Genomic DNA, 60,948 nt, shown 5'->3' with positions numbered 1-60,948 from the left:
AGAGTTCATAATCATCATCGTGAGAATCTTCTTTCCTATATGTGACTTAGATCGGCATGCATTCTTCTCATTTTGAACCGAGGCTTGGTTGGTAATGACCCAATCTAGTTTGCCATGAAGCTTCCAACATGTATCCACAAGATGGTTCAATCCACCACAGTGAGTGCAGACCTGGTTGTCTAACCTTGAAGAACCAAAGTCAGTTCTACCACCTCTTGCTCAACCTCTACTATAATTTCGACCGCACCCCCAGATGGTAGAAGATGTACCCCTATTTCTTGAGTACATAGCAGATGATACTTCAGTATGAGAGGTGATGGAAGGATTTGGTATCCAAAGTAAAGTTGCACTTATGTGATTGAATGATGAAAGTGCGGAGGAGCTAAGGAGTTGGGTTTTGGCCACTTCAAGATATAACTTGATATTTGACAAGCAAATAGTAGCTGCAAAGGCCTCTCGTTGATTTTCTTGAATTGATATATCTATGGAATAAGGCTAAACAATTTTTTACTCCTGAATCAGCCCTCGAAACCTAGACAAGTACTCATGCAAGTTCTCTCGTTGTTTTGTATTAAACATATTTTGAAACACATTATATAATTTATGTAAATACTTGGTGCTAGAGTACAACTTGGAACAAGTATCCCATATATGCTTTGCGGTCTCAAGATGAACAACATTATTTGTCACATGTTACTTCATGTTGTTAATTAGCCAACTAATGACAAGTGTGTCATTCGTAAGCCATTTAATATAGGAACTATCATCTTCATCTATGGTTAGAGCTGGTTTAGTTAAATGTTCTAAGAAATCTCTAGTGATACGGAACCTCTTAATCGACTGAGCTCAACTTAAGTAATTTGATAACCCCCTCAAGGGTATAGTGGGAATCTTATGTAAGTCACTTTTACCACTCATATTCATATATTCTTCATCCATCACTAATGAATATTCAATGCATTATATCAAGTGACCAATAATAGAAGAGAGGATACTGAGGTAATCAACAATTCACACTAAGTCAAACCAAACCAAGGCCTTAATCATGCACGTAATCTAGGTTTTGACTCCACGTGCTAATCCAAATCATATAATTGATTCCAAATCTTTCTCAATTAATAAAGAATTGTAGAGGCAAGTGAAATCTTGGACAACTTAGAGGATCTTCTTAAAGAAGAAAACTTTCCTTTGATGACAAACTTCAAACATGCACTAAATCAAGGAGCTAATTACTCCACATGGTGGCCCACATCATCTTAATAAATCTCATGTATTTCATAATCAATGAAGAGTTTCAAAAATCAAACCAAATCATGGAAGATCTTGCTTAAAATCAGCATCATTCAAAAAAAAAGGAAACTTTCCTTTTTGGTCATTGGCACCACTTTTACCAAAGAAATCACAATCTCTGACTTCCTTTCTTGCCTTAATTATTATAGGTAGAGAATACCAAAAGATAAATCAATATATAAAGGATTAAAATCGTTTCTTAAACCAGCAAAAAAAACCTTTCCCAATAGAACTCTCCCCTTGCATCAATTAACAACACTTAATGGAGAGAAAAACCATGAAGACAGCCATGAAAACCAATCTTTTAAGCTTCCAAAAAATTTACCATAGAATGAACAAAATAATTCATGTTAGCAATAGGAAAAATCGTCTTAATCCAAAAAATAATTTTTTCAAGCATCCAAACAACAGTAAGATATAAACCTTCTTCTCTACCACACTCGCAATGTGTTTAAGAGAAACCGAACACAAAATTCTAACAAATTTTAGTGGTTAATCCAAATATGATGAGCATAATCATTCATTAACCTTGTTTCTAAGATTAAGAACCAGTATACATCTCAAAGAAAATAAGGGAAAAAAACAAACTTATCTTAAATGTGCCAAAATCTCAATTTTGCTCCTTTACCCACAAAAGAATCCACGTGAAGCTTTGATGAAAAAATAAATTTAGCACCATCTTAATATCGCGATCCTAAATTCATAGATCTGATACCATATTGAATTTAGGATCCCATGATAAGGTTTTCAATCAAAAGGGTGAGAAAGCAGAGAAAGAAAGAAGTGGAGAATAAAAAGAGAAGAAGAAGGAAGAGAGGAGAAAGGAGAGAGAGGGACGACTAAGGAGATGGAGAGAAAGAGAGATAGAGTTTGAGCGAAAATTCTAAGGATGAATTGGAGATAGAAGATGGGAGACTTAATATCTACCCCTTGCCTTGTCTCTATTTATAGTTGAAGAAGGAAGTTTACAATGATTACAATGCCCTTAGGGCTACAAGCTCTCAAAAGGAAAAGATATAAGTAGACATACACCATCTTCTTTAATTACACCCTTGTGCCATCCTTATGATAAGACCAGTAAATTACATTCTTTACCACCTCCTTGATGTGGGGAAGGTATTTAACTTAATGCCACTTTGAGATATCTTCTACCAAATAAGTTTCTCAAGGTGCTTCCAAACTCATAGGACACGAGGAAGACCACATCCTTGAGAATGTAAATTTTAGGACAATGAGCTCATAAGAACTATTAGGAATCCTTCTTACATATGATATGGAACCTGAAGAAGTTGAGGAAGAACAACCCAAAAGAAAAGCCATTGCTCTTAAGACCAAAGTGACTGCTAAAAACATTTGTAGTGAAGAAAGCTTCAATGAGGTGAGTTTTATCACTAGACATCTTCAAAGAAGTTGTAGGAAAAAAGAAGTTTTTCAAAAAAATGCCAACATAGAACTCAAAATGACAAATCTTTTAGAAAAACTAATATTTGTTTTGAATGTGGGAATCCCGGGTATAGAAGGAAAAAATGTCCAAATCCTGAAGGAAAAACCCCATCCACAAGAAAAGATCCCAAGAACAAGAAAAAGAAGGTTTTGATCTCAACTTACGATGTTATAGATGAAGAGTTTAGCCACTCAAAAGAAGAAGACAACAATATTGGACTCATGGCTATTGAAGATGATGAGTCTACTTGTTCCGAAAAGGTAAGCGACTTAGACTATGAAGCCAAACTTGAACTGTCATTAGAAAAATCAATTCATAGACTAAACAAATATAAGGATAAATATTAAAGAGAAAATATGGAAGAGTCTTACATGACTCTCACAATAAGAAGTCTTATAGAGCCAAAATTATTATGGAAGGAGGTCTCACAGAAGAATTTTAGTTTAAAGGTATTTTAGCTATGTTAGTCTTCTATTTATGTTGAGTTATTTAATTATGCTAGGACTTATATTTTAATTGTTAGAGCATGGGGTGTAATTGGGACATGAGTAGTTTTATTGTAATTGGACTTTACTACTTTCCTCTATTATAGATAGGTGTTCATGTACTCAAGTTACATCAAATCAGTGAAGTTTTTTTCTTTTCCATAAATTCAAAATGGTATTAGAGCAGGTTCTATGAGTTGACTCGGTCAACCCAAAAAGATAATGTGAGCCTTTTTATAATCTATTATCTCTAGCAGTTTAGGTTCATATCTATCTTTTTTTTCCTTTTAAGTCCTTATACTAATTGTTTTCTTTGCATTCTAACCTCTATAATGAGCATTTCATATTGCATATTATATATTGACGGAAAGATATTCAAGTCTAATTTTCAAAGAAAAATAAATTATGGCAATCAGAGTTTTCTACAAAGATAAATGAATATTTGAGGCCGCAACGATCAGATTGCAAGAGAGGTTCAAGCAATAGCAAAAGCTACAAATTTTGAGCAATTTTATGCTATCAAGAACTAGAATTTATACGAAGAATTATATATGTAATAAAATATATGTAAGTCTATTTTCTTACCTATTCAACAAATTCTTGATCTGAATTTTTTATATGGATATTTTGATCTTGGAAGAGTCAATGGTCGTGTTGGCAAAAAGAGAAAGAGTACTTATTTAAGCCAGATTACAAGGACCAAAATCTATCAGATTATTTATCTCAAAAGAAGTATATTTTATGAATATAATTTATACTTGGATAAAAGGTATTTAAGTCTAGTTTCTAAAGAAGAAAATTTTATGTTAATCTGATTTATATTTAAGTATATATTCACATTGGAAGAATCAAAGGTCATGTTGGTATCGTGTTGCATTCAAAAATTCGAATTTAAGCCGAATTTTTTGTGTCACTTTAGAGTTATTGTTATTGATAAAAAATATCAAGAAAATATCTCAATCTCACTTGCCCCTTTTTTTTGGTTACCTTTCTCCTACCATCCTTATTTGACTCTCGTTTACCTCCTTTGACCAACCTTTTTGGTGTCTTGCTTTTGTTGGTCATTTTTATATATATGGGTGTTTTAAATCCATTGAGACTTTTTGTTGGTACCCTTGGATTTTTTGTCGTTATCTTGTGAATGATATGCATTATCTACTTTAGTGATTATTGTCTCTATTTTTGTTCAAAATCATTTGAGGTTGGTTTTGACTTATTTTTTATCAGCCATTTTTACCTTTTGAGAGTCTGTGTCAAGTTTCGTACTTATCCTTGGGGCACCGTGATGGAGGAGATTATTACTATACCTATGTTATTTGTTTCAAGCTGAGATCACGGACTTTACCTTCCAGCTTGAGGGGAAGAAGTAGAAGAAGAGGTAATAGAAAAAGGTATTTTATTCTATATGTTGTGGTAATTTTTATGTGACCAAAATATTCAAGAAATGGGGAACACAAAAGATGAAGTTTTTGCATCTATGAAGCATTATATTTGTGAAGAATTTTTTTTCAGCAAAAGAAAATTGAAGACCAAAAATCCTTTTCATTGCAAGCTGAAGTTATAAATTCCAACTTGAGGGGGAGTGTTGAAGAGCAAATATGGAAGAGTCTTATATGACTCTCACAATAAGAAGTCTTGCAGAGCCAAAATTAATATGGAAGGAGGTCTCATAGAAGAGTTTCAGTTTAAAGGTGTTTTAGTTATGTTAGTCTTCTATTTATGTTGAGTTATTTAATTATGCTAGGACTTATCTTTTAAGAGTTAGAGTTTAGGTGTATTTGGGACAAGGGTAGTTTAATTGTAATTGTACTTTACTACTTTCATCTATTATAAATAGGTGTTCATGTACTCAAATTACATCAAGTCAATGAAGTTTTTCTCTTTTCCATAAAATCAAAAACAAATATAAAGCTCAATTACACGAGATTGCAAAGCTCAAAGAAGAGTTTAGTATCTTTAATGAAACCAATGAAAGTCATGGCCAATGCTTCAAGACATAGTGAATTGATAAACTAGCTATCATGTGATAGACTTGCATTTGAAAATGAGAGCTTAAACTTAGAACAACAAGTCAAAATTTTATCTCTCAAATCCACACCCAATAGGAAAGATTGGAAGAAAACAAAAAAAAAAAAAATTTAGAAGTTCTCTTTCATTTCTACATTCTATGCCACTATTGCAATGAGGTGGGTCACGAAACCCACATTTGCAAAGTTGAAAATGCAAATGGCACAAAACAAATTTGGGTATCCAAGACAACCGAAAAGGTTGTGGTAACACAAAAGAACTTGGGCAAAAAAACTTGGAAGCCCAAAGCACCTAGTGCATCAAATGTTATTCCAAAGGGACCCAACTTAAAATGGATCTCTGAAGGTTAAATTTTTTGTGATGTAGGTTTGTCTCCGAGCCAAGGCATAAAAAAATGTTTGGATTTTGGATAGCGGTTGCTCAAGGCACATGACCGGTGATAAGAAGAGGTTTGTTGAACTCAAACCTAAAAACAATGATCATGTAACATTTGGGAACAATAGCAAAGGCACCATTAACGGAATTTTTAAAATTGATAAGTCGACCTCTTTCATATTCGATGTATTCTATGTAGAAGGGTTGATGCATGATTTACTTAGCATTAGTCAATTTTGTGATAAAGGAAACAAAGTTTCATTTCAAAAGGACAAATGCTTAGTAAAGAACGAAAAAAATGAACTAGTTCTAGAGGGACAGAGAAATAAGAATCTCTATGTAGTGAAGATAGTCAATTTGCCCTCAACTTAGTTTGGGTGTGAAAATCGCTGAATTTTGTTATGGCATAAGTGACTAGGATATATAGGAATAGATTCCTTGAAAAAACTAGTGAAGAAAAACCTGGTGAGAGGACTGCCGAAATAAAAATTTGAAAGAGAGAAACCTTGTGATGCTTGCCAACTTGAAAAACAACACAAAAGTTCTTTCAAATCATAGAATGTAGTTTAATCCTCTCGACCTATTCAACTAGTCCCCATGGATTTAGTTGGACTTACTCAAAACTTAAGCCTAAAATGGGAAACGTCTTACCCTAGTAGTGCTAGCTAACTATTCAAGGTTCACATGGGCAAATTTCCTAGCCCATAAGGATGATGTTTTTTTGGCCTTTGACAAACTATGTGAAAAAGTTCATAAAGAGAAAGGTTATAACATTGTCATAATTAGGAGTGACCATGGAGGAGAATTTGAAAATTCACACTTCGATGAATATTTCACAAAACATGGTATAAACCATACATTTTCAGCTCCTCAAACTCCTAAAAAAAATGGTGTTGTTGAAAGAAGAAACTAAACCTTAATTGTAATGGTTGGAGCTATGCTTCTCGCATACAACATGCCACATAGGTTTTGGGCTGAAGCAGTAAACACTGCATGCTATATCATAAACCGAGTGTCTCTTCTAAAAAAACTCCATATGGGTTGTATATGGTCACCCTTCCCAACATTACTTACTTTAGAACCTTTGGATACAAATTGTTCTTATTAAATGAACCAAAGGAAAAAGTAGGGAAGTTTGACTCTAGAGTTGATATAGGAATTTGGTTGGGTTATTCTACTCATAGCAAAGTATATAGAGTTTATAACAAGACATCTATGAGAGTCAAGGAGTCAGTTCATTTTGAGTTTGATGAATCTGATTCACCAAATCCAACTACAACTCCAATTTCCGATGATGAAGAGGGAAACTCCTTCGATTCATCCCCAAGAACTCAACCTGAAGAAGAGAACCCAAATGACCTAAATGACCCAAATAACCAAGATCCTGATAATCCTCTAGAACAAATCATTAGTGACCCTCAAAGCAAAATTGCAACTAGAAAAGCAACTCATGAAGCTATGGCAAATAGTGCTTTCATTTATCAAATTGAGCCCACAAGCTTTGTTGAAGTCGGAAAAAAATGATTTTTGGATCATGGCAATGCAAGAAGAATTGAATAAAATTTGAAAGAAACAACATTTGGACTCTAGTACCTAGACTTGAGAATCAACAAGTCGTAGGAACACAATGGGATTTTAGGAACAAAGCAAATGAAGAATGCTAAGTAGTGAAAAACAAAGTTAGGTTAATTGCCAAAGGATATAACCAAGAAGAAGGGATTGTTTTCGAAGAAACTTATGAACCCATGGCAAGACTAGAGAATATTCAAATCTTTTTAGCTTATGTTTGTCACGTGAAGTTCAAATTGTACAAAATGGATGTAAAGAGGGCAGTTAAATCAATTCAAATTAGAGTCCAATCATTCATTTCTTCTTCCTTTCATTTTAGATCTTGATTTTGCCTTTATTTTTTTCTTTAATTGAGTGATTTGAGATCTTTGATTGGTTTGATTATGATTTGTAGAAAATCCTTGAGTTGGTTGTAATAGGACCCGTATGTGAGAGATTGAAATGATTAAATTCTCTAGAACCATGCATGGCAACATCCTTTTTTTAGTAGATGAAATGGATATCACTCTTACTTGGTTTTGCATGGGGCTTAAAGAGGAACTAAACTAGGGGTGGCTACAAACCGAGCAGGCTTTCGAGCGGCTCGAGTTCGGCTTGATGCCAGCTCGGTGTCGGCTCGGTTCAATTCGTTATCTAACGAGCTTGAGCTCTGAAATCGGCTCGTTTACCTTAATGAGCAGAGCTCAACCGAAGCCAGGTTCGGTTCGTCGACTCGCAAGCCGGCTCGAGGTGAGTTGGGATCGGTATCGAGTCAAGAGCAGGGGAGCGGGAGCGAGAGCGTGAGATGAGCGAGGGGGGAAATTTTTTTCCTCCCCTCATCACCGCCGAGCCCCTCCCATCGGCTGTTGTCGCCGCCTCTACCACCGTCGACAACTGCTCACCGGCAGCCTCTGTGGCCGTCCATTCGATTTTTTCCTCTCCTCGTCGTCGCCTTTGTTTTCGTCGTCAGCGCTTCTGTCACCGCCGCTTCCGTCACCGCCGTTGCAGCCATCATCCCCGACGACAGGTCCTCCCTAGCGTCATATCCCCCTTCCCTCCGTGTCGTCTCGACGAAAAACCTGAACCAGCAAATTCAAGGGAGAAATAATCTCCCCCCTCCCCTACGCGAAGATGATTTCACACATGCAAGATCATAAAGTAAAAAAAAAAAAGAACTTTTTCCTTGAACTCTCCTTCCTCATAGCTCTTGAAAAAATTAAAAATACATTTTGTAGAAATAAGTTTTTATGAACTATTAGTGTCTCATGTTTTTTTTAAATATTTTTCTAATTAAAAATTCTTATTAAAAATCATATAATTTTCTAAGTAAGATTTTCCTACCAAGATGGGTTAGAAAACTGTATAGAAAATTTTTGAATAAGTATTTAACAGTTGATGTTGTAATAATTTTAGCATGAAGCAATTTTCATTGCAATTTTGTGTTTGAAATTTTATTTGATTAAAATTTTATCGAAAGTATAATAATATATTAGATTGATTATTAATTTTTATTTATTTCCCTAGAAGAGGCAATAAAAGGTCCATTTAACTTTCCTAAGAAAATTTTAAAATATTTCTTATAATTTTCTAATAAGTCGCTAATAATAATAGGATTTTATTTAAAGGTTTTTTTGGGGAATATGTATCATAGGAAAAATATTTCTAGTTTTTCCTAGAATATAAATTTTCACTAAGGAGGCTATAGTAAATCTCTGGCCAGATTCAAAAATTACAAAACAAGCTAGACAACAATTGGAGTAAAAAAGATTAATATTGGTGCATTTTAATCCATTATTGAAATTCAATCCTGAACCCCCCCTATCATTATTTTTTTTAAATGTATGCATAATGTTATATATAATTTATTTGAAGCCACCCCTACGTGCGAGATCATAAACAAGGAAAAAAAAACTTTTTGTCCCTTCTTCATGGCTCTTGAAGAAATTGAAAAGATATTTTAGTAGAAATACGTTTCTAGAAACTATTAGTGGTTTTTTCAATAAATGTTAAAAATATATTTTTAGTAAACATATAGGGACAATTAGTGCCTCATATTTTTTTAAATTATTTTTCTAATTATAAATTCTTGTTAAAAATCATATAATTTTCTAAGTAAGATTTTCTTGCCAAGATGGGCTAGAAAACCGTATAGAAAAATTTTGAATAAGTATTTGACAGTTGATGATATAATCCTTTTAGCACGAGGCAATTTTCATAGAAAAATTTTGTGTTTGACATTTTATTTGATTAAAAATTTGTCGATAAGTATAATATTATATTAGATTGTTTATTATTTATTTCCTTAGAAAAGGTAATAAGAGGTCCATTTAACTTTCCTAAGAAAAATTTAAAATATTTCTTGTAATTTTCTAGTAAGTCTCTAATGGTAATAGGATTTTATTTAAATGATTTATAGTTTTTATTTGGGTGATTGTAAATTAATAGTAATATTTCATTTAATTTTGTTGTGTTTGATTATTGTATGGAGTTTATTCATAATGTTATGCATTGTATGGAATATTTAGACTATTTTATGGAATGTATGGAGTGCATAAACAATTTCATGGAGTGTTTATGGAATGTATAGACAATTTTATGGAGTGTTTATGCAGGTATTATGTATATAAATTATGTCCAATTTTAATTAGAAGTCATGCCGAATTTTATATAAATATTATATACATAGATTATGCTCAATTTTAAATAGAAGTCATACCCAATCTTATACTTGTATTATATATATATATATATAGGTTATGCCTAATTTTATGTAGAGGTCACCCAATTTTATGTAAATTATATGCAAAATTTTATATATATTTTTTAAAAAATTTTAAATGTATGTTGAAGCTTGAACTCAGCTCGAACTCGGTTAAATTTTTTTGGGTTCGAGTTCAATAACAATTTTAGGCTCGAGACGAGGTTCGGCTCGAAACTCGACTCAAAATATTTAAATCAATTTCGGTTTGAACATAAACAGGTTCAGGCTCGACTCGGCTCGAATCACAACCACCCCTAAACTAAACCCCCTCTTTTCTTCCTTCATACTCCGGGCAATGGCTTACCTGCATACTGCATAGGAGATGGGAGTACCTCCACATGCCTCTTTTTTCACATAAATGGAGTAGGAGCATTTTTCACATCCGAAAGTAATTTGTTATAAACTCTTACAAAAATATCAGAATAATGCTGCTCAACTTTTACAAATAACTGAATCCATATCTTGGAAATTGCGGAGGAAAAATGGGAGAAATAAAGGTTATCAGCTCATCTACACTCACAAACCGGAGGTAAACAAGTCACAGCAATGTCAGAACAAATAGTTCCCAGAAAAAAAGGACGGAAATCAGCATGATTTCCTCTTTATTTGTGACAATTCAGCACGGTTTGGCACCAGCAAATCAGTCCTCTTTGAATGCACCCATCCTTGTATGTCACCGGCCATTCTCTACTCAACCAACTGCAGGCACTAAATGGCCGCCGATGCTTAAAGACACATCAACTTACAGAGTTCAATAACCAAATGGCAGCCTACCAGAACCATTCATGCCGGGCATCTACAGCTTTCACATTTGTAGATAATAAGGGAACCGACCCATAGAGGGATATGAAGTCGTTAAGGCATTTATTCCTCCGTTTGCTGTGCTCTTTCAAGCTGCTTATGCCGGACTCTCCAATTTCATATATCTTTCCTGCACAAAAGTAAAATATTTCTTACAGTGAGCATGTTGTCAAAGCTATAGTTCATCAACTAGAACGTAATCTCCTTAATAAAAACGCGTAATAAGCCACAAGCAATCCTAACTAGGCCATACAAATCCTGCTATTCTCACAAAAACAAACTAAACATTGATCTGTGTAGCTTGATTCATACAAATCAGCACTTGTTCAAAAACAAAAATATGTTTATGAGAAATGCATGGAAAATACTTTGATAATACATGCAAACAAATTATCAGTTTCGAAAAGATACATAAAAAATTAATTTTTATTTCAATACATCTACTACTAAATATAGCACAGACCTCTTTCTGGGGATTTCACCCCTTGAATTTCAAATTTCTTTACCTTTAACCCAAATAGGAGGAGCACCACTAGCGTTAGCAACAAGTAGTGACATCGCAATGTCTTCACAGTTTCTGTGTAATAGGAAAACAGAACATAAGAAAATAATTAAAATAGGTTTGAAGATGACAGTGCATAAGTTCTTAAATGTAATACAGAAGTTGTCCATTGAAAATTTGGTTTATTTCAGCTGAAACAGTTTCACAACTTCTCCCCACCAAATTTTTTACAGAGGCAAACTGTGTGTCTGGGTGGTGGCATGGAACAAAAAGATGGCAGTGGCGTGTCTCTCTTTGTGTGTGTGGAGGAATGGTGGACGAAGTCATAAAATTAATTTGACAGGATCAATGTCCATCCATCGTGTACAGGTGCTCAAAGTGCTCCTGTGTAACCACCAATTTGCACATATGGTTCATTCTTCAGCTGGACTAGTTCACTCAGCCGGGATCTCAAATAACCCATGTTTAGATAAACATGAACATAAGGAAATCTGTGCAGGGAATATAGCTAGTTTATGCATAGACAGATAAACACATATTTATGAACAAATACACAAGGACTACAGATATTGAGTATACCTCTCTCTGGTTGCATAATAATGTATATCAAAAGCCACTTTTAGGTGCACAAGTCCAAGTAGAAATAACCAAATATACAAGGACAGCAGAGATCAGATGTACCTTTCTCTGGTTACATAATCATGTATAGATGAAGGCATCTGGTAGGTGTACAAGTCCAAATACTTCTGATGGAAAAAAGCTGCTTTTGAGAGAACCATACTGTAAGTGCCCATCCACCAAACTGACCACCATCCTCCATAAGTGTAATATGTCACACCATCCTTCTATATGAAACAAAGAAACAAAATAAAAATTGACAATTTTCAGGCACTAACGACCAATTACTTCCTCTTTGAAAACCATAGTTTAGAACACCACCTACAATACACTAAAAATCCTAGAGGCTATCTGTTTGAATGTTTAGTTTTTTCCCTCTCATGACCACTAGTAAAAGAATTTAGAAAACATTTAATTTTATGAAAAACTGTAATAACAGGTAAAGAGAATGGCGGCAAAGAAGGACCAACGCACTGACTCTGTTTCCATGTTCATTTGATTATATGAATCCCAGACCCAAAAATACTAGTAGTAATTTGGATTAGTTAGATGCTAAAAGGGTTAAAATGTAACATCCCTCAGAATGCAGATGGCAACATTGCATATGACATTAATAAGTATTATGGAAAGAAAGTGAGTTCATAGCAATCCTCTTCAATTTCAAAAACCGACAAAGTCTGAACATTGTGTCACACACCGCCGTTGTGCATATATACTAAGAAACAGATTTCACACTACAAAACTAAATAAGCTATAACTGATCCTTTACCTAATCAAGGATTAACGGTATAACGCAAGTTTCATGGAAATACACTACATCCCATGCCCTTATTGCAACATACACCACCCCGCAAGCCCTTGGTGAACACACTATGCCCTTGGTGAGAGATATACTAAACACCATGCCCTTGGTGAAAGTTAAAGGCAAGACATTGCACAAGAAACCTTCTCATGTGACCATTGAGCTAGGTGTCTGATCCAAAATCTACACTCTTCTGAAGACATGGTAAGTTCAACTAACACTTAGTTAAAACATCTGATAACAAAACTTTACATAAATACCAAAATCAAATAGGACTGCAGAAATAACCTACCTCTGCATCTAACCAGTGCATCCGAGGAACAAATCCAACCATCGTATCAGAAGCACTTTGCCACACACTGAACGCAAAATCTAAAGTCGGGCATGGAACAATCACATCATCGTCAACTGAGAAAATTGCATCTGTCCTCAGGTCTTCAATTGGTTTGAACCGGTTGTTGAGATTATCCTCTTCATTTAGGTCGAATCTGAAGTTAGGTTTGTAAGCACTTTGAGACTTTGAAAGGACAATTTTCCTAAGATAGGCTTTTAGACTGTCTGATGGGGGATCACTTTCACTCCATACTACATGTATAGCATCTGTCCCACTACAAGAAGCATAGTGAGCAACAGCTTGCTCGAGAAGGGAATTGCGCTTCCAAGTATTAATAAGAACAGTGTAGCCGCCCCTGTAAAAGGAAAGACAAAATCCTCAGAGAAGCTTTCTTACTAAAATCCCAGCAAGCAATATAATCAGTTTGAGATTGAAATTCAAATAGCATTTTTCTCAGACCACAGGAAAGATTCCTAAACATTGCTGACAACCAGCTTGGTATGGTGTCAGATAGCACCCACCAACAATAGGAACAAGAAGAAAAGCCAAACGATTTTGCTCCTTCAAAGACTCAACAAGCCAGAAACTCAAACTGATGCACCTCCATCATCTTTCTGTGATATTGGACTAGCTGTTTGGAGCTAAATGGATTCCATTCAAGAACAATGGAAATGTACATAATCATAAAACAGAAGTTGTTAACTAAAAAAAGAAATCCCCCATATGTTGATCACGATACCCACTAAAAAAAATAAAACGGAATTAAGATACTTGAACCCATCCCTACAAGAAGGCAATTATTTCACTTCCCCGAAAGCAATTGGTGTAGTGGAACTGCAGGTTTTGGTAACGATTTTTTCCTCAGATTTTAAACGGTACTAGCGCTAGAATATGAGCAAGGAATTGTTGTATAAAGATGTCCTTTGTGTGGAAGAGACAGATGTGCGTCTTTCCCTCTACAAAGTTCAAAATGCCTGTACCCACTGTCATACAGGACATCTTCCTGTCCAGTCCCGCCGATGCAGTCAGCGATTAGCACATCACTAGGCAAATTAAGAGTAAAAAAGGCATAAAGAGAAAACAAAAGCAAGCAAAAGCAGCTTCAAATAGAAAAGCTACATAAACATTTGAAAATTGATTTAGTAAAAAAGAAAGGATCAAGCTAAGAGAAAGTTAACCTGGTGGAAGAAAAGACAGAAGAAGTGGAGTGAGGATTCCATCCCATGAGAGAACCGGCTCTGGCTATAATAAGCATAAGTGCAATCACCACACAAGCACCGAGCAATATCCTGACTTTGGCGGCAGCGCCTACGAATACCCTGACGCGGCGCAGCAGCGGCGTACTGCGACTAATGTAGGCCCCCCTGTTGGCAGCCTTGTCCTTAGCAGGCGAATACGGTGCGTTGACGCCGCTTGGCGCGGAAAGGCCATCCCTGATTCCGATCATGGTGGCCATCGCCTACCACCAATCCCATCAATTGCCGAATAAATCAACCGAGTAACATATTCACGGACGCAACTCGAAGAGATCCAAATTCAGCCATCAACAACTACTCAATCAGCCGTCGTCTCAGTCACCTTAAAAATCCGGAATATGCGGAACAGCAGATGCATGTGACTGAGTGTTCAACCTCTGCGAGAGACATGGAGAGTTTGCTGGAGTCAAGTGGAGTAAGACCAGAAGCTGGATCAAGATTTATGTAGCTTTTTCAAGAAGGAAAAGCTGAATCCGGCCTGAATACATAATAAATTTCACTTTTCGGTTCAGCCACGCAAATGTTCCAAAATTCAACTCTCACCCCTTGGTTTTTTGCTTAATCTGTACCCCGTTGACAATGTTGCTTGTACACCACTTTTGGCTTTAGCGGTTTGGCCCATATCCTCGAATACTGATTTGGAACGAAATTAGTAGTAGACTATTTTGTCAATTACTTGACCTTAGAAAATTAGTAGGGAAGTGAACCCTCTCACATCTCAACCAAAGTTGCCAATATTAATATCGAGGATCGTATTAATACGTTTTGTGTATTAGTACTATCCTTTGGGTTAAACCAAACTGTATAAAATGTTAAAAAAAAGATAAATTGACCTTCCTTGAGCAAGGGAAAAAATAGAAAAATTGAAAATTAGTGAATGTGACTATCCACTTAAGTCCTCTAATGACTTATGTTAAGATATTTATATCGATGGGGTCAGTTTTTGTATAAGATCCGTGCGGTTGTTTTCCTAAAAGGTTCGAGCCTTTTAGCACATTGGTTTTAAACATGGTATCAGAGCAGGTCGGATCTCCCGCGTTAAAATAGACTTATTTATGGCAAAATTGTCTTCCCAAGAAAAAGACGAAACAAAGCCTAGACTTGAAATAAAAGAAGTGGGAGACGTCATACTAGGGGTGGCTTCGAACCGAGCCGGCTCGAGTTTGGCTCGGTTCAATTCGTTATTTATGGACTTCAAGCTCTGAAATCGGCTCGTTTACCTTAACGAGCCGAGCTCAATCGAAGCTAGGTTCAGTTCGTCGACTCGTGAGCCGGCTCAAGGTGAGTCAGGATCGGTATCGGATAAGGAGCGGGGGAACGGGAGCGTGAGCAAGAGCCGGGGGGGGGGAACTCTTGTCGCCGCCTTTACAGCCATTGACAGTTATTCGCTGGCTGCCTCTGTGGCCGTCCGTTCGATTTCTTCCTCTCCTCATCGTCACCTCTGTTTCCGTCCCCGCTTTCGTCGCCACCGCCTCCATCGCAACCGTCATCCCCGGCGCCGTAACCCCCTTCCCTCCTCGTCGTCTCGACGAAAAACCAGAACCAGGGGAGAAATTAGGGGAGAAATAATCTCCCCCCTCCCCGCGCGAAATGATTTCGCATGTGTGAGATCATCAAGTAAAAAAAATAAAAAATCCTTAAACACTCTTTCCTCTTAGCTTTAGAAAAAATTAAAAATAAATTTTATAGAAATAAGTTTCTATGAACTATTAGTGTCTCATGTTTTTTTTAAATATTTTCCTTATTAAAAATCATATAATTTTCTAAGTAAGATTTTCCTATCAAGATGGGGTAGAAAACTGTATCAAATTTTTTTGAATAAATATTTATGTTGTAATATTTTTAGCATGATGCAATTTTCATTGCAATTTTGTCTTTGACATTTTATTTGATTAAAAATTTGTCGATAAGTATAATAATATATTAGATTGATTATTAATTTTTATTTATTTCCCTAGAAGATGTAATAAAATGTCCATTTAACTTTCCTAAGAAAATTTTAAAATATTTTTTGTAATTTTCTAATAAGTCACTAAAAGTAATAGGATTTTATTTAAAATTTTTTTGGGAATATGTATCACAGGAAAAATATTTCTAGTTTTTTCTAAAATATAAATTTTCATCTAGGGGCAATAAAGAGGCCATAGTAAATTTATGGCCAGATTCAAAAATTACAAAACAAGCTAGACAACAATTGTGAGTAAAAAAGATTAATATTGGTGTATTTTAATCCATTATTGAAATTCAATCCTGAACTTCCCCTATCATTCTTTTTTTTTAAATATATGCATAATTTTATATATAATTTATTCGAAACCTCCCCTACGTGCGAGATCATAAACAAGGAAAAAAAAACTCTTTCTCTCTTCCTCATGACTCTTGAAGAAATTGAAAAAATATTTTAGTAGAAATACGTTTCTATAGATTATTAGTGGTTTTTTCAATAAATATTGAAAAGACATTTTTGGTAGAAATATAGGGACCATTAGTGCCTCATGTTTTTTGAAAATATTTTTCTCACGATAAATTCTTGTTAAAAAATCATATAATTTTCTAAGTAAGATTTTCTTGCCAAGATAGGCTAGAAAACTGGATAAAAAAATTTTGAATAAGTATTTGACAGTTGATGATATAATACTTATAGCATGAGGCAATTTTCATAGCAATTTTGTGTTTGACATTTTATTTGATTAAAAATTTATCGATAAGTATAATAATATATTAGATTAATTATTAATTTTTATTTATTTCCTTAGAAAAGGCAATAAGAGGTCCATTTAACTTTCCTAAGAAAAATTTAAAATATTTCTTGTAATTTTCTAGTAAGTCTCTAATAGTAATAAGATTTTATTTAAAGGATTTATAGTTTTATTTGGGTGATTGTAATTGATAGTGATATTTCATTTAATTTTTTTGTGTTTGATTATTGTATGGAGTTTATTCATAATGTTATGCAATGTATGGAGTGTTTAAACTATTTTAAGGAGTGTATAAAAAATTTTATGGAGTGTTTATGGAATGTATAGACAATTTTATGGAGTGTTTATGGAGTGTTTATGCAGGTATTATGTATATAGATTATGCCCAATTTTAAGTAGAGGTCATGCCGAATTTTATATAAGTATTATATACATAGATTATGCTTAATTTTAAGTAGAGGTCATGCCCAATCTTATACATGTATTATATATATAGGTTATGCCTAATTTTATGTAAAATATATGCATAGTTTTATATATATATTTTTAAAAAATTTAAATGTATGTTGAAGTTCTAGCTCGGCTCGAACTTGGTTAAAATTTTTTGGCTCGAGTTCGATAACAATTTTAGGCTCAAGACAAGGTTCGGCTCGAAGCTCGGCTCAAAATATTTAAATCAAGCTCAACTCAAATATAAGCAGGTTCGGGCACGGCTCGGCTTGGCTCGATGCCCCCCCATAGTCGTGCATTCGCAATCCTTGGACACGTCATTGGGAAACCAACGGACCCAACAAGTTCTGCGACTACTGAAATTTGGAAGTTTCTATTTTCTACGCCTAATTTGTCATGTGGGAAATGAGAGGCATTTTTGGTTGTGACAAGCAACCTTTCCGCCTATCATCCTCCTCACATGGAAGAAGAGTTGAAGACTCTCGCCTCGCCGTTACTCTTCTTTTCCGACCGAAATTCCTCTCTTTCTCTCTTTCTCTCTTTCGGAGCCCTAATTCCCTCTTTTTCTTCCTGGCACTTAAAGCTCTTTGCTGCTGCTTCATGTGCTGATTGTTTTTTTTCTCCTTGCTTTTGTTAGAGATCGACCGATGGAGGAGAATTGGTGTTGTCAGTGGACTGTGATACGCTCTCTTCTCGCAATTATCCAGTGGTGGGCATTTAATGTTACTGTGATTATCACGAAAAATGGATGTTTCAGGTAATTCTTCTGTTAGTGTGAAGTGATTAGTTTGAGTCGTAATTCATGAATTGTTCCATAATTTCTACATTGTATGTTGTTTAGTTCTTTCTAGCTGTTTTTGGTTACTGTTTTTAGTTCGTTTTGGGTGGGAGTAATGCATTATAAGTTTTTTTTTCTTCATTTGATTGTTTGTTGCATCACTCAGTCTTATCTATCGTGGTGAGGTCTGCCTGTTAACCGTTTTTATGAGAAACGGTTTTCTCATTAACATGGTCTCAAATTTCTGGCAGTTGTAACTTCCGGCAGTTGCAACTCCCTTGGTAACACGAAGCCATGAAAACCTTGATGGGAGGTTGGCTTCGTTTAATATGTATTTTTTGGTCCCCTGTCTCGTCACTCAAGCCCCTTCAGTTGAGCCATCACCATGAGTGCTCGGAGATCGGAAGCACCGAACACGAACAGAAAACAGAGAGAAGAATTTGAAGCGTATGGATGGAGGTACGATTTATCTTCCGTTTAATTTATAATGAATTTCATATTGTTATTAGAAATTCATGTTTAAGGCTTACAGTTGGTATCAGAGCGGACCTCTGATCCAACATTTCGATTCCGAGAGACTCTGTTTTGTTTTCGGTCTCTGTTCTATTTTTTTTAAAAAAACCAATTATGCGCTCACTGCTTGCGGGCGCTGGGGCTCTGGCATCAGCGACAACCAACGTCGAGCATGAAGCCGGCGCCGGCGACCATTCTGCACGGTTGCTGGCGCCGACAATTTACAGAACGCCGACGGAGGCTGTCACAGTACGCTCTCTGTGAACTCACTGCGGCAGCTGTCTCGTGACGCCTGAGAGTGTCGGAGACGCTGACGACAATTCCAACTTGTTTTCCGGCGTCAACGACTTGAAAGAACGCCAACGAATTTTTCTTCTGCGCGGCTGGAGGTTGAAGACGACCTCCAACGCGCAGAAACATGAAATTAAATTTATAAGGTATTTTTGTAAATACCATCGAGTTGGCTTGAGACGAGTTTTCTGCCACTCGCCGTTCCAACTCAGTAACCGCAACTCAGGCGGGGTTGACTCGAAGAAGAAAAAAAAAACCATCAAGTCGACTCGGACGAGTTGACTTGGCTCGCCGTTCCTAGGCTGAGCCAACTCGGTGATTAAATTGGTTTTGTGCAGGCGGGATTCGAACCCGCGCGCTGGGAAAATTACTTGCGCCAGTGACCATTAGGCCACTGGCCGTCCGCTGTTTAGTATATAGGAATGTTTACATTTATTTCCTGTTACAGTTTTTTATGCAATTTTTGGCATATATGTAAATGTATGAAATTAAAGTTATGCATAATATTATAGTTTTTAATTATGCATATTTTATGTGCATATTTGGTGCATAATGATAACATGTTAGTGTAAGTTACAATTATGCAATTCATGCTATTCTCATATATTTATGAGATTTAATGTCTAGTGATCCATATAATTTTTATTAATTAGAGAGTAGCCACAACATCTTTAACTTAATAAAAATTATATATTATGATTAGACATTAATTTTAACTAATTTTACTTGATATAATTAATTTTATCCCACAGGAATTTTTATTATATTTGAGTTTATTAGTTAGGATAAAATATCAAATTATTCATAATTTACACACAGGGATTATGAATTCATAAATAATTTGATAGTTTTATCATAAATAAAAAGTAGAAATTAATTGTAATTAATTATACTTAATATAATAAATTTTATCCCACAGGAACTTTTATTATATTTGAGTATATTAATATGGATAAAATATCAAATTATTCATAATTTACTCACAGGAATTATGAATTCATAAATAATTTGATAGTTTTATCATCAAGTTTACTCATATAGAATATTGAATCTGCTTGAATTAAAAAACATTTAGCCCACAGGCAATGTTTTTTATGTCAGTTGATTTGATTTTTAAGTATGATTTACATTGGTAAAGCATGATATTTTATTCAGGCCTCAATTTTAACATCGACATGTAATTTGTAATTTTATGCAATTGTACAACCTGCATATTTCTCTGATATTCGTTGTGATATCCCTGATCTTAAGGGAGATAACTATAAGGTCTGGAAAGAGAGAATACTTCTTCATTTAGGGTGGATGGACATAGATTATGCTATTAGGAAAAACGAACCACCCGTAATTACTGATACCAGTACTACAACTGCAATTACACTTTATGAACGATGGGAACGATCTAATCGCCTCAGTGTAATGTTCATTAAGACTAAAATTGCTGCTGGTATTCGTGGTTCTATTGAGCAGTATGAAAATGTCAAAGACTTGCTGAAAGCCATTGATGCTCAATTTGTCACTTCAAATACGGCATTAGCAAGCACCCTAATCATGAAGTTCTCATCCCTAAAGCACACCAGTATGAGAGGTGTGCGTGAGCACATCATGCCAATGAGGGATATTGCGGCTCAATAAAAAAATCTTGAGGTTGATATGTCAGAATCTTTCGTGGTGCATTACATTTTGAATTCATTTCCGCATCAATATGGACCCTTCAAAATCTCGTATAACACACATAAAGATAAATGGTCAGTTAATGAACTTTTGACCATGTGTGTTCAAGAGGAAGGGAGACTGGTGATGGAACAAAGAGAAAATGTCATGATGACAACACATGGAAAAGGGCAAGTATCAAGCCAAACAAAAAGGGAAGGGTAAAATATCCCCCCAAGCTGATATTAAGAAAGATTCCAAGTGTTTTTTTCTGTAAAAAGAAGGGACACATGAAGAAGGAATGTGCCAAGTTTCAGAAATGACTTGCTGACAAAGGTACACCATCCTCTTTTGTTTGTTATGAATCTAATATGGTTAATGTCAATAATTACACTTGGTGGATTGATTCTGGATCAACAATCCACATCTCGAATTCCTTGCAGGGTTTGCAAACCTAAGGAAACTAGTGGGAAGTGAGCATCACATTTTCTCAGGAGATCAAATGAGCTCACATGTGGAAGCTATAGGAACTTGCTATTTAACTTTAGATAGTGACTTTGTTTTAAAATTAGAAAAGACCTTTTATGTTCTAAGTTTCTCCAGAAACTTGATTTCAGTTTCAAGGTTTGTACCTTATAGATATTTTTTTAACTTTTCAGACTCATCTTTCAGTTTATATTATAAGTTTGATTGTGTTGGGAATGGTACATTATCTGATGGTCTTTATAGCATTAATTTATAAAACAATGCCACTTACAGTTCAATGCATGTTCACACTGGTAATAAAAGAAGTGTTATTAAAGAGGATTCCTCTACATTATGGCACAGGAGATTAGGTCATATCTCCATAGATAGAATTAAAAGATTAGTGAATGCAGGGGTACAGAATACTCTGGATTTTACTGATTTTGAGACTTGTGTAGGCTGCATTAAGGGAAAACAGACTAACAAGTCAAAGAAAGGTGCCAATAGGAGTTCAACCATATTAGAGATCATACATACTGATATATGTAGTCCAGACATAGACTCACATGGTCATAAATATTTCATCTCTTTTATAGATGATTCCTCACGATACATGTATCTCTACATGCTTTATAACAAGAATGAAGCATTAGACGCCTTTAAGATTTTTAAGGCTGAAGTAGAGACACAATGCGGTAAAAAAATTAAGATCGTGAGATCAGATAGAGGTGGAGAATACTATGGTAGATACACTGAGAATGGACAAGCACCTGGGCCATTTGCAAAGTTTCTTCAGGAACATGGGATTGTTGCCCAATATACCATGCCTGGTTCTTCGGACCAAAATGGTGTAGCAGAAAGAAGAAACCGAACATTATTAGGCATGGTGCAAAATATGCTTAGCAACTCCAATCTTCCTAGATCCTTGTGGCCTGAAGCACTTAAGACGACAGTGTATATATTAAACCGAGTTCCAACCAAAGCTGTTCCAAAAACGCCATTTGAATTATGGAAAGGTTGGAAACCGAGTTTGCGACATATGCGCATTTGGGGATGCCCGTCTGAAGTGAGAATTTATAATCCACAAGAGAAGAAGTTGGACCCAAGGACCATTAGTGGGTATTTCATTGGATATGCTGAAAGGTCTAAAGGTTATAGATTTTATTGTCCATCTCACAACATTAGGATAGTGGAATTAAGAAATGCAAAATTTCTTGAAAATTACTTGATCAGTGGGAGGAATCCAACTCGAAACATAGTTTTTGAGAAGGATTATTCAGAATCTCAACCTTCCGCCTCAAGTGATAGATTGGTTATTGTTCACAGCACCCCTCAAGTATAAACTAGTATTGAACAACCAATCATTGAAGTTCCACAAATTGTTGACAACATTCCAGTAGATCAAGTTCTTCAAGAGTTGCCAAACACTTTTGAACAACTAGTTGAACCACTTAATTCTCAAGAAAATGATGGTTCTACATTAAAAAGATCTACTAGACTCAGGAGATCAGCAATTCCTGATGATTATATTGTGTATCTGCAAGAATCTGACATTGGAACCGCAAATGATCCCATGTATTTTTCAGAAGCCATGAGTTGCAAAGAATCAGAATTATGGTACAATGCCATAAAGGAAGAGATGAATTCTATGAAGAGTAATGGAGTCTGGAATCTTGTTGAGTTGCCTAGTGGATTTAAAGCCATTGGACGTAAATGGGTCTTTAAAACAAAGAAAGACTCATTAGGCAACATTGAGCGATACAAGGCAAGATTCCTTGCTAAGGGATTCACTCTGAAAGAAGGAATCGATTACAAGAAAACTTTTTCTCTTGTATCTAAGAAAGATTCTTTGTGTATTATTTTAGCATTAGTAACCCCTTTTGACTTAGAGCTGCAACAAATCGATGTGAAAACGGCATTTCTCAATGGAGATCTAGAGGAGGAGGTTTACATGAAACAATCTGAAAGATTCCCCTCTAGTGATGGTGAACAATTGGTTTGCAAGTTAAAAAAGTCAATATATGGATTAAAACAAACATCCCGCCAATGGTATTTAACATTTCATAATGTAATTTCTTCATTCGGGTTTGTAGAAAACATTATGAATCAATGTATATACCAGAAGGTCAGTGGGAGTAAAATCTGTTTCTTGTTTTATATGTGGATGACATTTTGCTAGCAACCAATGATAAGGGTTTTCTACATGAGGTGAAACAATTTCTCTCTAACAATTTTGATATGAAGGATATGGGTGAGGCATCTTATGTCACAGGCATTAAGATTCATAGAGACAGATTTCGAGGTATCTTAGGTCTGTCTCAAGAAACCTATATTAATACAGTGTTAGAGAGATTTCAGATGAAGAGTTGTTCACCAAGTGTAGATCCCATTGTGAAGGGTGATAGGTTTAATTTGAACCAATGCCCGAAAAACGACCTTGAAAGGGAACAAATGAAGGACATTCCATATGCTTCTGCTGTCGGAAGCCTAATGTATGTTCAAGTCTGCACAAGACCTGATATTGCATTTGCTGTTGGGATGTTAGGGCGATATCAGAGTAATCCTGGGTTAGACCACTGGAGAGCTGCAAAGAAAGTCTTGAGGTACCTTCAAGGAACCAAAGACTACATGCTAATGTATAGGCGGACGGACAATTTAGAAGTCATTGGTTACTCAGATTCTGATTTTGCTGGCTGTGTTGATTCCCGCAAATCAACATCAGGATACATTTTCTTGTTAGCTAGTGGAGCAATATCATGGAGGAGTGCCAAACAGACTTTGACTGCCGCGTCGACTATGAAAGCCGAGTTAGTTTCCTGTTTTGAGGCTACTTCACATGGTGTATGGCTTAAGAGTTTCATTTCTGGGCAGCTGCTATTTTTATGGCCAAGAACAACAAAAGTGGAAGTCGAAGTAAACACATCGACATAAAGTATTTGGCCATAAGAGAACATGTTAAAAAAAAGAAAGTGGTCATTGAGTACGTCAGCACTGACTTAATGATCGCAAATCCTTTGACTAAGGGCATGCTACCGTTTAAATTCAAGGATCATGTTGTGAATAAGGGACTTGGTTCCATTATGTAAATTTTTCATTGTATGAACAATGTTATTTCAGTGAAATTCTTAATTAATGTGATGTTTTTTTCTCATATTTATGTGCACTTTAATTTTGAGAAAATTCATCTGTGTTGGACCAAGAGTAAACATAGGGTTTATTCATAAAGTATAAGTAATACATACATAGTAATACATGGAAGATAATACTCGTCATTAGAGGACCTATCGCCATAATTCATGTATTTATTACTTAAATTCAGATTATCGATGGGTTTAAGATTATATTAGAAGTTTGGACCAAGTGGGAGAATGTTAACCGTTTTTATGAGAAACGGTTTTTTCATTAACGTGGTCTCAAATTTCTGGCAGTTGCAACTCCCTCGGTAACACGAAGCCATGAATAACCTTGATGGGAGGTTGGCTTCGGTTAATATGTGTTCTTCGGTCCCCTGTCTCGTCACTCAAGCCCCTTCAGTTGAGCCATTGCCGTGAGTACTCGGAGATCAGAAGCGCCGAACATGAACAGAAAACAAAAGAGAAGAATTTGAAGCGTATGGATGGAGGTACGATTTATCTTCCGTTTAATGTATAATGAATTTCATATTGTTATTAGAAATTCATGTTTAAGGCTTACACTTTTTTCTTGGTCGACTGATTTAAGTTGTTAAATACGAGTGAAATGTATATCGTAGCTTGCGAAAGGGAAGAAAGTGGAAACATTACTGCGTGGCTGGCACTCTCTTACCCAAAATTCTCCGAAATTCTGTATTTTTTGTGCTTGCTATTCTTAGTTCCTTAATTCTTTTCAAGCATCGTTGTTAATTTAATTGATTTGATCCATGGTGGAAGTGGATCCTGGGATCTCAGAGACGGACTTGTACAAAAAGGTGTACTTTTGTCAAAACTTAATTTCCTAGAGAAATCCAAGATACTTGCTTGGACGGCGTATATGTCCTGTTTATGTTGTAAATCAACCTGCTTTCTGGCGTTTGATGTACGTTTGGATCATCGCGTAACTTCTCTTGCTCATTGTGGAGATGGAAATTTTGATTAATGGGCGCATTGGCATTATAAGCACTTATATTCCTTTTCTTCTGTAGTGGTAACGTGAACTTTAGGACAAGATTCAGTAAGTAGCAGGTGCAAATGTTTCATGGTGTAAACTTATAATTCTCTGTAGACTGTCAGTCTCATGTTTTTGTGTCACCTTACTTGCCTAGATTATCTAAAAGAAAAGAATTTTTTTATCCCAAATTGAACTTTTTTTTCTCAAACAGAATTATTAATTCATATAAATTGTTCTGAAGTAAACATTTATCACTTGTACCTATTTGCTTTCCATTCTCGTCAGCAACCTTTGGAATATGAATAGATGGCACGTGGATAGAAAATGGGAGTCTTAAACAAGATGAGGCCAAATTGCCCCTCATCCTTCAGTGAACACGCATTTTCAGAAGGTCATGTATTATTATATCTCATCTCACTCCTTTGCAAGTGGAAGGGAATAGACTTTTTTTCTTAGTTTTCTGTTCCTGGAGGTAGATTGATATGGAAGATCCTGCAATCACTTGAATCTGTGCTTGTTGATAGATTGCTCCATGTAGATACAAGTACAACATGAATGATGCACCTCTCTCTCGCTCTCTCTCTCGCTGTTGCTTGGTGATTTATATTTTTAAGCTGCTTTTACATTACTTGAAGCCTTCTTAGTATGGTATTCTGATGTGAATTATCTAAATGTTTTTGTGCAGAAATTGGATTTCAAGTTTCCTTTGACAGAGTCATGTGTTCACTTCATCTGCTCTGCTGTTGGAGCATACCTGGTGATCAAAGTATTGAAGCTTAAACCTCTGATAGAGGTTGATCCTGAGGACAGATGGAGGAGGATATTCCCCATGTCTTTTGTGTTTTGTATCAACATTGTGTTAGGAAATGTGAGCCTGAGATATATTCCTGTATCATTTATGCAGACGATAAAATCATTTACTCCTGCTCAACAGGTTAGTATAAGTTTCTGTTTTGAAAGTTATTGTTTCCATGAGCTTCCCATTCTGGTCTAACTGTCTTTGAGCACGTCTTTTGAAATGTTCTGTTGGAGTTGTGGCGTGACTGCTTACTCATTGGGACAAACACAGCCTGCTGATCAAATCATCTATAGTGGATTTGTCCACATGTGGGTTTCTATTGTGAGGTCTTGGATTCAAGTTTCACTGGCGGAAAAGGATGTAGCGTGCATGTGTAATGAATATGCAAACATATTATCTTATAGATAAAGTGTCTGGTGTAGGCTAAAACATCATTGATCTTAATGTGTGAAATCCTTGTATCCCTACTTATACGTGGTGTGGATTTGAGTCCATATTCAGTTATTTCTTAGTTAAAAGTTTCCTAATGTTTATTTTTTCAACCAGTTGTCCTGCAGTGGCTAACACGGAGGAAATACTTTGACGGGCGTATCTGGTTGTCCCTGGCCCCCAGTGGTTGTGGGATTTTGCTGACTTCTGTTACGGAGCTTAGTTTTAATGTATTTGGATTCTGTGCTGCCTTGTTTGGTTGCTTGGCCACATCTCTCTACTTCATGGATACAACTTTGACAGGTAGGATAGTTTTACATCAGGATCTGTGGGCATTCCTTTCTTGAACATTTTTGTGTTATTGATAATCTATTGGATTTTACATGAAATGGTAGTCTTATAAACTAGTATCTACACCCTATCCCCCACCTCCTCCCCACCAAAAAGAAAGAAAAAAGAAAAATACCAGCTATACTATTTTCAAAATGGATCTGTTAATGATATCTGACATCTCTTTCCACAATGAAACTTTTTTTTTTTTTATATCTTATTGAAGATTCCTTGTAGCTAGTATGTTTACATAATAACTGGTTTTAAAAGCTTCTGAGTAAACTCATTCTTTGGCTAAATGTAGACCCATTGTCTGGGTTAAGAAAGCATTCTCTGGATCGTTTTTTCTATTCAAGCCAGAGTAGTGGGAGTATGGTCCCTCCGACAGCTAGCTCTACTGGTATTGACTGAGAAAATAGCTTTTCCTAAAACATCTTGCGTGACTTTCAAAAATAAAAAAAATTGGTGACATAATCGGCATAGCTGACCTAGTTAATGGGTGCCATCTCCTAGGTGTAGTTAGTTTCCTCAATAAATCGATTATGCATCTTATAATATGTGATCCTTTTTATATAACGTGTCCTTTCATATCTGTTCTTGGTTATCGCTCTTTTGCTATTTCTTTTTTGTATTTAACACTCTTTGCAATAGTTCTCATTTATGTCTGATGATTTAATGTTGCTTTTTAGTTTTTTCCTTCTTGGATGCTGGTCAGTATACAAAAGCTATTTAAAGCAATTGAGAGCAGATTTATTTTGGTCTTTATTGTAGCATAAACACACATGGCACCTTTTGCAACCATGGGTGTCAGCTCTCCTGTTTGAGGGTGGTGGAGTCATATTGTGGTTTCAGACTCGTCATGTCCTTGGCTCATCTCTGTTCATTATCCTTGCCTGGGGAGTCTTGACGTTCTCTCTCAACTTCTCCATCTTTTATGTAATTCATTCAACAACTGCAGTAGCATTCAACGTGGCTGGCAATCTCAAGGTAAATGTGGAGAGAGTCCTATTTGAAAAAACTTGGAGGAGAAAAATTCATATAGCTGGTCCAGAAATAGTTGGAACAAAGGCGTAGATGATCTCATGATAGTTATAAATGTAAATTTTAGCCTATGCTGAAATTTGACGTATAGAAAGGATTACTGTGCACCTTATTTCCTTTGTGTAATGTAGATTTTTCATAACTTTTCTTAGTATTAAAGCTAGTTTCTGGTGATCTTCTCATTTTGCCCGTTGTTGTGGTGACAGGTTGGTCGCAGTCATGGTTTCATGGTTGATATTCAAAAACCCAATTCCGGCGTTGAATGCTGTTGGAAGTGCGATTACGCTCCTTGGTTGCACCTTCTATGGCTATTTAAGGTACTCGCTTCGTTGGGCTCTTAGTAAGATTGAACAAGACAATGACACCATAACCTGCTTTTCGACTGATTTATTGATGGTTCAGAGAAGTCACGTCAGATTTGACTTATGATCACTATTGGACTAGCAGCACAATTTAGTGTCTAAGATCACTCCGATGCGTGACGGTCGACCGGCACGAGTAACTACTCTGTGAAGAGGGTCAACGAAGATTTAATTGAACAGCTAGATTAGTAAATGAGTCAGAGATCGTACAAGGGTAAATAACGTTACATAAGAGAAGATCGTCTTCTTACAGTTAAAAGCTCAGATCATTTCTGTGTACATGGGTTAGCGCCATCTCCATTATGTTGTGATTTATTTACGTAAAACTCTCCTTCGTTTCTCTAGGCTAGAAGCCAGAAGTTCTTCTGCCACTGGGTGCTAATGAGGTACCCACCGAGCCCTCCGCTTTGCTTTCTCACAGCCATTGTCAGGCACTCTGCGTTGTTGATACACTGCTCCACAAATTCCTCGCTCTTGCTCCTGATCAAGCTGCAAATCCCAGCGGACCTCAAAGAAAGTCATCGCAACGGAAATGCCTAAAAATGGATGAAGAGAGCACTAGATCAGGAGGAGATGAACGCATTCTTACCAATTCAGGGGAGATGGCTTCTTCTGTCCCAAGACTAAAACGGAGGCTTCGAGCTTCTTCACTTGGCTGATGACTGTGTCTAGCTTCGGTCCTTGTATGACCAAAGCTTCAACTTCCACCTGGATTGTATACCCAAAATTGGGAAAAATGAGAAAACGGTAAAATAATTTAAACAGTACAAAAGAAATAAAAAAATTATCAACTGTCGGCAAGCGATTTCATGAGTGATGATATGGCTCTCAAGGTGTCTACCAGGAACAGAGAAAACTTGACAAACACATTTGGAGAAGAGGAACAAGGAGAATCAATCTGACGTTCTCAGATGTAACTTGTCTACGGATTTAACATTTGGATTGAGATGGCATTACCTCTGGTCTGCAAGCCTTGCAGAGGGATCCGAGTGAGTTTGCAAGATTGGGGGAAGATTCAGTGTAAAGAGGCTTCATCGGGCCTTTGTGAGGAGGGATGATCTGAAGCAGTGTGAGGAGATCTCCCTTGTTAGCGACATGTGTTAAGGCCCACATCATGGCATGCTTTGCACTCGAGGATTGATCTACCACTGCAATTACTCGCTTTCTCAACATCGCACCATTCTCACTCATGTTCACTCCTTCCATCTGTCTTAAGCTCCTCTCTGGACCTTTCTTCCTGCTCCATCTTTTTGACAAGTTCAAACTGTCCTTGCCGCTAAGCTGCCTGAAAAAGGACTCACTTTGATCGTAGCCAGAACCCACCATTTTTCCTCTGTCTTCCACCTCTCGCTCCCGAGCTGAGCAGCTTATTTGGGACCTTAGGCAGGGAAGGGAGAAACATTGCTATGATATTATAAGCAGAGGGTTTAAAAGAAGGTGGGGAAAGAAGAGACAAAAAGATGATGGAAGTGAACAGCCAAGTCACGGGGAATTGATCCCCTATTAGACCGTGTACAGGCATCCTTCGTCAGACAAAAAGAAGAAGAGGGGTTATTATTATGAAGCTTACGATCTTATCAAACTTTTCTGTCTTTCGTCCACCCGAAAACTACAAAAAATAAATAACTACAGATCTCTTTTTAAGAATTTGGCCTTTATAATTGTCCCGGAAAGTGGAAAGCCTACCTTGTTTATACAGTGTTAATCTCAATGTTTTAGCCTGAATACATTGAGATTAGCACCTGCGCAGCAACAACCATTGAAAATTACAGTGAACAATGACAATCTGTAAAGTTCTTAAAATCAGAAGCTTTGCTTACTGAACGATGCGAGAGCTTCTGACGCGCAGCTACAAATATACATAGGAACCTTTCCTTCTGTACCGTACAATGATCTGAATCCATAGCTGTTTCTGTAAGCAGCCTGTAATTGGATTACTAACTATATTCCAAGAACGCACAGATATTACTGTAAACAATTAGAAACCCATACGGGGGTAACTCATTACCAGAAAAGTACATAAGAAATTCAGAATTGCTCAACCCCATTCTCTTTACTTAGTGAAAATTACTCTCGTGAACTTGGGTGGATGAGACAGTAAACACACTACCATAGCAAGTCCTTGGCTTTAGGGGGGGTTAGTCAACTTGAAGGACAAGATGATCTTCAACCACATAACGCCCTTCTCCACTTGAAGTCGTTAGTGGAGCGCAGATGAAGCTTCATCTCGATGCAGGGGATGAAGGGGCCCTTCATCTCCACGGTTTAATTTCAATCATGAGTTCGACGGTAGTCGCTCGCCAGGCCGAGAAGAGATCCGAGAGGGCTTCTCCGGTGCAACTTCCGCTTTCCGACCATCCTCCGGCGTCGGTTACGTATTTCCAACCAGTCCCGGAGCTATTCCGACTCCAACCGAGACTCGAGAGAGCCGGTTGGAGAACGTCAGCTCTGTTTCGCTCTTCGCCGGACGTTACCTCCGTCCGTCGGCTTCTAACCATCGTCGCCGGCATCGTCTCTACCTCCGGCCACTCACTATTGCTACCCGACGCCACCAATTTCCGAAAATTGTAGCACCCGTGAGAACGAGTTGCTGCCCGAGCGAGAAGAGGAAGAAGGGGAGTAATTCGTCATTATTGAATTTAATTTTTCATATAGTTTGAACTTAGGTTTTGAATGTTAATTGAATCTGATTTGATAATTAAGGTTTATTTAAGATTTGTTTTTTTGATATTTGATTAAATTAGCTAATTAGGGTAAGATTATAATTGAGGTTGGATTTTGGTATTTTAATCCGATTTCTGTCTTTAACTCTAGGCGCCCGAGAGGGGCTAGACGCAAGGATTGAGAATCCGGATTCGTGGTTACGTGGCGCTCGAGAGAGGCACGAATCACGGTAAAATCCAAAGTTGACGTTTCCTGTTGTGCAAGTAGTTAATTAAATTATTGTTTGACAATTTAGGAAGTAGTTAATTAAATTATTGCTTGATAATTTAGGATATAATTAGTGTTTAGTTCAGATTAATTCATCATATTTGGTTAGGCTAGTTGACTGAAGAATACACAAAATTTAATTCTCCCTGGTAAATAAAATATAATTAAAGTATGCATTTGATTAATATATCATCATTAATTATGTCAAAATATATTATTAATTAATACAATATAAATTTATCTTATGTTATTAATATAATATTTTTTATTCATTAATCAGAATTTTTTTATTCACTCTATTGTATTAGTGATTTAATAATGATAATTAAAATATTATTAACTCAGACACTTTGGTTTAATTAGTTCATTTTTATAATTATTAAAATCAATAATTTTAAATTTCTATAATATGAAGATGAAAATGAAGTTGTCTTGACTAACACCCTATTTCAAAGATTTCGAAAATGAAGTTGTCTTGACTAACATTTTGTTGACTAACCCCCATTATGTGGTGAAAGCTTCGTCTCTTTCGTCGTCAAGAATCATGGCCTGTTTCTGATTACATCAGAAAATGAAAACAGTGTTCGGAAGTTTTTAAATTGTTCTCGTCCTCTTCCAAATAATTGCTCCCGAGCAATTCGCTGCTTGGCCCAATGCTCTGCCTCTTTCAAAATTTGCCATTTCTTCTCTGTTCTTCTACTGATCGTCTGTGGGTGCCGAAGGATAGAATTTTTTTTTTCCTTCACTGAGTGTTGTCATCAAATTTGTGACAGTTCGTGGGAAACCGTGCTGTCAAGGAAAGACATCTACACGGTTTTTGAGGGATAAGAAGTGAGGACAAGACAAGGCGCCGCGTGCCACTAGAACTTGCGGAATGGGAGATCATTTGCTTGTTCAGATCAAACGGCTAAAGCATTAACTTGTGCGACGTGGTACGGACACGTTACACGAACGATGGATGTAAATCTCCGTGATACGAATCCTTAAACTTAGTTATAATCTTTGCTTCTCCCTCGAGGAGTTCTGCGTCTCCCGGTTTCCTTTCTCTTCTTTCCATGGCTTTTTCAGATCGATCATTTTGGAATTCGCTTTGTGTTTACTTCCTCCGTCCGGTTATCGCCTTAGTGTTCGTATTCTCTTTCATTTTCTTGGGTGCGTGAAATTTATGTCCTTCCACTTTAGGAATGTGTTAATTTTTCTGAGTGGTGTTCGGTTTGTTTCTCTGTGAATCGGATGGGGTTTAGTTCATTGTTTTTCATGGCTATTTTCTTTTTGAATTGTACAGGTTGGTTGATGGCGTGGAAGCTTGTTCTGGTTCACGTACCCATCGTGCAGGAAATCTGCGGGCTTCGCAAAAAGCCTAAACGGCTGAAAACTGAGGCTGGCATCTACTCTCGCTACTACTATAAAGTCACTCAAAATTCGGATTCTGGGTAATCTATTTTACAGTTTTCTATGGGTTCTTTTTATGAGTTGCAATTTGATTTTTCATTCAGCATTTTGTTGACATAGAAAGGCCTCTCTTTTGTACTGAACAGAAGTTTTTTTCAACTAAATAGGGACTCAACATGCTTCTGGATCAACTAAATATTTCTCTATAGATGCTCATATTGCCTCTCGGGTCCATTTTCAAAATTTCTCCATGGGCGAAACAGGGACTTGAGAGTTTTGACTGATATAAATTTGTTGATGTAATTTGAACAGAACCCATATTTTCTGGTCTGATGAATATTGGATGTTGAGGACTTGTAGATAAGCTGTTGTCATAAAGAATACATCTCAGCTTAATTCGTGATATGGAAGGCCACGGATATAGGATTCAGGCGGGCTTTGTTGTTAGTAGAGTTTTATAGAGAGAGAGTAAAAAGGATTTTTTGGCCTTCTGCAGAGATGAAAGTTAGATTTGAGTTTCAATTCCGGCATGTTAGTTGGGCTCCATTCTTTAATCCTTTGTTGAGATCTTTTCGGGATCAAATCTTCTTCAGAGACTATTCACCTTAATAGTTTCTATCTATTTGAATGATAATGAGTAATTGCATCTGCATAGGCTTGGAAGATGGTAATTACACCTTTTCTTGTCATGGTATTTTGAGCATATCCTGTTTAATTTGGATCTTCTTCATGTTGTTGTGAAGTTTATGCCATTCTTTCTTTTTTAAGATCAAGCATGTTTAAGAACACATACTGTGCAGGTGAATGCTTAAATATTTATCCCTGGTCTCTTCGCATGTAGTGGCGTAAGCTGGATCCTCTTACTATTTGTTTGGTATATACATAGGGGATATGAGATTTCTTCCTTTTGAAACAGATATTTGTGATCGGACAGGGAAGTTCTGTGACATGCCAAAGTAATTAAGATAAGCATATCGTCTGTTTTCTCTTTTCCACCATCAAATCTTAAATTCGTTATTATTGGGTTTCTGTACCATTAGGAGATTTTCAATAAAACGAGTGGGAGTTCCTCAATGGATTTTGAAGCACCAGGTGATCTGGTGAAACTAGTAATATTGATAATAAACTTGTTCCAGAATTTTCCTGACTGTAGCTACTAGTCTTAAAATTCATGAATACAACTTTCCTTTTTCCTTCTCTTTGAAGCACGATCGGTAATTCTCTTCCACCACCCTGTTCCGGCTGTACATATTCGAAAAGCTCGCTGAGGGTATTTTTTTATTTAGACATGGAATGAGTGTGGAAACAATGCAATACAATTTAAATAAATTACTTGGAGTTCAGAGCAATTTTGAATTGGGGAGCTCTTAGATAGGCCAAAAGCAAGCTTCTTCGAACAGCACTAATGTGTGGAGCAGGAGTCTTATGGAGTATGGCTGCGTTTCATTTGTTTTTCTTCCCATTAAATTATTATTATTATTATTATTATTATCCTGGCTATATAGAACCCTAAAAGGAGTGCATTGCAATGCGAAGTAGAACGAAGTATTGTAACAGTACTCGGCCCACGGTAACCATTGAACCCATTGTCTCAGACGATCACCCACCAAGCATTGTAAATACATCTCGATGGTACGGTTAAAGGCCTCGGTCTGACCATCTGTCTGCGGATGATAATTTCAATTTAGTACCACTCAAATGAAAGAGTACCCGCCAAAAGGTACTCTTGAAGACCGCATCTCAATTACTTACAATCGATTCTGGAATGTCATGTAAGCGGACAATCTGCTCCAGGAAAGTTTGTGCTACTCGTGTAGCTGTATAAGGATGAGCCAGTGGAATAAAATGTTCGTACTTGGAGAACCGATCTACCACTACAAAGAGTACTGATTTGTCGGAGGACTGTGGAAGACCTTCAACAAAATCCATCGAAATATCGGCCCAAACCTGGGTAGAAAGGGCGAGAGGTTGTAGAAGACCGGTTGGACTCAAGTGCACGATTTTGTTGCGTTGCCAGACCTGATAAGCTGCTACATAAGTCGCAATGGAGGTCTTCATGGCTTGCCAATAAAAGTCAGTCCGAATTTTGTGCAACGCCTTTTGGATACCCTCATGTGTGCTATCATGGTAGGTAGAGAGAATAGCTGGAATCAACTCGGAAGTAGGGGGTAGAAAAAGCCGCTATTTGTAATAAATAAGTGAATCCTGGATGGACCACTTCAATTCCATTGTCCCCGCTGAAATTTACTGGTGTAGCTCCTGGAGATCAGGAAGAGTGGCATGTGTTTCTCTCACCAAGTCAAGGATGAGGAATCTTGGCTGATTGAGCGAATAGACCAACTGCTGATTTTCAAAATGCCGCGACAAGGCATCTGCCGCCTTGTTCAATCTCCTCGCACGGTATTCCACCGAAAAGTCAAAACCCAACAACTTACTAACGATGTCGTCAGACGTTGTTCCAGTAGGAATTTAAGGCTATAGTGATCAGTGCGGATGAGAAATGCTCGACCCCTTAAATAAGGCCGCTAGTGTTGGACCGCCATGGCCAACCCAATTAATTCCCGTTCATATGTTGCCAGTTGTCTGCTAAAATATGCAATAGGATGTGCCTGCTGTTGTAACACAGCCCCAATGCCTCCACCAAAAGCGTCGCACTCAACTACAAATAATTCATCAAAATTAGGAAGTTGTAATACAGGGGTGGAGGCTAGAGTAGATTTGAGGGCCTCAAACGACTGAGTGGCCTCCTCATTCTAGAAAAAAAGAATTCTTTTTGAGGAGATTGGTCAAGGGTGCTGCCAAGGGCCCATCATTCTGAATAAATTTGCGGTAGTATCCCGCAAGACCCAAAAACCCCGTTAAGCTGAGCAAGATTGGTTGTGGCCAATCACTAATAACCTAAATCTTCTCGGGATCAACCGTGACCCCCTCATGGGAGATAATGTGACCAAGATAAGCCACGTGCGAAGCCACAAAAGAACATTTGGATTATTTTAAATAGAGCTAATGTGCTCGTAACAATTCAAAAACAATTTTTAAATGCTCTAAATGCTCCTCTCCGGACTTGCTATACATGAGAATATCATAAAAAAATACAAGAACAAATTTCTGAAGATAGGGGCTAAATACCTCATTCATCAAAGCTTGAAAAGTGGAGGGTGCATTCGATAAACCGAATGGCATGACGACGAACTCAAAGTGGCCATGATGTGTGCGAAATGCTGCCTTCTCAATATCAAAGGGGTGCATCCGGACCTGATGATATCCAGACCGTAGGTCCAGTTTAGTAAATAGCCACGACCCATGCAATTCATCCAAGAGCTCATCCACTATCGGAATCGGAAACTTATCCTTCACTGTTTGAGCGTTCAACTCCCGGTAATCAACACAAAACCTCCACGTCCCATCATGTTTCTTCACAAGTAAGATGGGTGAAGAGAACGGGGATCGACTGGGACGAATAAGGCCCTGTTGTAACATCTCCTGGCATTGTTTCTCGATCTCATCCTTCTGAAGGTGTGGGTATCGATACAGACGCACTATCACCACCTCAGAACTTGGTTTTAAACAGATCCTGTGGTCACAGTGCCTCAAGGGAGGCAATCCCAAAGGCTTATGGAAGAGGTAAGAGAATTCCTCTACCAGACCATCAATAGTGCTGTCAAGCGGTTCATGTGTGAGGATGGTGTGGATGCGGTGGGCCCTGTCCACCTGATAGCCCTGCAAGAGCACTTGACTACCGGCCAAAACAAAGCTCATAGTTAAAGCTTAAAAGTCCCACAGAATGGGTCCCAATGTTTGCAACCATTTAATGCCTAACACCATATCAAAGCCAGCCAAGGGAATGACAAAAAATTCGGCATTAAATAAAGTAGAGCCAATGGAAAAAGTTACCGCCTTACTGATCCCATAGCTAGGGACTTTCTCCTCATTGGCCACTGACACGGTGGCTGTCGGATGAGGGAGGATCTATAACTGAAGGTGTTGCACGGCTGTTAAACTTAAAAAATTGTGTACTACCCGAATCCACTAGTCCCACCAATTCCTGGTCGAGGACTTGATCTCTGACTTGCATCGTTTTGGCAGATTTCTGCCTAGTAATAGTGTGCAAGGAAATCTCTGGTGGTTCCTTCTAAATAATATCATCCGTCTCTTCTGGATCATCTGATTCCTCCACCTTGAGCCAAAACAACTTTTTACATTGGTGCCACACCCTATACTATTCATCACAGTTGTAGCATAGATTCTTGGACCTCCTTTCGGCCATCTCCGCACTTGTTAATTTTTTTATAAATTGCGGTGGGGAATTACTAGGGCGTGTATCAGCTACAGAAGCCGTATTCGGATTGTGTCTGGAGGAAGATAATGCAGGGGTTGTCCCTGGAGACGAATTATGGTGGCGCCCTTGCCAAGTGGAGGATGTGTTCCTTTCACCTGGCCAACCCTGCTTACGTTGCTGCAACCGTTGTCGTTGTTCCATTGCCCGAGCCATATTCATTGCCAGAGCCACATCCTGAGGAAAAAAGGAGTTCAATCTCTAACCTCAGAGATTCAGTGAGACCCGCTGTGAATAATGAGACCTGCTGGTCAACCCGTACCACACCACCAGCACGAGCACAACTTTTCTTGGAACTATTTTTGATACTATTCAACCGAACCAGTTTATCTCAATAGGACTAAATCGCCCAAGGGGTTGTAGTGGGCGGGAGGGCCAAATCTGATTGTGTTTTAAATGCACCCCAATCCAACCCTGGTCTCTCTTTTTCCACTTGGTGAACCCATAACTGGGCTTCATCTAACAAATGGAAAGAGGCTAGTTGCATCTTATCCCATTCAGCAGTCCCTTGATTCAATTTTTTTTTTTTCACATTTATACAACCAAATTAAGGGATCCACTGAACCATTATAAGTAGGAAAGTTTAACTTTGTATACCTTGGTATTGTGCCTCCATTCTGTGGTCCTTGGACAACAATGCGCCTAGGCCACTGCTCCCCTTTCCTGTTATACGGTTGAGTCACCTCCCTCGTCTCTGGGCTTTGCTGCCTTTTTGCCCTTTTCTCAACTAACATGCTAATGACTTGCCTCATCTTGTCTCTGAATTGCTTCATCTCTACTTCCAAACCACAAACTTTTCCCAGCAATGGTTGTGCTGCCTCCATGCTATCCTCTATCTTTTGCATTCTGGTTTGAAGTTCTTCATTGTTGAATGTATCCCCCATGTTACCCTGCTCTGATACCACGTTGTTATGGTCCTGGATCATGGATCGAGTAACACGGAGTGGGATTTGAGACTCCAGCACTTAAGATGGAAGTACTGCCCTCATCAACGGTTACAGGTGAACTTTTCTCTTGAGCAGTGCTCGGCCAAGAGGAAATTTCCCTCTTTGATAATGCTAATGAGTTGCTGTGAAGGGTAGGATACCCCAACAACTATGCTGAACTCGCTAGAGAAAGATCTTCTTTTCTAGATCACGACAAAGAGGGTTTGTGGCCCAGCCCTCTTGATTGCTGCTCATGATAGGAGTGCCAAACTTCTATCTTAATTAACTTTGAGCACCAGTATGTAAGAATATTACCTCCTTCTTGCTGCTGTGATCGCCTCCAAAGTTGCACCAGGACTGCTCTTGAGATGAGGATGAAAATCCTCACTTTTTTGCTTGGTAAGGAGGGTTTGATGCCTCTCCAGCAGCTGTTGACGAGGAGGAAAAACCCTACAAAAAGTCTCCCTCCCTTGCTCGGTATGGATCAATGGAGGATGGATATGAAACCTATACCTCGAGATCCTCAAGGGAGATCTCTAACCCTAGAACTCGTCAAGGTGAGTCCCAAGCCTGTTTAACCTAATTCTCAATGTTTGCCTTTTTTCTTTTTCATTACCCCTTATATAGGGTTGACGTCATAAGTGTTTTAAGGCTAAAAGAATAACAATACTGCCCACTACGACCATACTCCTTGCAAAATTCGAAATAAATCCTACTTAAAAACAATATAATTATAACTAATGGACTCAATGAGTTATTGCCTCCTTCGTTGTGTGACTCGGTGTGCTATTGAGTCTACAATAGGATGTCCAGACCCTGCCATATTGTTGCAAACTTCCGGTGAGACTCGGTTGTGTAATTTCCTTCTCTGGCATACTTCCTGTCCTCTCTTGCTTGCTCTAGATGTTCTTTGGCCCGAGATCTCGCTTAGACATCTGGTTTGGGCTATTTTGGATTACCAGCGATTGCACCCCTATTTCACAAGGAAAAGCAAGATCATCTCAAGAACGCCTTGGAGTTTGAAGTTTGGATCTTTGGCCTGATACTGCATTTTGCTATTGTGGATACTTGTGTCCTTACTTGTATGAAGTTAGATATATATATGATCACAATTATCTAATATATTGCTTATGATATGTTTTTGCACATTCAGAGATTAACATCCCCTGAATAGACCTCCAAAATTAGATACAACAGAGTGCACGTCTGGTAGTATAAAAAAATTACTGGAAGTGTTATAGAATTGTAAGGATAAACCCATCTGGATCAATGTTAAAATGGGTAAAAAATGTTCAGTTTTAAATCCTCGGCCAAGCTATCAGTTCTTCTCGTAATGTCCATACGAATCTTTCAGATTTTTTTTTCATAAAACGTTGTGACCTCGTTGGGGACAGAGAAGCTAGAACGCATTGCCAAAGAAACTGATCGTAATTGTTAAAAAGGACTTGGATACCGAAGAAGACGATGAATTAAAGACACGGATTCACGTAACTGAGGAAACTATAGTAATAACAGAACGGACCAGACAATTCTCGAGAATCATCTTGTTCTCAACCCATTTCTTGAAAGCCTTTTGTGTTCTGAGATGATATCCTTCCATGTTATTACATTTCACTGTAAAAGATATGTCAGCCTGTTGATGCTTAGCGTTTGAAAACAGGGAATAAGTGGGCAAGCTTCACGCCAGACAATCTGCTTCACACAAAGTTGCAAGCCTGCAAGTGCGGAGAAAGCCAGTTACAACGCATCAGTTGTGCTTGTTCATACCTCTAACCTTTGCATCACGATTTTTGGCTTCAACTGAAAAAACTTAATCTGCTTGTATTTGCAATACAAACCAGTACGACATCTTAGACAGGTCATTCGGAGTTCAGCATTCTACTTGTTTTCTTCTCACCAAATTATTATTATTTTATAATGGCTTTAGAGTTCACATAAATCATGTGAATATCTGTTTCGTTTAGGGAGGAGTTAGCATCTCTGTGGTGTTTTGTTAAAGTCCAGAGATCACGCTAAAGAGTGCTTAAAATGTGCCTCAATCACTGTGCTCGCCTTCCTACATCTTCTACTGGCTAAAGGGTCTTGTCAACTCTTCACAAAAAAAAACTCGAGCAAGAGTTTCAACAAGGTAATTTCATCCGCTTGAGGCAATTGCTGGTTTGATTTTCAGTTCATGCTTGTTGAAATTTTTGAAAGATGGAAAAAACTGAGGTTCCATGTTGTTGTTTATGTAGGTTTTAGTGATGGAGGCAGACCTTGCCGGAACTTTATCTAAGTTCTGCGGAAATATATTTGATATCTTCCGGCGGTACCTCTTTTTGGTTCTTTCTTTTGGTCCCGTCCCACAACACATTGCATTTATAATGGATGGGAATCGCAGATTTGCTCATTATCGGAATCTAAAGCTAGGTAAAGGACACCAGGTCGGTTTCCTGGCTCTTGTGTCAGTCCTCCAATACTGCTATGAAATGGGTGTGAAGTATGTAACAGTTTATGCATTCAGCATTGAAAATTTCAGGAGAAAGCCTGAGGAAGTCCAATATGTTATGGATTTAATGGTGGAGAAACTTGAGGGATTTCTCAAGGTAGGTAGCTTTTTAAAACAGTATGGGATCAGAGTTAATTTCTTAGGCAATTGGGATCTCTTGAGCAGTCCTCTGAGAGCAGCAGCTGAGAAAGTCACAGCAGCAACTGCTAGCAATACAAGAGGAGTACTTTCTATCTGTGTCGCCTACACTAGCACTGATGAGATTGTCCACGCTGTTCAGGAATCATGCAAAGAAAAACTAAGTGAAATTCAAGAGAAAAGCTCAGAACAAATTGTGATTGCATTGGCAGATTTGGAGAGGCACATGTACATGGCAAGATGTCCAGATCCCGACATCTTGGTGAGAACTTCAGGTGAAACTCGGTTGAGTAATTTCCTTCTGTGGCAGACTACCTTTTGTTTCTTGTTTGCCCCAGATTTTCTTTGGCCTGAGAACACGCTTAAGTATCTCGTATGGACCATCTTGGAATACCAGCGACTCTACCCCTATTTTAGACGGCAAAAACAAGATCATGCTAGGAACACCTTAAAGTTTGAATAATCACGGCAAATCTACTGAAAGTAGTGGTGAATTGTAAGGATAAACCATCTGGTTCTATGTTGAAATGGGTGAAAAAATTTCAGTTGTTGCCGCTGTGTCCATTGGAAATTTTGGAAAAGAAAACATGTTGTCTTTTTCTTTGTAAAATGTTCTGATCTCGTTGTAAACAGAGAAGCTTGAATGCGTTGTCATTGGAATCGATCAAATAAAGGAAGCCCCAGAACTGTCAAAAGACTTAGATACTGAAGAAGGATGATAAATGAAGGACAGGAACTTTCAAAATTGAAGAAACTGCAGTTTAATCAGAATGTAAAAGAGAGAACAAACCACAATCTGCATCACTCAATGCTGCAAGCCTGCAAGCGTGGAGCACCTCTGTTGCTTCACGATCTTTAGCTTCCGCTGGAAAAGCTTGCATCTGCTTGTATTTGCAATACACGAACTAGGACATGAAAATAATAAGGATTTTTAATGTTTTTCATAGAGAAAACAGGAGAAGAAGGGGAGTATGAAGATATTTCAAAATTCTGGGGAAAATATTCTGTATGAGTGAACTACAAAACAATACCAAGTTGGTTTTCTGGGAAGGTGACATTGCTCGACTGCTCCAGGATCAACCGGAATAACAGCGTTCGTTCATCTATTTTGTGAAACACTTGAACACTTGTCTACGATGGGAAATGGATTAAGGTTTTGCATTTTATGTTGTTCTCTTTTCAAAACTTCTGGGATAAGAAACCTGTATTCTTCATACCACGTGTCGACATACATATTTTCCTCTTGACAGAAAATTTCATCTTTGCTTCGAAGGATAGATAATTTTAATCAATCCATCACAATCTTGTTCCTGAAGTACAAAAATTTCTTCCATGATAGCCACCAGGATGTTTCCATCTGACTGCATTGATTTTGACAGAATTATTCACATCTGATCATGTATTATTATAAACTTAATGCGTAAAGCGAATGAGGATCTCTCACTATTTGCTTTATCTTCCTCCTTTTTTCCTGTTTACGAATTCTTTAGCTTTCCCCACATAGCCCAAGACCCCTTTATCTTCCTACAACAAGCTGCTCTTAAGGAAGACTAGAAGAAGCAGAAGCAGAAGCAGAAATAAGAATGGAGGAGCACTTGAACAATCTGCAAGCAATGCCATCTATCAATCCTTCGCTTACGAAAGTCGCTTTTGAGTTGAGATTGTAACCCTTGGAGGCCTGTCATTCAATCTTCTTGGCCTAGTTTGCAAGCATTGCCAAGCACGACTAGCTTATACACGGAAAGCTTTTCTTCATCATTTATTTATTAGTCTATAATGATCCTATATTTATTTGAAAATTTCCAATTTTAAATTTGACTAAATCAATGCTACTTTTGAAAGTTCTGTATACATCATCTTCACAGATGAAATAGCAATTGATAATTGACACCATATATTTTATAAGATCATTGAAACTAAACCATGTATATTTGAAACACTAGTTAATGGTATATTTTTGTATCATTAACAGTGAACATAGGTATCAGAACAACAACCATCAACAACATGCTTTTCAATGATCTTGCATGGCACGACCATTTCAAAATCTCACCCTCATCCAAGGGAACCCACTCAGGGTAATCTCCTACCTGACAATATGATTTAACATAATTAACCACCAAACTTTTGCTTCCCATGCAGAAAGACCAGAACAACAAGTAATTCGAATTTCCATTCATGAATGTACCGCAATTGCATTGTACAGTTGGTAAGAGCATGAAAAACAACAATTAGTATATGAACCAAATGAGATTTCGTCCCAGGCAAAGGAAGCATAAAAACCCCAAGGAAGTGAGACGAACAGAAATAAAGGAAGCATAAAAAGCATAGCACTAAACAATACAAGCCAATCAGAAAAGAAGAGAACTAGTAAATCAGAAATGGACTTCTCACATCCAGCTGTTGTCCATTAGAACTACTACCAGCCAAAATTTTAGAATGTCAAATCTTTAACACATAAACTAACACATTACAAAAAACACAAGTTTTATGTAAGGCAAACGACTCAACTGTCTAGCTTTCTTCATTGATCAGAGAGAATAGTTATAAACATATAGTCTTCACTATGGATAAGATGAAATTAAAATTTAGTTCATTAGAGTTTCAAGTTCACAAATCTCAATAACTAAAACAGTCTAGAATTAAAAAGAGCATCCAAGCTCGAGTAAGTGTTTCTAAAATATAGCGGATACCATTTCTATATCTCAAAAGAAACATTATTGTTTCTCCTCAAGACTTACAAGTTGCTTTCCAATCTCTTCTTAACTTAAAGCATTTGTCCACATAAAGTGTGATTGCCACTACATTTTTTTTTAATGGAGGAAGAAAATAAAATATTGACTTCATAGGAGAGGAGACTGCAAAAGTCAATGTTACTCACTTCTAGGGGTTAATGTGTTTGGATTGCATTACTGGAAGAATGTTTTGGACTTACATTACCAAGATATCAATTTTCAGAATATTTTGTAACATAGTATAGAAGTTTAGAATTAGTATACTGTTGTTGAGCAACAGAGATGAAGAGAGAACAAAGAGTAAAAGAAAGGCAGAAACAAGGGGAGAAGACAGTGCCATGAGCAAGAAGGAGAAAAAAATTCTCCTCTTGAATATTATTTCCTTTCCCTCAAAATGCAAAAGGCAAACACGGAAAGAAAAAAAAACCACTTTCAAATGCTACAGAAGTCAGCTCTCACTAACGCTAAAATTACCGTTTGGCAGGCAATAAAATTCTAAAAATTTCATGTCTAGACATAATACACTGTAATTATGTAAAGCCAATCTAACACTACAAATGCCACTCACCTCAGAGTATATTAACACAAAAATTACATGATATAGGTAATTAATCTCACAAGATTGGTACTACTCACACAGGAAATAACCATAAACAAACCTTTACACTGTCTGGCCTGAGCAATGCACCATGAAGTGGAGAGCACTCAAAGCACCACTTTCCTTTGATCCTGTATGTCAAAGTTGACAACAGGAAGACATCTTAAAGTGACTCAGTATCCCACTCTAGCTATCATAAAAGTTCAATGCAGTCAAGCAATTAAAAGAAAAATAACTTGTTAAGCTCATTTAAATCCATGAGAACAAGAACACCCAAAAAACCTGAAGCAGAAACTTCAGAAGGTTTCTTATGATGACCACACCTCTCTGGTTCGGGGCTTTAAGGTGCTTGAAGCAAGACACACAAATACGAATAATTGATGAGACCAATTGTAATTCATGTTCTGTGTCTAATACCACATCATAGATGTCAAATAATCTCATCTAACTTTAAAAAGTCAAACATTGGATATTGAAAAACACAAACAATCAAATGTAGACATATTGCCAATCCAACAAAAGATAAAGGTAATATCTCACATTATACACTATACAGTGACCCATGTTTCCAGTAGCTATTGTAAAGGAGTCTAATATGGATCTGAAATTAGCAGAGGTTCTTCTATGGGAGTCCAACATGCATCTAAAAAACATGAATTGCCAAATCCTTTTCACAATTGATACTTCTTTACAAATAATTATGTAATAAATACTTAATGGTTTAATCTGATCCAGTCACATCTTTACCGATTCAAAAAGCTAATCCTCCATAAATTGAGAATCGATTTCAATTTTTCGGCTATTTACCAACAAGGAGATGGCAATCTTAATCTGCCAAATCAAGATCACCATCTCTCCACTCTCTATCTTTTGCCCTACTCTCTGTCTTGTCCATAGAACCAACTAGGTAGCTTCACAAGTTCATTAAAAAACATAATTTATTCAGTTTCACTTTTATTAGTTTATTGGTTTAATTTGATTTATTAGCACATCTCTGTATATTACATCATCACAAAGAAAAGTTTTTTTTAACTCCATCATGTCCTGTTCACAGTGTATTTCTTTATGGAACTCCAATCTTATCATTCTTTGTGCAAGAAACATAAGGGGGGAACATCTGACAAACCAAGAAGGAAATGTCCACAGCACCATGATATCACACCTATGAAGGAAATGAATGAATTTTTGCTAATCACAAACTATCAGAAGAATGCATATTCAATTTTTGAACATTTGTAATTTCTAGCATCTAATATTGAAACAAAGGGCAAATACTTAAAACAATTTCTGCTGCCACGAGTACCAAGCTTTTCTACACCAAGAAACAAAAAGTAAGGCATAAATGCTTCCAAAAGTACTCAGCATATCATCGCTATGCAACGCAAAAAGCAGTTACAATTCATCGTGTTTCTCAAGAGGTTCATCATACTTTACTCCAACCCAGGAACCAGAAGCCGCACTTTCAGCTTGTCCCACAAATTTAACAACACCTCTTTTTGCTCCAGGTTCTATCTTGCATATATCACCAACCTAAAACCAAGAAACAGTTATTCTAACTAGGAACTACAGAAGTAGAAGAATATTAGAAACCTCTTTATGTTTTGCTTGTGTGTGAAAAAATGAGTACAAAACCAAGTTCCATAAAAATGAGTGCAGAACAAAAGGCATCCACAGTTTTCAAAACAACGAATTGAAACTTCACAATTACTTGAATTTTTATGTTCATTTTTCTTCTGAAAAGTATTGGAACAAGGACTTAGACAACAAAAGATGTAAAAGTGGAAATTTGAGAAGAAATAGAGAGAAGAAGAGAGAGAAGGAAGAGCAGGTGAGAGAAGAACAGCGCAGCCTCAGCACTCGTTGAAAGGTCTGGAAGTTGACCCCTCTTCTTATTAACCCTCACTTAAGTCATAATGAGTCCAAAATACATTAATGCCCCTCTATACCCAACTCACCATAAACCCCTAATTACTACTCAGAATCAAATAACACTTGAACCATACAACACGTATACCAAACTACCCTTTTCATATAATTCAACACAAAATAATGCAAACTAATTGAAATGCGATCTACATCAACCATAGAAAAACACAGAAACATTTCAAATTTAAAAAATCAAAAGTAAATTACACATCAACTCTAAAAACTCAAATCAAATAGGACAGCAAAGTGTTTTTGGATCATTGGGAAAGTAGGTATTATAAAAAAAACAAATTCCAGGAGATTATCCACAAAAAGGCCTTGCCAAAGTTCACTCTCCAGAACTGAACGATGTCACTATCACAGGACTGGCTCAACCAACTATATAGGGGCTAAGCCAGTAAATTTAGAAATTCACAGAACTTCAGAAGGAGAAATTAATATGAATAACCACAACACAAGCAAAAAAAAACGAAAAAAATAAATTGAAAGCCAATAAATTAATAATCAGAGTTTGAAAAATAGAGGGAAAAGCAATGAGAATGCTCCATTCTGCTGATGGAACATTTGTTGCTTGATCATGCTGACCAGTATTTTCAAGTAACAATCAAATCCTCACTATTTTGATACATCAAAATAAGATTCAAATGTTGAAATATCATAAAACCCAGGAAAATGTTGAATGCGCAAGATAAATGATTAGGAAGCCTTCATCCAGAATATAAAAAACAGTCAACAACCCTTGAAATAGTGTATCTAGTTTGCTTAAACTTCCATGACTATGTTGTACTAGTTTGCTTAAACCTCCATGACTATGTTGTACAAGTAAGGCGGTGCTTCCCCACAGAAGAAGAAGCATTTTGGTGCAAAGAACATAAACAGAATGGAGTAGTGGTTTAACATGATATATTCATCTAAAACAGGGCGCCTAAGTATGATAACAAACATACTCAGCATGTTTAACGAACCTTGGTAAAGAAACTGAAGGACCCCACAGAAAACGGGTGGTCCATTCACTGTGACACCCGTAGCAGGATGACCTTGACTATCTGACCATGTGATCTTTAAGCTTAGTTAGGTGCAAAAGCACTGCCACTTGCCTTTATTCTGAAGGCAAGGTCATCTATAAAGTTATCCGATGTCTGCACAAAGAATAAGAAAGATTCAGCAAATACTACATGGCCTAAACTAGAAAACTCAGAATGCCATTCTGATGATCAGAGCTTTAACTCAAAAAGGACAACCTCAAAATGAAAAGAAATGTTCGAGATCTTAATTAATTTTAACAGAAAGAAAAACTGAGCTGCAAAAACAAAGTATAAAAGAAAGTAGCTTACTTTATTTTGAAGGACCGAATGACTTTGAGATGCCAACTTCTTAAATTTTCTGAATGTGCCTTACCAAAGAAAAATAAATTTATAACCTTGGCGTTGTTCCCTAGCATATAATAATCTAAAACTCTTAAAAAGACAAATCCGCTGTAGCATGGTGCGTCTTTTTTGTGGTCAGAACCCATATAAATCTATTCAGGCAACCTTAATAACAAAACAGTCAACTTGAAAGACTATAATACAAATCAGGTGACCTACAAAAAAGAAAAAAAATAGTGTAACAATTATAACTTGGACAGGAACAGTAAGAAGACCAGCTTCCCGGATGCATATTCTATGCTTTTTACACCAAAAAAATCCACAATTCTTCGGCATGTAAACTATCCCCAGTTGCCAAGTACAAATTCATTAAGCTTAAATAAGATGATCTAAATTTCTCCGGTACCCCCGCCTATACCTATGCTAAATAAAAAAAATAGAGGCGAATGATACCAGACCAGAACAACGTTGTATCAATCTACTTGTTTCCTTGTAGTTGGATCTCAAAGTTTTTGAAATGCCCCAAATTCGACTTGAGCATCCAAATCTGGGTCAATCCCAGCAAAAACATCTCTGAACAAGGTTCTAGCACCGGAACTTCTGCGTAGTTTTCTAGCTCAGCCTTAAGCCTCTTTGATTGCCTGAACAGAAAGCGTTGCAACCGCGCCGTAGTTCACCGCCAGCGCGTCTTTAATGGTATTCAAGTTTTCATCCCCAAGTGTGATTCTGACCCATGCCAATCCGTCAAAAGCTCCTTTATCGACCTTGTCTACAATGCGGAAGGTGTAAAGGTAGGCATGAGAATGGCAAATGGAAAAGACAATGGGAGAAATAACTTTTAATCAGTTTATAAAAAAATTTAATTGGGCAAATGGAAAAGACATTATTGATTGTATTCCACGAATTTTTCTTTTTATAAAAAAATAAATGATAAAAATAATCATAATTAGGTCTTGAATATTGTAGCAAACAACGATCGGAGAAGAACATCTTTTTTTTTTTTTTGTTTTGTTTGAAATGGTGAATTCATTGAGGAGCAAAAGGCCAAAGCAGCAAACAAAGCTGACCAAGGAGGGAGATTATTACAACAAGAGAGTGATGATCAACCCCATCCTGAGCTAATTTATTGGCGAGACCATTAGCACTCAGTTTACATAAGCTCAATTGCACACAACATTAGCAGCAGCCAGCAAGACTACCAATCTAATACTACTTCAATTACTTTCATATTTTCTCATTCACATCGTCGGCTTAAATAACCGTTTTACAAACTATACATGGAGAGTTGAGTGATTAACGAAAATCACGTAATTACAGAGATTACAAAATATGTACTGAGAAGGTAAGATTATATTTCTTCGTAAGGAAAGAAATCTCAATACTCCCCCTCAAGTTGGTACATAGATATCACTCATGCCCAACTTGTCGAGACAATTGTAAAAAGTTCGGTAAGACACGGCCTTGGTCAGCACATCGGCAAAGCTGATCTTGAGACCGAACATGAGGGACTTCAATGATTCTTGCTTCTAGTTTTTCTTTAATAAAGTGTCTATCAACTTCAACGTGTTTAGTTTTATCATGTTGGACTGGGTTATGGGCAATATCACATCTTGCCTTACTATCACAGTATAATTTCATAGGACTTGTCTACTCAATGTGTAGTTCTTGTAGGAGATTGTTGATCCATAATAATTCACATATTGCCTTGGCCATTCCCCGGTATTCTGCTTCAGCTGACGATCTAGCCACCACCTCTTATTTCTTCTCCAAGTAACCAAATTCCCACCTACAAATGTGAAGTATCCAGATGTAGATCGTCAATCCTCTAATGACCCAGCCCAATCAGCATCGGTATAACCTTCAATTTTCAAGTCGCCTCCCTTTTTAAACAAAATTCCTTTTCCTGGAGATGATTTCAAATAACGCAAGATACAGTTGACGACATTCATATGTTCTTCACTTGGAGAGTACATAAACTGACTAACCACGGTTAGTACATAAGCTAAATCTGGTATGGTATGTGCAAGAGACATTAACCTCCCAACTAGTATCTGATAACGTTCTTTGTTAGCAAGGACTTGATCTGAATGTGTTCCCAGTTTCAAATTTTCTTCCATAGGAGTACTGCCTGGACTACATGCTGTCATACCAGTTTTCGTCAATAAATCCAAAGCATATTTTCGTTGAGATAGAAAAATTCCCTCCTTGGATTTTGAGTAGCCAAGATATTTCATTTTAAACTCTCTAGTAAGATGACTTTGCAATGCTTTCTTTTCTTCTAGATCATTCCTAGTTACTATCATATCATCAACATACACGATAAGAGTTGTGATGGCCTCCTTATTATATTTCAGGAAAAGAGTATGATTTGAGTTGCTTTGCTTGCATCCGATAGATTTCATAAAATTTGTGAACCTTCCAAACCACGCCCTCGGGGACTGCTTCAAACCATATAAGGATTTCCTCAATTTACATACTTGTTTGCATCCTTTGTTTAGCATAATACATCCGGGAGGTAATTCCATATATACTTCTTCTTGGAGATCTCCGTGCAAAAATGCATTTTTAACATCCAACTAATATAAGAGCCAGTCAAGATTCATAGCCAGAGATAGTAGAATCCGAACAGTAATGATTTTGGCCGCTGGTGCGAATGTCTCCATATAATCGATCCAATAGGTTTGAGTATATCCTTTGGCGACAAACCTTGCTTTGAACCCTTTTAATGGTGTCATCAGTTTTATATTTAATGGTAAATACCCACCTGCATCCGATTGGTGTCTTTCCTACAGGTAGGTCAACCACTTCCCATGTTGAATTCTTTTGGAGGGAACTCATTTCTTCCTTCATAGCTTCTTTCCACTTAGGATCTTTCAAGGCTTCTTGCAAACTATTAGGAATAGATATAACAGATAATTGATTCACAAATATTTTATTTGCCTTTGACAATCTATGATAAGACACAAAATTATGCATGAGATACTGAGATTTAGAGGTGAGAAGAGGTTCATAATTGACTTTAGGTTTTCCTCTTGTGGTTCGATGAGGTAGCACTCTTAGTTGAGTTTCAAAACTTACCTGGGGCTCAAACATAGACTCGGACTCAGAAGGCAATTGATCCATTGGTACATTATGAAGGGGGGAAGATGTCGGCTGAGACTCTGGTTGCATCACGTCCATTTGGTCTTGTCTGTCTCCATCCTGTGAAGATGTTGGTTGAGACTTTAGTTGCATCACTTGTCTGTCTCCATCCTGTGAATTATGCTCATTTGTATCATTTTGATGTTCACTACTGTAATCTGAATGCTTACCACTTGTAGTATCCAAGATATCCAAATGATGATTAAGGGTCTGCAATTCAATCCTATTCTCCACCTAAATTGAAGATTCGAGAATAGAATAATACATGTGATCTTCATGAAATACCACATCAAGGGTGACATACAATTTGTGAGAGGGAGGATGATAACATCGATAACCTTTCTGATGTTCAGCATAAACAACAAAGACACACTTGAGAGCTCGGGGTTCCAATTTATTTTTCAATGGCTTATGGAGATGAACAAAGGCTACACACCCAAAAACTCTAGGTGGCAGATTCGGCACAGCAGGTGAACTTATAGTTTCATGAAGAACACTCAAGGGAGTCTTGAATTGTAATGCACTCGAGGATATTCGGTTGATAAGATAAGCTGTTAGGGGTGGCTTTGAACCGAGCCGGCTCACGAGTGGCTCGAGTTCGGCTCCGTTCGATTTGTTATCTATCGAGCTCGAGCCGAGCTCAAGCTCTGAAATCGGCTCGTTTATCTTAACGAGCCGAGCTCAACCGAAGCCAAGTTCGGTTTGTTGGCTCGCGAGCCGGCTCAAGGTGAGTTAGGATGGGTATCGGGTAGGGAGAGTGAGAGAGAGCGGGGGGGGGGGGGGGGGGGGAATTTTTCCTCCCCTCATCACCGTTGGGCCCCTCCCGTCAACTGTTGTCACCGCCTCTACTGCCGTCGACAGCTGCTTGCTGGCCGCCTCTGTAGTCGTCCGTTTGATTTTTTCCTCTCCTCGTCGTTGCCTCTGTTTCCGTCGTCACCGCCGCTTCCGTCATAGCCGTCATCCCCGACGTCGTAATTTCGCACATGCGAGATCATAAAGTAACAAAAAAAACTTTTTCCTTAAACTCTCCATCCTCATAGCTCTTGAAAAAAAATTAAAAATACATTTTCTAGAAATAAGTTTTTATGAACTATTAGTGTCTCATGTTTTTTAAACATTTTTCTAATTGAAAATTCTTATTAAAATCATATAATTTTCTACGTAAGATTTTCCTACCAAGATGGGGTAGAAAACTGTATAGAAATTTTTTGAATAAGTATTTAACAGTTGATGTTGTAATACTTTTAGCATGAGGCAATTTTCATTGCAATTTTGTGTTTGACATTTTATTTGATTAAAAATTTATTGATAAGTATAATAATATATTAGATTGATTATTAATTTTTATTTATTTCCCTAGAAGAGGCAATAAAAGGTCCATTTAACTTTCCTAAGAAAATTTTAAAATATTTATTGTAATTTTCTAATAAGTCACTAATAGTAATAGGATTTTATTTAAAGGTTTTTTTGGGAATATATATCATAGGAAAAATATTTTTAGTTTTTCCTAGAATATAAATTTTCATCTAGGGGCACTAAGGAGGTCATAGTAAATTTATGGTCAGATTCAAAAATTACAAAACAAGCTAGACAACAATCGGAGTAAAAAGGATTAATATTGGTGCATTTTAATCCATTATTGAAATTCAATCATGAACCTCCCCTATCATTATATTTTTAAATGTATGCATAATTTTATATATAATTTATTTGAAGCCACCCCTAGTGTGAGATCATAAACAAGGAAACAAAAACTCTTTGTCCCTTCCTCATGGCTCTTGAAGAAATTGAAAAAATATTTTAGTAGAGATACGTTTCTAGAGGCTATTAGTGGTTTTTTTCAATAAATATTGAAAAGACATTTTTAATATAAATATCGGGACCATTAGTGCCTCATGTTTTTTGAAAATATTTTTCTAATTATAAATTCTTGTTAAAAAATCATATAATTTTCGAAGTCAGATTTTCTTGCCAAGATGGGCTAGAAAACCATATAGAAAAATTTTGAATAAGTATTTGACAGTTGATGATATAATCCTTTTAGCATGAGGAAATTTTCATAGTAATTTTGTGTTTGTCATTTTATTTGATTAAAAATTTATCGATAAGTATAATAATATATTAGATTAATTATTAATTTTTATTTATTTCCTTAGAAAAGGTAATAAGAGGTCCGTTTAAATTTCCTAAGAAAAATTAAAAATATTTCTTGTAATTTTCTAGTAAGTCTCTAATAGTAATAGGATTTTATTTGAAGGATTTATAGTTTTTATTTGGGTGATTGTAAATTTTTAGTGATATTTCATTTAATTTTGTTGTGTTTGATTATTGTATGGAGTTTATTCATAATGTTATGCATTGTATGGAATGTTTAGACTATTTTATGGAGTGTACGGAGTGTATAAACAATTTCATGGAGTGTTTATGGAATGTATAAACAATTTTGTGGAGTGTTTATGGAGTGTTTATGCAGGTATTATGTATATAGATTATGCCCAATTTTAAGTAGAGGTCATGTCGAATTTTATATAAGTATTATATACATAGATTATGCTCAATTTTAAGTAGAGGTCATACCCAATCTTATACATGTATTATATGTATATATATATATATAGGTTATGCCCAACTTTATGTAGAGGTCATACCCAATTTTATGTAAAATATATGCATAATTTTATATACAATTTATTTTATATATATATTTTTGAAAAGTTTTAAATGTATGTTGAAGCTCGAGCTCAGCTAAAATTTTTGGGCTCGAGCTCGATAACAATTTTAGGCTCGAGACGAGGTTCGGCTCGAAGCTCGGCTCGAAATATTTAAATCAAGCTTGGATAGAACATAGGCAGGTTCGGGCTTAGCTCGGCTCGATGCCACCCCTATAAGCTGCAGTTGTGATGGCTTCACCCCAATAACTAGCCGACATATGAACTTCAAACAAGGAAGCACGAACAACCTCAAGAAGGTGACAGTTCTCTCACTCTGCAACCCCATTTTGCTGAGGCGTGTACGCACTAGTAGTTTGATGACTAATACCATGATCATCCAGATACTCTTTCAAACCTTGATTAACAAATTCTCCACCATTGTCACTGCAGAGAGTTTGTATTGTAGAATGGTACTGAGTGCTACCATTTTGTGAAATTTTTTGAACAATGAACTAACTTCACTTTTTGATTTCATTAAGCAAATCCAAGTCATCCGGGGGTAATCATCAATAAAGGAAACAAACCACCATTTATCACTCAGAGAGGCTATATTTGCTGGACCGGATAATCATAAAGGGTGTTGGACTCCTATTCATGCTTATTTGAAATGGAATACGATGGCTTTTAGCCAATTCACATACCTCACACTTAAAATCTGAAACATATAATCTAGTAAATAGTTTTGGAAACAATTTCTTTAAATAACCAAAAGATGAGTGACCCAACCTTTTATGCCATAACCAAATCTCATTTTCTGCAGATTTATTAACGGCGAATGCTTGAGCTAACTAATGAGAACTCTTTGGCTTCAAATCAATGTAACAGAGATTCCCCCTTCTAGTACCATAACCAATTGTCTTCCCAGTTCGAATGTCCTTAAACACACAATGGTTAGGCAAAAAAATCACAATACAATGCAAAGTTCAACTTATTTGAGCCACTAATAATAAATTATGATGGAGGGTTGGAACAACTAATACATAATCATTTCTGTGAGAGTGATGGAACCTTCTCCAATAACGTGAGAGGGAGTACCATTTGCTGTAGATAGAATATGTTGTTCAGATTGTTTCATAATTTTAACATGATGATTGTCAAATGTCATATGATCAGTAGCACCAGAGTCAATTATCCATTCACTATTTCTAATAGGAGTGGAAGTATTTAGAACCTTACCAGATTTAGTGGAGGTGGAGTATTCTGCTACTGCAATGGCAACATGATTATTTGGTTTAGTGTTCTGTGTGTGAGGCGCTTAGTAGGATCCCACCATTCTGGATACCCAATAAGTTCATAACATCTTGACTTTGTATGCCTAGTCTCACCACCATGAGTACAAATACGCTCTGGTTTTGATTCCTTCGACATGATGCAAGAAGATCGGTGATGATCACCCAAAAATATTGGTTCGATTCACTTTCTGCTCGCTGGGTTAATCTGGTGTGGGTCTCTAATTCAGGTCTGGTCAGAGAACCGGTCCGGTCTGCTTTTTGAATATGACTTCATCAATTTTTTTCGGTTCGGTCTGATTCCTTCCACTGGGTTGACCTAGTTCGGGTCTCTATTTCCAGTCCGGTCCGGTCCGTGAAAAGATTCGGTCTGGTCCTATTCGCTTGCTCTTGCTGGATTGATCTTGGTCTGGTCCGAGACCGGGTCGCTCAATAAAATAATAAAACTGGGACCTAAGTTTAAGTGGGAAAAATTAAATTTCCTATACCTCATCTTCTTCGGCGAGACGGTGCCTCTCTTCCTCTTCGCCGGCACCGATTGGGCTGGCCGTTTGCTGGAAGGCCGTCATCGTCGTTGTCAGTGATGTCTAGAAGGTCTGCCGGAGTAGGTTCCGACGGAGTAGGTTCGTCTTCGTCAAGACACACGCTGGTGCGGCGCTAGTGAGGTTCTTCGTCGTCGGTCGGTGACGCTTTCTGATGGAAGGCCAATTGCTAGAAGGTGGTTCGGCGGCGGTTCGTTGGCGGATTTTAGGAGTTCGGGTGGCGGCGGTTTTGTGTTACTGCAACGACCGAAGAGAAATGCAAATAACATCTTCTTCGTTCACAGAGCAGACCTGCTCTATTTTTTTTTTCCAGCGACAAAGTTGAAGGCTGAGCGGTGGCTCAGCTGAGGTCGTCGGTGACCGGAGGAACTTCCGAACAACGACTGAGATTATGGGACAAAGCTTTCTCTATTCTTCGGTAACTGAGATTTTAGGACAGAGCTTTCACTCTGTTCTTCGGTGATTGAGATTTCGGGACAGAGCTTTCACTCTGTTCTTTGGCTACGAGAGACTACGGACAAAGCTTTTGTTTAGCGACGAGAAGGAGAAGGAGAAGGATTCTCCTGCTCTGATACCAACTCAAAAATACTACTCCAATTACTTTCATATTTTCTCATTCACATCGTCAGCTTAAATAACCGTTTTAAAAACTATACATGGAGAGTTGAGTGACTAACGGAAATCACGTGATTACAGAGATTACAGAATATGTACGGAGAGGGTAAGATTATATTTCTTTGTAAGGGAAGAAATCTCAACAAAATGCCTCTGCAGAGGCTTATGGAATTTCAAGTTGCTGTTAAATGCCTCTGCAGAGGCTGATGGAATTTCGAGCACCAACTGATGCTAGCGTTGGAAATGCCTTAAACTGCCAGCAGGTTGGCAAAAGGCTCATGATAGTATTAACCCAAGAAGGGCAACATTGATTTCAGCGGAATTAGAGTCAGTATGCACAAGACTCAAGAGGACCATTTCATTTTGCCCAAGAGAATCTGTGGGAGAAAAGCACATTAAATGGGAGAATGCTTTCATTTTGCCATAGTTAAAGTGAAGATGAAAATGTCATTGCTATTGCACCCCATGGGGTACACATATAATGTTTGACAAGAAATCTTAACCAAGTTTAGATCAGCCTAATGTTCAAGACCAAGAAAAGGACCGAATGAGAGGACAAATTAACCAAATCCATCAAGGAAATTATGCCATTTTATTTGGGTTTGGCGATTCCAGTAAACTGAATAGAGAAGAAGAAGGATCGAGTGGGGGAGAAGAGAACTCTACCTCCTCCTTTCTCTACTCTCCGACGAGACTCTCTTTGAGTCGCATATCACTGGCGTCAGGAGGATTAGAGGTTGAAGGAGAAAAAAAAAATCGATGACGAGGAAGAGAACGGGAAGAAGATGAGCTGACTTGTTGGCTGTTTGGTTGTTCCGTTAGTTGTGGTGACGAGAGAAATTTAGGCTAAAAGCTGAACGACACCGATGTCTTAGTGAAGGCTAGGTTCGAAACCTGCTTCCTTCGAGTAGACCATAGAGGCGCCTTTTTTTATTTTAAGTTTTTTAACAAAATAAACTCTATCGTAGATTTATTTACCTAGTGCATTTAGGGTCTCTTTGGAACCTATAGAAAATATAAAAATAAATAAATTAAATTAAAATTTGATAATTATTATTTCTAAAAATAGTTTGTGAAAAAGAGAATTTGGTAATTAACTCGTTTTTATTAAAAAAATTTTAAATAATAATGATAAAAAAATTATTATTTTTTCTTTTATAAGGGTTCCAAACATACCATTAGGGCAAGACAAAGAAAGGGCTCGAAAGAGAGCCAAGCAAAGGATTTCACTTTCACTACTTACTCTTACGAATAAATGAATAATTCACTTTCACTCTCATGAAAACACACACTAAATTTTAAGGTATGTTTTAAAATTGGCTATGAACTTTTTTGTTTTTTAAACGGCTATGACCTTTTAATGGTCATGAATTGACTACAATCTATGCTATCAAGTCCCATATTAGATCAATTAGCTAAACCCTATAAGCCACGGTTAGTGTAGAATATAGGAATGTAAAATAATATTGTCATAATTATCATTGATCAAGTGTACACTATTTATAGAATTATAATAGAGACAGTAAGTGATTACAACTTTACAATTTGAATTCGTCTCTAATTTATTTACCTACAATTTGAGTGTGTCTTGTTTTAATCACCTATTATCTTAAATTTCTATCATTTTCTCTATCTTGCCCCTACAAGATTGAGCAGTAGCACTAGTAGTAGCTGGGGGTGGACGGAATTGCATTGTCCAATGGAAGGGCAACGACACTAGAGGAGGCTGGGGCTGATGGAATCACATCATATGGAAGAAGAACAACGACTAGGGCGGACAAAATCGCATCATCTGGTAGAAGGGCAACGGTTGGGATATTCTAATTAATATCATTCCCGTTATTCGAGGATAAGGACCCTTCATTGGGTTCCCCTTCTGCATTTTTCAGCAACAGGAGAGGGATTTGTTGGCGTCATCACCGTTGGGTAGCCATCCCTCCTCCCTTTGTGGGTAATAGGGAGGAACTTACTATGGTTGTGACTTGTGAGTGACAGCTCCTCCCTCGCTATTATCGGACAAACACCCTTCTCCAGCAAAGTCACTCCATCGCCTCCTTTGATGATAATAACCCAATTGACTTAGAAGGTCACTCAATTCATTGGTTAGACCAACAAAAATTGACCCCGATAAAGCGACCAGATCCGATTCAACCTCCATATAACCAAGCCTCTCCCTAGAGTCGTCGGTTAAATCGATGAACTAAGCCATTTCAGCTTGATTTTTGCCTTTATTTTATTTTGTACTCAAGCATTTACGACAAAAGGGCTGGATAATGGATTAAGTCCAAATATATCACACGTGTTGTATACAGTATGACAACTTCTTTTGTGCCAAGCCGTAGGCCACAGTCACATGGCAGTCCAGATCCAGCGGATCTTGATCCCAACTCAGTGTCTGAAGTCTCAACACGGCGGGTATACTCAAATACATAGCAAGTAGGGGTGGCATCGAGCCGAGCCGAGCCCGAACCTGCCTATGTTCGAGCTGAGCTTCGAGCCGAGCCTCATCTCAAGCCTAAAATTGTTATCGATCTTGAGCCCAAAAATTTTAACCAAGTTTGAGCCGAGCTTTGAGCAGAGCTCGAGCCTCAACATACATTTAAAACTTTTCAAAAAATATATATATAATAAATTGTATATAAAATTATGCATACATAAATTGGGCATGATCTCTACATAAAATTAGGCATAACCTATATATATATATATAATACATGTATAAGATTGAGTATAACCTCTTATTAAAATTGAGCATAATCTATGTATATAATACCTGTATAAAATTCGGCATGACCTCTACTTAAAATTGGGCATAAACAATATACATAATACCTGCATAAACACTCCATAAACACTCCATAAAATTGTCTATACATTCCAAAACACTCCATGAAATTGTTTATACACTCCATAAAATAGTCTAAACACTCCATACACTGCATAACATTATAAATAAACTTCATACAATAATCAAACACAACAAAATTAAATGAAATATCACTATCAATTTATAATCACCAAAATAAAAATTATAAATCCATTATAAATTTACAAATTATAGTTGTTTATCTTAATACTAGAAAATAATATATGTCCCTACATGACCAAAATCTCCACCTATGACAAAAACAAAAAAATAAAATTAGTTATTGTCAGATAAAAAATACTCTTCCACTACTAGTTACTTAATGTCGTTAAAAATATTAAAATTACCATGATGAGATAAACATGAAAAATCATGTAGCTGGTAGCATTATCTCTACACTCTTCTTCTCAGGCTGTAATCATAAAACAAAATTTTAATAAATAAAACTAAAAAATATCATAATAAATAATTAATCAAAGAAATTCACCTTTTGATTTTTCTCTACACCGTGAAGAACCCGAACCCAATCACTGCCACAAATCAAAGCTTGAACTGTACTTGGTGCCCAGGAAGAACGATATACGTCTATTACTCTACCACAAGCACTAAATGTAGACTTTGAAGCTACTGTGGATATGAGAATTATAAGGATGTCTGCTGCCATCTTAGATAATACCCGAAATTTCATATGATTCACTTTCCACCATTCTAAAACATCAAAATCATATTGTGAAGTTCCCTCACAACTATATACACCTTCTTCAAGATAAATTTCCAATTCTGACCTTGGTGAATTAACTACATCCTTTTGTTTCACATAATTCATTAACTTTGACCAACCTGAACTTGATGAAGGCCTACGACTTGTGGAAAGACACATAGAGTTTGTACTTGAAACAATCTCTTCATTTATAATATCCACATTATATAAGGATACATATTCATCGTAGATCTCATATAAGGTGCGTCGAACTAAATTTATATTCATTGTAGCTTCCTCCTTAGAATATATTACTGGAAAACACATTTCGATCAACTTTAATTTGACCCTTGGATCCAAAAATAAAGCAACAACCATCAATAAATTGCATTCATCCCAGTACTTCTCAAATTTCTCTTTCATTCTACTAACCATTGTCCTAATGAAAACATTTTCATTTGTAGAATGAAAATCCAGAACTTCTTTTACCCTATATACCTCACTAAGGTAAAAATTAGAAGTAGGGTAGTCACTCCCAGAAATTATATTAGTAACTGCATTAAAAACTTCTAGAATCTCACACACCATGTCAACCTTTTTCCATTCATCAAAACTTGGCAAACAATCATAAGTTGGTTCTTTAACTTTAAATCTAGAGAATGCATCTTTGAATTTTAATGTAGAAGACAACATGTCATAAGTGGAGTTCCAACGAGTTGGACAATCAATAACCAACCTCTTTTCACCAAGTTCTAATTGTTGTACAATTTCAGAAAAAGTGCGAAGTCTATCCTCAGACAGATTTATGAAGTTGACACTTTCACACACATTATCAATGATATCCTTAATCTGAACAAGACCATCTTGGACTAAATAAGTTTAAAATATGAGCACAAAAAGTTCAATGCCACGAGGAGGAGAAGGAACATGCACAAAACTCAAAGCTCATTTTTGTAGCTTCTAATTACTGTCAATAAAATGCCCAGTAATAACCATGTATTCAATCTTTTGATTTTGGGACTTCCAAAGATCCGTGGTAAGACTGATCTTGTTAATCTCTTTTAACAAAATTTTCAATTTCATTTTCTCTGCCTCATACACCTCCATACACTCCTTAATGGTTTTACGGGATATTTTCTCATAATTCATGTTTGCCATCTTCATTACAAAATTAAATCCCTCCTCTTCTACTATCATGAATGGATGCTCATGCATAAGAATCCAATGAGCAATGAGTACTCTCATTTTAGCTTGATCATATTTTCCTCCAAAATCCATAAAAGGAAGTCCAGATGGATTCTGATCAACATTAGACCCCGCTCCCACTAGTTGAAAGTTTAAGGTTTTTTGTTTTCTCATTGCCACTTTTCTACTAGTGCAACGTTTCAAATGTCGATTCATATGTGTGGTCACTCCACTACTAATAACACTCAAATTGATTTTACAATGAACACATTGAGCCTTTTTTGTACCATTAAGTGATACTTCTTTGAATTCGAACCACACATGAGACTTTTTTTGTCTTTTTGAAGTATGAGTAGAGTCACCTTTATCCTCATTCATGGTAATTTCATCTGGGCCCACTTCTATAACAGAGGGTAGTGACTCTGGTGGAGTTGAGTCACTATTTATGGCCACACTAGAACTAATGTTAATTATTGATGTCAATTGAGGAGGTGTTGACATTCTTACTTCTACAAAAAAATAAAATTACAAATTAAAAACATAAAGAAAAGAAAGTTATCCAAACAACAAAGATCCTACACATAATTTAAGATACTTGTCTATTCTTAGAGGAAGGTATGTGACATTGTGACAATCGGGAATGATCCTTGTCTTTCAATGCAGCGGGGTCTCTTTGAGCCTGTAGCCCTGCACCCAATAGTTTCCAGTCCAATATACCAATCCTTTTTTTATATATAAATTTAAAAACTTCTAAGAGAAGGAAATAAGCACACCAACATTCTCTTCTAATATTCTGATGAAATTCAACCTCTATACCAAGAAATTTATGATGAAAATGAAAAAAAAAATCAATACTTACAGAAACAGAAAGTGTGTTCGTCGTTCAGGGATATCTCCAAAAGCCTTTCCAAGAATGAAGGAGCACTATTGAAATGAAGTGAGAGTT

At 37.0% G+C, this 60,948-nt stretch overlaps 4 protein-coding genes and 1 pseudogene across 4 annotated transcripts; 2 read left to right on the top strand and 3 right to left on the bottom strand.

Moving 5' to 3' along the window:
- Window positions 1–10,322: 10,322 nt before the first annotated feature.
- On the bottom strand, window positions 10,323–14,641 carry LOC137948551 (glycosylinositol phosphorylceramide mannosyl transferase 1-like). Its single transcript, XM_068794638.1, has 5 exons — window positions 14,167–14,641; window positions 12,947–13,343; window positions 11,916–12,079; window positions 11,239–11,309; window positions 10,323–10,862 (listed from the first exon to the last, which is right to left on the bottom strand). Exons 1-5 carry the CDS (start codon window positions 14,442–14,444, stop codon window positions 10,702–10,704), a joined length of 1,071 nt encoding a protein of 356 aa, XP_068650739.1. The 5' UTR covers window positions 14,445–14,641; the 3' UTR covers window positions 10,323–10,701.
- Window positions 14,642–18,040: 3,399 nt separating this feature from the next.
- On the top strand, window positions 18,041–28,271 carry LOC137947642 (UDP-galactose transporter 1-like; annotated as a pseudogene).
- An 88-nt stretch (window positions 28,272–28,359) lies between these two features.
- Window positions 28,360–29,512, bottom strand: LOC137949094 (uncharacterized). The gene is made up of 3 exons (XM_068795367.1): window positions 29,134–29,512; window positions 28,766–28,884; window positions 28,360–28,665 (listed from the first exon to the last, which is right to left on the bottom strand). Exons 1-3 carry the CDS (start codon window positions 29,500–29,502, stop codon window positions 28,518–28,520), a joined length of 636 nt encoding a protein of 211 aa, XP_068651468.1. The 5' UTR covers window positions 29,503–29,512; the 3' UTR covers window positions 28,360–28,517.
- A 10,492-nt stretch (window positions 29,513–40,004) lies between these two features.
- On the top strand, window positions 40,005–40,850 carry LOC137947641 (dehydrodolichyl diphosphate synthase CPT3-like). Its single transcript, XM_068793438.1, has one exon. The coding sequence runs from the start codon at window positions 40,005–40,007 to the stop codon at window positions 40,848–40,850; it is 846 nt and encodes a 281-aa protein (XP_068649539.1).
- Window positions 40,851–41,051: 201 nt separating this feature from the next.
- On the bottom strand, window positions 41,052–47,790 carry LOC137947640 (uncharacterized). Its single transcript, XM_068793437.1, has 7 exons — window positions 46,981–47,790; window positions 46,612–46,785; window positions 45,150–45,250; window positions 43,782–43,851; window positions 42,358–42,477; window positions 41,178–41,292; window positions 41,052–41,092 (listed from the first exon to the last, which is right to left on the bottom strand). The coding sequence occupies exons 2-7, from the start codon at window positions 46,654–46,656 to the stop codon at window positions 41,052–41,054; spliced, it is 492 nt and encodes a 163-aa protein (XP_068649538.1). The 5' UTR covers window positions 46,657–46,785; window positions 46,981–47,790.
- Window positions 47,791–60,948: the final 13,158 nt, after the last annotated feature.

This window comes from Aristolochia californica, unplaced genomic scaffold, assembly GCF_029961685.1.
Source record: "Aristolochia californica isolate CCGP_79_NKW_82.1479 unplaced genomic scaffold, dmAriCali1.0.hap1 SCAF_13, whole genome shotgun sequence".
Classification (NCBI taxonomy): domain Eukaryota; kingdom Viridiplantae; phylum Streptophyta; class Magnoliopsida; order Piperales; family Aristolochiaceae; genus Aristolochia; species Aristolochia californica.
Note: the sequence above shows the minus strand (reverse complement) of the source record. Positions and strands in the feature narration are given on the sequence as shown.

What these genes read in the sequence shown, in the direction of transcription:
- LOC137948551 (XM_068794638.1), bottom strand. Translation starts at nt 14,444, where the DNA reads ATGGCCACCATGATCGGAATCAGGGATGGCCTTTCCGCGCCAAGCGGC. An exon ending in TCTGTCTTTTCTTCCACCAG is followed by an intron (nt 13,344 to 14,166) that starts GTTAACTTTCTC and finishes TTCCTTTTACAG; the next exon opens with GGGCGGCTACACTGTTCTTA. An exon ending in GATTATGTAACCAGAGAAAG is followed by an intron (nt 11,310 to 11,915) that starts GTACATCTGATC and finishes CCTATTACACAG; the next exon opens with AAACTGTGAAGACATTGCGA.
- LOC137949094 (XM_068795367.1), bottom strand. Translation starts at nt 29,502, where the DNA reads ATGGTGGGTTCTGGCTACGATCAAAGTGAGTCCTTTTTCAGGCAGCTT. An exon ending in GCAAGGCTTGCAGACCAGAG is followed by an intron (nt 28,885 to 29,133) that starts GTAATGCCATCT and finishes TATACAATCCAG; the next exon opens with GTGGAAGTTGAAGCTTTGGT. An exon ending in AAGCCATCTCCCCTGAATTG is followed by an intron (nt 28,666 to 28,765) that starts GTAAGAATGCGT and finishes TGGGATTTGCAG; the next exon opens with CTTGATCAGGAGCAAGAGCG.
- LOC137947641 (XM_068793438.1), top strand. Translation starts at nt 40,005, where the DNA reads ATGGAGGCAGACCTTGCCGGAACTTTATCTAAGTTCTGCGGAAATATA.
- LOC137947640 (XM_068793437.1), bottom strand. Translation starts at nt 46,656, where the DNA reads ATGGACCACCCGTTTTCTGTGGGGTCCTTCAGTTTCTTTACCAAG. An exon ending in CCTTCAGTTTCTTTACCAAG is followed by an intron (nt 45,251 to 46,611) that starts GTTCGTTAAACA and finishes TCTTGGTTTTAG; the next exon opens with GTTGGTGATATATGCAAGAT. An exon ending in TTCTGATACCTATGTTCACT is followed by an intron (nt 41,293 to 42,357) that starts GTTAATGATACA and finishes TTCATGTCCTAG; the next exon opens with TTCGTGTATTGCAAATACAA.